This window comes from Camelina sativa, chromosome 15 (genome assembly GCF_030686135.1).
Source record: "Camelina sativa cultivar CO46 ecotype springtype chromosome 15, ASM3068613v1".
In the NCBI taxonomy this organism is placed as follows: Eukaryota; Viridiplantae; Streptophyta; class Magnoliopsida; order Brassicales; family Brassicaceae; genus Camelina; species Camelina sativa.
The window spans coordinates 25,915,181-25,987,269 of record NC_141894.1 but is presented as its reverse complement, the minus strand read 5'-3'; the positions used below and the strand labels follow the sequence as shown (position 1 = coordinate 25,987,269).

Here is a 72,089-nt window from a genome sequence, read left to right as displayed (position 1 = left end):
TGGCTCTATCCAAGCGACAACGAATCTTACCATTTGACCTTTGACCAATCCATGAAAATTGGTTTCCTTGGTAAGGGAAATCAATTAAACCACATGAATCAATCATAGAACGGAAAGGTAGAAAAGACGCTTCTGATCTCTTTTTCCCTCCTTTTTTCTCGTGATTCCCAATTATTTCATTGAAGTCACCAATAATAAACCACGGCTCGAATCGGGTCACTCCAATCCGCATTAACCTCTCCCACACATATTCACGGTTTGCAGGAACCGGGTCACCATAGATAAATGTCATATAAACTCGGTTTCCGTTAATAATAGGTTTGATATCAACTAACCGATCATCTAGCACCAAAAACTTAACCGGAAACTCATTTGAATACAATAAGGCTAAACCGCCGCTAGTACCCTTTGGCTAAACGGTTCGAAGGTTGTCAAATCCTAGATCCACTTGCACCTCTTGCAGATAAAACTTGTCATTTTTGGTTTCAGACAGAAATTAAAAACCTGGTGAGTACATCCGACACATCTCACGCAGTCGGCGGCGAGTCAGCTTGGCTCCCACCCCTTGAAAATTCCAAGCAAGTGTCCTCATTTATTAGTTCCTGAGGGAGAGTAAAACCCCACCGTACTAACACTGGAACACATTATTTTGCACTCTTGTAATAGAAAATTCTTCAATGATCTCTTCATATAGAAGGAGAAAGCTAAATAAGGAGGTTGGTCCTTTTCAAAGAAGCCTAAACTGATATGAGTAAATGAACTCAAATTCAATTCCACGAGATACTTTTTGGCCCAAACCCAGGCCCACCATATAAAACCTTTATGGTCTATTGTGACTAATTTTGAGAAGCATCTCGATATGTCGTCGTTGTCGCCGCAGATGATGGCACGGCAGTAGCCGGAAAAGGCACAACAGGCTGTATGCATCAATAACCTTTGTTTTTCGGATCTAGTGCAATGGTGAAACGTTACCAATAGAATCTCTTCCGCCAGAGGAACCGAGGAAGAGAACAATAGGCCTTTAGATCTAGAGTGGTTGTTGGAGTTTGTAGAAGCTTCAAATGGCGTTGACTGCTGGTGAAGGAGGGTGAATCTTAGCAAGATAGAAACCAATCTCCGGAGTAAGCCCGAGAATTTCTCTACACTGGCGCCAAATAGAACAGTATTAGGATTTGTGTTGGAGGAGCCAGAACGTCGAAGCCGCTCCCAGACGAAGTCGACAGCAACCAGATCTATGTTCTTCGAATGGTCACGATGGTCCAAAAATGAGGAGAGGATCGAGATTAAAATATCCAGCAAGGAAGTAAGGCAAAAGGAGAAGTCAAAATCCCGACGTGGTCGCGTAGAGCTACCATGACCAATCTCCAACACCAAAATCCTTCTGGCCACCACTAAGAATGAGAAGCTGAACAGCTTTTCAAATGCACACATCAGCGAGATGGAATAGCCTTGGATTTTCGACATCCATGGAGAGATATAAAGAATCTGCCATGACAAGGAATAGACTGTACGGTCGCCGAAAGTGGTTTCGAAGTCGCCGTGTAAGAGACATATCTTTAACTTGGAACAACTGCACACAGCAGGAAGTAATCGCAAAAAGGTGATAACAGTATCATCAGATCCTAGATCTGGAGTTGCCATTGAAAATTTTACACAGGTTTAATGGATCTAGCTGTAAACTTAGCATAAAGCTAGAAAATAAAAAAAACTTCTGCAAATTGCAGGAACATTTAGTGTTGAGAGCTGTGTTCAGGTTATAGGTCGTGAGAAAGAAGAGCTGGAAGGAAAAAAGAAATGGTTGGAGGAGATAAGCTTTCATCCGAGTAGCTGAGTGTTCATCGGAGGAAACAAGAAGAGAACTTTCGAAGATGCAGATTCAAAGTTTGAAAAAGTGCTTTTCTCTCTCTCTCTCTCTCTCTATATTTTCCAGTTGATTTCTATCTATTCCCTCCCTCAGCTGTTGCATTTTTTCATATCTTAAAGAGAATATTCCTATGATTTATATAATTTCCAAAATAATATCTTTAGTATTTCATGTATTGTTACAAATATATATACTTAGGGATAAAAATATACTGTTAGGCGTAAAAAGGAATAAAATCTTGGCAATTTATCACACTTAATCGTGATTTCCAAGATCTTATTGTGCAGTTGAAAATAAAATCTTACCTAAGCATGGATCATATTAAACAAACTTTCACCAAACATGTTCAAAAATTAAAATAGAAACAAACAACAAAAATAACTATTTCTCATACATAAAATTACAAAACTACCAATATAGAATTTACAAAAATGTGTCTCTTCAAGCATTTAGCATATGATTTTATTGCATAATGTTTTATCCAAAAAACATTTAAAAACAATCATATAAATAAAAAGAATTTCAACCCGTGCTAGAGCACGAGTTCTAAGTGTATTCATATAGCAGAATACTCATGGACCAACTTTTGGACTAAGATTTTTCATTTATTTTAATTATTTTTGCTATTCTAGTTACTTCGGCCATAAAACAATTGATATTTTAAGATATATATTTGTAATTTTAGATAACTGGATTATATTTAAGCTAAAAATAAACAACATTTTCTGGGTATATAATTATATCCCCTATATAATAAAACGGAAGTACACAACTTTTTTTGTAGACTATATAATTTTTATAAGTTAGTTACAAAATAGGTTATAGATTAAATATATGTTGATTACAAAAAATGTTATAGATTAATTGGTCAATCCGTGAGCTATATGAATACACTTAAGAATATCCCAAAGTTGGTCCAAAAGTTGGTCCATGAGTACTTCTGCTTATATAAATTGGACGAGATGTCTTTGCCATTCTAAAATATTTACGTGTAGGTTATATGCGTGCAATAGTTCAAACTAAAACCAAATTAAAATTTGTTATTTGGATTTAACACCTATAAGCATACCACTATTGCTTAAAAACTGCAAAATGATCATTGTATATCTATTACCGTGCAAAGGATTAGCGATGTCTAAACAACATACTTATCTAAATTTGTTTTAACATTTATCATGTAAGTAAACCAAATATACTACTGAACACTATTTAAAATTTTGAAATTATAAAAAACACATAAACCAAAATATTTTATGCATTCAAAATATACATAAATTAATTACAATATGTTTCATCCTTTCATCCCGTGCTGTAGCACGGAGTATCACCTAGTTTCAGATTATTTGAGTATCAGTTTTTGGTTCGGTTTTAGTTTGTTGGATATAGAATTTAAAATATGTTCAGATATTTCATAGTGTCCTGTGCAGATCGAATAGTTTGATTTGGTTACGGTTCGATCGAATATTATGCCCAGACCAGACCTAGTACCCAGAAACTGAGCCAATTCAATCATATCATTTTGTATACTCTAGGGAATTAAAATATCCTCACTAACGCATGGATCTTTTATGTCAAGCGTGTGACATCGAGATTCATATCAATTGCGCGTTTGTGACTTTGAAACTACGTTCATGATGAACCTATTACATAATATAATAAAAATCCGGACCATAACTTTATTGTTAGAACCTTAAAAGTTCAGTTTGAACCTTAAGAGTCGACGTCGTATGACTTTGAAACCATTACATTTACATATGCCCTTTTGGAGGATGTTTCGTGGCCGACTTGTATTTGTTTTTAGAATCTTTTGACCGTTGGTTAATCCAGTTAGGGACGTTGAATATGGTAACGATTAAAGTCACTTGCGCACATGATTGTGTGTTTTCATTGGGCATGAATCTCAATATCATACGTAGTTAAAAAAGTTGTTGCATTTTTTTATATATTAATATCAAGTCTTCACAACGTGCCTGACAATTCATTTTTTATAACGCTTGTTAATAATTCACTAGAGCTCTTTCAGAGGAAACTTCTTCGTCAATTCTTAAGCACAAAATATCACAATTTGGAACTAAAGACTTTTCCATACACTAAAAAAAAGTAGAGTCACGTTTGGAGGTCGTTGATGCTATGATCACAACTAACAATGACACATTTTTAGAATATTCAAAGTTTTATCTTATGATTCATACGAGTTGTAATCAGGCCTTATATATTAGAGTTGTAAACTTTTTTTGAAGCCATCTTCATAATTATTAACCGATCAAAACAAAAGTCAACATGTATCACAAGTTTGAGATCTCCGGCGAAGTTATTAAGGCTTTGGGGTTGAAGACGAAAATTCTGATAACAGTCATCGTCTTTAGTTGCTTACTAATTCTGTCAGTAATGTTACTATCATTCTCAAACAATTTCAATAATCAACTTCTTGATCCTTCAATCAACGGTAAAGATTTTTAATCCATCTTTTGTCATTCATTTGTTAACTCAAAGAATCCTCTGTTTAACCATTTGTTTGTTTTCATTTTCTTGTAATATATTCAGACGAATTCGAAACATCAGGGGACAAACTGATAGGAGAGCTTTTAACAGCTGATTTCGATCAAGGTTCTTGCGTGAGTAGGTATCGTAAAACTTTCTGGTACCGCAAGCCTTCCCCATACAAGCCTTCTGAATATTTGGTCTCTAAGCTTAGAAGCTATGAGAAGCTTCACAAACGTTGCGGTCCTGGCACAAAAGCTTACAAGAAAGGAACAAAGAACCTTAGTCGCGATAATAAAAACTACGCAAACGAATCAGTTGGTGAATGCAGATACGTTGTTTGGATCGCGGATTACGGGCTTGGAAACAGAATGCTTACTCTTGCTTCTGTCTTCCTCTACGCTCTCTTGACAGATAGAATCATTCTTATTGACAACGGCAAGGATCTTGGTGATCTTTTATGCGAGCCATTTCCAGGTACTTCATGGTTGCTTCCTCTTGACTTTCCATTGATGAAATATACTTACCGCTACAACAAGGAATACTCTCGTTGTTATGGAACTATGTTGGAAAAACGTGCCATCAACTCTACCTCAATCCCGCCGCATCTATATCTCCATATCCTCCATGATTCAAGGGATAGTGATAAGATGTTCTTCTGCCAAAAGGATCAAAGTTTGATCAACAAAGTCCCTTGGTTGATTGTTAGAGCCAATGTTTACTTTGTTCCATCTTTGTGGTTTAATCCAACATTCCAAAACGAACTAACTAAGCTGTTTCCGCAGAAAGAAACCGTCTTTCACCATTTGGCTCGGTATCTTTTTCACCCGACAAATCAAGTTTGGAGTATCGTCACTAGGTACTACCATGCTCACTTATCCAAAGCAGAGGAAAGACTCGGGATTCAAATACGAGTTTTTCGGGATCAAGGTGGATACTACCAGAACGTCATGGACCAGATCGTATCTTGCACACAAAGAGAGAAACTTTTGCCTGAACTACCTACGCAAGAAGAAGCAAAAGTCAATATATCGAACATCCCAAAACGTAAAGCTGTTCTTGTCACATCTTTGTCTCCGGAGTACTCTAAAAAACTAAAGAACATGTTTTCGGAGCGATCAAATTTGACAGGGGAGATTATTAAAGTTTATCAGCCAAGTGGAGAAAGATATCAACAAACAGACTCGAAGATCCACGACCAAAAGGCGCTTGCTGAGATGTATCTTTTGAGCTTAACCGATAACATTGTTACAAGCGCAAGGTCTACATTTGGATATGTTGCTTATAGTCTTGGAGGATTAAAGCCATGGTTACTTTATATGCCAAATGATCGCACAGTTCCTGATCCGCCGTGTGTTCGATCCAAGTCGATGGAGCCATGTTTCCTTACTCCTCCGTCTCATGGATGTGAAGCCGAGTGGGGAACTAACTCGGGAAAAATTGTTCCTTTTGTTAGGCATTGTGAGGATATATACGGCCTTAAGGTTTATGATGAATTATAGATATTGTTTATCACATTTTATTTCATTGGATTATTAAAACATAGGAGAAAAATCATCATTTTCATTTATTTTTTCTTCTATCATGTTACCACATAGAAATAATTAGTTGTTAAACACGTTTACGAGGTTCGTTTGGCTATTATTTACTTATATATCAGTCAGAATCAATAAGGCTCCGATTTAGCTAAAATCCTCGTGATGTCTGGAATCCTAAGTTGTGTCCTTCCTTTTGCATGTGTTTCGTTCTTTTGATAATTTCGTTTCTAGGTTTTGAAGGGATAATTTTTCTTTGTCAATGTAGAAGTTTTGGTTTTGGAACAGTAATAAGGTAATTTTGTTTTTGACATCATTTAATTTGAAAAGGTCCGACCTGTATAACACAAGGGTAACGCAAATAGCTGAAGTCAAAGTTATTTCACATATTTTCCTATTTTTATATGGGTATACTAAATTATACTAAATAAAAGTAGAAGCTATAAGTTTCTAAGGCTGTCCACCTAGGATTTAAAACATCCAATCAGAATTCGACATGTCACTAATTAATATTTTTAATTTTCAAAATTTTTTATATTAAAATATATTTTAAACGACCAATCAGGATTTGACATGTCATTCATTAATATTTTTTAAATTTCTATAATTTTTTAGATAAAGGAAAATTTTAAATTTATGGAAATAAAATACCTATGTACAATATCCCACATCGCCTAGAAAATCTTTATACAATAGTTCAGAACCAGTATAAGTAAGATTAATATACTTCCAACAACGAATGAGTAGGAAAGTTTGATTTATCAGGCGTCCAAGTTTAAAAGTTTTATTTGGGTTGATCGAATTTTTAATTTATCAAATTAAAACTTTAAAAAGTTTCAAAAAAATATTATTATAAATATTGAAACTTTTAAAAGTTCTTAGCTTTTAAAAAGTTTTTAAATATTATAATTTTAATATTTTAATAGTTTAAAATATTATAAATATTGAAACTTTATATCAGGTTCAAATATTATATTTTGACCCTTTTAAAAGTTTTAAATATTATAAATATTTAAAATCTATAAGAAGTTTAAGTATTATTAATATTTAACTCTCAATTTTTTTAAAAGTTCACATATTATAAATATTTAAACTTTATGGGATGTTTAAAATATAATAAATATTTAAAACATAATTAATATTTAACTCTAATTTTTTTAAAAAGTTCAATTTTTATAAATATTTAAACTTTATGGGATGTTTAAAATATAATAAATATTTAAAAAATTCAATCAGAATTCGACATGTCATTCATTAACATTTTTAAAATTTCTATAATTTTCTATATTAAACAACCAATTGAGATCAGACAACTCAATATTTAACATTTTTGAAATTATGTTAAATATCTATATTAAAAATACTTAGAAATAAGTGTATTTACAATATCCCACATCGACTAGAAAATTTTAGACAATGGGTGAGAACTATTATAAATAAGACTAATATGCTTCAAACTATGAATGAGCAGGAAGCTTAATTTATCATTCGTCCAAATTTTAAAAGTTATAAAGTTTAAAATATTATAATTATTAAAACTTTTTAATATTTCAAATATTATAAATATTTAAACTTTATAGGGTGTTTAAAAATATTATAAATACCTCCATAGATAGTTTAAAATATTATAAATATTTAAACTCTATAAGAGGTTTAAGTATTACTAATATTTAACTCTAAAAAATTTAAAACATGTTTTTATGTATGACTTTATAGATGATTTGATATTGTTTCTGTAAAATTATCTTTTGGGTCAAAGGAAGAAGGTTTGACATCGCAAGATCTTGATTTGATGTTATTTGAGTTAATTTTTGAGGTTTAAAGAAGAAGGATCGATGACAAGCACAAATGTTTTATTAGCTATACATGTGTTCATATTTCTTTCTCTACAAGTAATTTGCAATTTTGTAGTATTAAGGATTTTGGTTTGAAAAGTTTCAATATGTGTGGATCAAAAACCGAGTAAGTATACATGTGATAGTATCAATAATTGGCTGCATGTAGTGACGAAGCTGGTCCGTAAAATTGCACAAATTTTATGAGACAAGAGGCAATGATTTTGGTATTTGAGTTTGATGGGTTAACAAGTTGTGTAGTAGTCTAAAAAAAGATTTTAAATGATTATTCAGTGGAAGAATGTGAGGAAGCTGATGAGGAAGAAGAAGAGTATAATAAAGAATCAGACGGTTAAAGTAACGATGACATTTATCATGAAAAATTGACAATAAAAATGTTGAGAAAGAATATGAAGAATAAGAAAACAGTGAAAAATAAATCACGAAGACATAGATAATGGTGATCAATTAAATATGTGAAAACAAGATTAATTTATGATTATAAAAATATTTTGTTTGTCTGATGGTCAAAGAAACAGTTTAGGATATTCTAGGTCACTAGTTCGATCTGTCTCGCCTAGACGTCCAATTAATTTCATGATTCTTTTGATCAGATTTGAATTTTTAACACAAGTGACTTTTCAATTTTTAAAAAGTAAAATTTTCACCAATCAATTGTAATTTAAAATTTTATATAAGCTAATATTTCATAACTGTCATCAATCATATATAATTTTTTACCAAAATATATCAAACAAATCCACGCGTAGCGTGGGTTCAAAACCTATTCTATATTAATAAAAGTAGAAGCTATAAGCTCCTAAAGCTGTCCACCAGAGATTATGAAACGACCGACCTTTTTTTTTTTAATAATAAATAATTAATATAATATAATAAATAAACTACAGCTGGTGGTCCCATATCCACTAGCCACCTAACCACAATCACAACCAACAGCGGAATAACAATACCAATAATCAATAAATAATATCCAATAAATATAATAACCAATAGAATAATATCCAGTATAAATTCCAATCATAAACTAATGATCCAGACAACATAAACCAGTGAACCAACAATCCTAAGCAACATTCTAGGACTCAACTCTAGCAACCTAACAGAAGCTAGACAACCAAGCGAACCACTAGAACATCCTCCTCTTCATTGCCTTGATTCCACGGTCACACTTTGCCTTTACCTTCACCACAAACACATATTGCAATGCATGAGTATTTTATAAACACTCAGTAAGGCAATCCTCCCATCTACTGGGCTATATACACAAGCAATAGAGTATCAATAACCAACACACAACAATCAACGAACGACAAGTAACAAACCAGGACTCGGCATCGACCGACGCCAACATGCATCGACCAATGCCAAATGGGGATGCATCGACCGACACAGAAGCTGCATCACCGATGCAAGTGTAACTTGCATCGACCGATACCCAATCCGCATCGACCGATGCATGCTCGATGTAACGCGAAAACCCTATAGTTTTACGCGCCGTCCTTGCACTTGCATCGATCTACGCAACGTCGAGCACCGTGTTTTCCACGAAGCTTCTCGCCGGATCTTCGTTCCTACAACCACAATACTCGATCCCAAGCCACAAGAAAGCTTCCAAACGTCCATAGCAATGATCTAACAAGCCTAACATCACACAACAAGCAGATTAAAGAAAACTCTAGCTTAGATAAGCCATGGTCATGCACTTACCTTTGCCACAGAAGAATCTGAACCTCTAACAAACAAGAACAAGCCTCTAGGAAGCTCCTACAACGATCCGAGCTACAGATCTCACCAAGAAACGCCACCAATCTCTAGAGATCACCAAAAACGTTCGAGAACAGTTCTCTCTTTCTTTTGTTTCTGAAAAACGGCTGAAGTCGTCTAATGAGACAAAAAGAACGACTTAAGGGTTTTCCCTTCCCCTTTGCCCAAAACGCAGCATTTGACTTAAGTCAAAACGCACGAAATTGAACCAGCATCGACCGATGCTCCTACTGCATCAATCGATGCACATCCCAAACCGGGATTCCGGTTCACGGATGTTACAATTCTCCCCCACCAAACTAGATTCGTCCTTGAATCTCGAACAACCATCAGCCAAGGACTCCCGTGCATCTATCTCCACGGTCCTTACTCCTCCGACTGATCTACAGAAGGTCACCTCTAGGCGATAGACTCACGCTCCAGGCATCATTTGCTCTCGATTTTTGGACTTTCCTTTACTCATAGGCCTAGACCTTGAGTTCTTATTGGCTCCTCATCAGACCTAAGTCTGCATGCCAAATGTTGGCTCCTCATCGGGCCTAAACCCGCATGCCATAATATATAAGGAAAAATCCAAACTCGCCTCTTGGGTCGTCACCCTATAGCGCGCCTCCGGACCGTCGTCCGAAGTCGATATACCAACCATACTCCCAAGCCACAAAGTCTCTGAATATAGTAGTACTAGGAGAACCTAAGTCCTCCAAGAGCCGCGAGCAAACAACTCTGAACACGTCTGAGTCCTATCCCTATCTAGGTTTCCTTCCCGTGGCTCACGTAAAACATCTCAATGTCCTACCAACTACATATCCCCTCACTGGAATACCTCATGACCACACAAGGATCATATACATGCCACAAGGGCCGCCACTAAGGCCAAACAAAATGTCCTAAAGAGGACCGACACCAAGGCCAAACAAAATGTCCTAAAGAGGATCGCCACCAAGGCCAAACAAATGTCATAAAGAGGACCGCCACCAAGGCCAAACAAATGTCCTAAAGAGGACCGCCACCAAGGCCAAACAAATGTCCTAAAGAGGACCGCCACCAAGGCCACTCGTCCCGAAGGACCGTCACAAAGACCATCTGTCCCGAAGGACCATCACAAAGACACTCTGGCTAAACAGCCCGCCACAAAGGCCACGCAATTGGCTAAACAGCCCGCCACAAAAGCCACACAATGTCTAAAAGGACCGCCACACATGGGCACACTGACTCGAAAGTCCACCACTAAGGCCACACACAAGCCCCTCCAAGGCTCTCCACCGCTAAAATGGATAAATTTTAACTTCCATAAAACTTTCCATATTTAGCACTTTCCATTTTTGGAAACTTTCCACTTTTGGAAACTTCTATTTCAGGAAAACTTTCCTCCAAAAACCCTGCCTCACGGAAACTTTGTACCCCGAACACCACCTCATCTTGTTACTGAGTCGCACAACCAACCACCCCAAGCGACCGAGTAACAAGAGAGATGGACTGGAATACTTCATTCCCGCTCCAGCCATGGATTACAGATGGGACCAAGCTAGACAAGTTCAAGTTGAGGCTTGCTTCTCGTACCACTTCTTAAACCTTGCCTTCATCTTTGCCTCAGGCTCCCAAGCCTGCTCCATCAGTCTTCTTAATGGCCAGAAAATGTGCTGACTTAGTCAACCGGTCCACAATGACCCAAATAGCATCAAAGGTCCGTGACACTGGCAATCCTACCACAAAATCCATGGTGATCATATCCCACTTCCACTCAGGAATGGGTAAACTCTTCAGTAACCCGCCAGGAACCTGATGCTCAGCCTTCACCAGCTGACACACATCACACCTCGAAACCCAACTAGCCACATCCTTCTTCATCCCGACCCAACGATAGTACCTCTTGAGGTCACGGTACATCTTAGTCGCTCCTGGATGAATATACAACTTGCTCGCATGAGCCTCTCTCAGAATCTCCTGCCTCAACTCCTCATCCTTGGGCACACAACCCGACCGTGCACCAAGATAGTACCATTATTTGAGACCTGATACTCTGAATCCACATCCTTAGAGGCATTCACCAGCCTCAAATCCTTCTCCTGAGCCAACCGCACCCTACTCAGAAGGTCTGCTCTATCAACTGCTTCCAAACCCAACGGTTCCAGTGAAACAGCACACAAGTTCAAAGCACTGATCTCCCCTACCAGAGACTCCATCTCCTGCTCCTGAGCCGAAGCTACCCTCTTCCAACTCAGAGCATCTGCAACCTTGTTAGCCTTACAAGGATGATAAGCTATCTCCAAATCATAATCCGCCACCAGCTCCATCCACTGCCTCTGTCTCAAATTCAACTCAGGCTGAGTGAATATATACTTCAGGCTCTTATGATCTGTAAACACCTGTACCTTTGCACCATAAAGATAAGATCTCCAAATCTTCAGGGCAAAAACTACAGCACCCATCTCCAAATCATGAGTAGGATAGTTGCCTTCATGCATCAGCAACTGCCGCGAAGCGTAGGCAATCACCTTCCCATGCTGCATCAGAACACACCCCAAACCAACTCTAGATGCATCTAGATAAACCACATATGGTTCTCCCTGCTCAGGCAAAGCCAACACTGGCGCAGTAGTCAACATCTCCTTCAGGCTTGCAAACCCTTCCTCACACTCTTCTGACCAGACAAAAGGAACATCCTTCCCTGTCAACTTAGTCATAGGACGTGCTCTGCTTGCAAACCCCTGCACAAATCTCCTGTAGTATCCTGCCAATCCAAGAAAACTCCTGATCTCTGTGGCATTCTGCGGTCTAGGCCAATCTCTGATAGCATGAATCTTCTCTGGATCTACAGAAACCCCCTCTGGAGAAACAATATGACCCAGAAAGCCCATCTTACGCTGCCAACAACTACACTTGCTCAACTTGGTAAACAACTTATGCTATCGCAGCTTCTCCATAACTGCCCTCAAATGCACTGCATGCTCCTCAGGACTCTTAGAATAAACAAGGATATCGTCAATGAAAATGATGACAGACACATTAAGAAACTCCTGGAACACGCTGTTCATCAATCTCATAAACGCTGCTGGCGCGTTAGTCGACCCGAAAGGCATCACCACAAACCCATAATGCCCATACCTAGTCCTGAAAGCAGTCTTCCTCACATCTGCCTCATCTATCGGTATCTGATGATAATCCGACGCCAGATCTACCTTAGAGAACCAAGTAGCACCCCTCAAGTGATCCAACAACTCATCGATCCTAGGAAGAGGGTACTTGTTCTTCACAGTGACCCGGTTCAAACCCCGATAATCAATGCACAACCTGAAACTCCCATCCTTCTTCTTCACAAACAACACCGGCGCTCCCCACGGTGATACACTAGGACGGATGAATCCTTTACTCAATAAATCCTCTAGCTGCTTCTTCAGCTCTGCCATCTCTGCTGGAGCCATTCTGTAAGGAGCCTTGAATAACGGTGTCGTCCCTGGTTCCAGTTCAATGGTAAAAGGATCCGACCGAGATGGTGGTAATCACTGCAAAGACTGAAACACATCCTCAAACTCCTCCACTACCGGAATACTGCTAACAGTAGACTTTCCCACTGACTCTGGCATAGATATAGTAACCAAATAAGCCTCACGGCCCTTCTCGATCATCTTCCCAGCCTGGATGGCTGTGTCCACGAGACTCCCCAAAATCGGTCTAATACCCTAGAACACCAACTTTCCTCCTGAGCGCTCAAACTCCACTCTACCCCGATGGCAATCCAAATGCATCCTATGCCGATGCAACCAATCCATCCCGAGAATAACATCATATAACTCCACTAGACTGATAAGCAAATCCGCTGGCCACGACTCTCCTGCGATCTGAATATCAATTCCTCTGGCTCGTCCAATCACTCTCAAGAACTCGCCTCCCGCAACTCTGACAACTCCTGCACGCTCTCCAGGATCCCCGCTGATCCCCGCACACTCTGCACACCCCGGAATAATGAAGCTATGGGAAGCTCCAGAATCAAACATAACATGAGACTTAAACCCGCCCACCAACAAGGTCCCTACACAAACCTCATGTATTGAGAACCTAACACTTTATCACAGGAAACATATACAATCTGAACCTACAAAAATTCACAAAGTTTAAGTACCAGAAAATATACCTGTGATTGCCCCGGCACTGGTTCCACCAGTCTCTACTGTCGTGTAAACCCGTGGCGCCTGCTCAATCTGTGCCACCTGCTGACCTCCAGGCTGCACCTGCTGCAACGCTGCCACTGCTGCCGGCTGCAACTTGGGACAAAAAGGCCTGATGTGCCCTGTCTCCCTACAATGATAACATACCCGAGGCCCTGCCGTCAGAGCACTCCTCTTGGGACAACTAGCAACCATGTGATCCTTGCACCCACAACCGAAGCAACTCGCACCACTAGACTTCTGCGTAGCATCCCACCTCCTCTTGGTTCCCTGTGCAGGCCTACCGCCCCTGCTAGAACCACCCTGCTGCTGAGCCTTACTAGGCTGAACTGCTAGAGCTACCGCCACTGGTTGTGCCCGGATATCCTCCTCAATCTCCGCTGCAGTCTTAACCAGCTCTGTACGCGTAGCATAACTCTGCCCTCTACAGTGAACTCTCAAATCATCCCGTAGAGCTCTCAAGAACCTCCTGATCTGAGCCTCCTCAGACTCCAAAGCCCGACCCCCATAACAAAGAAGTCGACTGAACTCCAAGTCCAGCTCCCGCACCGACCGTGTCTCCTGAGACAACTGAAGGAATTGCACCTCCAACCGATCAAATGCCTCTCTAGGAAAATACTTGCGGTTGAACTCCAAGACAAAGTCAGCCCAAGTCATCTCCCGCTGCACCTCTCATAGCAGCCACTGATCTCCACCACAACTCAGCATCACCACTCAAATAGTAGACCCCTATGTCCACCCAAAACTCCTCAGGACATCTCAGAGTATGGAAGTTACGTTCCACACTCGTCCTCCACGCATCCGCAACAGTTGGATCTGTACCACCCGAAAACCTCTCAGTGAACAGACCCTTCATCACCTTGAGCATAGACAAATAACGTCCATGTGCTCCCACATCCGCAACCACTGGCTGCCGCTCCTCCGCCACCACTGGTGGCAATACCTGAGCCTGAGCTGGTACCGCTGGTGGTAACCGTGCTAACACCTCTGCTAGCATAGCCGCAACGTCAGTACCAGGGACTCCACCCACTAGGACTCCCACACCCTGGACCCTAGCATCACCGGCCACTGGAGCATCAACACCGCCCCCTCCTGCCACACTCACGGAATCCCCCGGAACCCCCTGCGACTCGCCAACACCCTCAGCTGTCACACTCTGGTCCTCGGTCTCACTAACCACTTGGGCTCTGCCCCTACCACGACCACGTCCGCGTCCATGACCACGTCCGCGTCCACGACCACGACCAGCCACAGCCTCACCTCTAACGATCTGCACTACCATGAACATAAGGCTAAGCAAACAATTTCTATTAAAACACAGAAACATAAACTCACCGTGGAATCACACAGTCGGCTCGAAGAGGATGTTCTAGGACTCCATGCCACACACAATTGACTAACTCACATAATCAATCAAGACATGCAATCCCAAACATCACAACAGAAACCTACTGAACCCAAACCTAGAACCGTAAGGGCTCTGATACCAAAATGAAACGACCGACCTTTTTAAAAAAAATAATAAATAATAAATATAATATAAAATAAATAAACTATAGCTAGTGGTCCCATACCCACTAGCCACCTAACCACAATCACAACCAATCGGAATAACAATACCAATAATCAATAAATAATATCCAATAAATATAATAACCATTAGAATAATATCTAGTATAAATTCCAATCATAAACTAATGATCCAAACAACATAAACTAGTGAACCAGCAATCCTAAGCAACATTCCAGGACTCAACTCTAGCAACCTAACAGAAGCTAGACAACCAAGCGAACCCCTAGAACATCCTCCTCTTCATTGCCTTGATTCCATGGTCACACTTTGCCTTTACCTGCACCACAAACACATATTGCAATGCATGAGTATTTTATAAACACTGAGTAAGGCAATCCTCCCATCTACTGGGCTATACACACAAGCAATAGAGTATCAATTACCAGCACACAACAATCAACGAATGACAAGTAACAAACCAGGACTCGGCATCGACCGATGCCAACATGCATCGACCGATGCCAAATGGGGATGCATCGACCAACACAGAAGCTGCATCGACCGATGCAAGTGTAACTTGCATCGACCGATACCCAATCCGCATCGACCGACGCATGCTTGACGTAACGCGAAAACCCTAGAGTTTTACGCGCCGTCCTCGCACTTGCATCGACCGACACAAGATATGCATCGATCGACGCAACGTAGAGCACCGTGTTTTCCCCGAAGCTTCTCGCCGGATCTTCGTTCCTACAACCACAAAACTCGATCACAAGCCACAAGAAAGCTTCCTAGTGTCCATAGCAATGATCTAACAAGCCTAACATCACACAACAAGCAGATTAAATAATCCTCTAGCTTAGATAAGCCATGGTCATGCACTTACCTTTGCCACAGAAGAATCTGAACCTCTAACAAACAATAACAAGCCTCTAGGAAGCTCGTACATCGATCCCAGCTACAGATCTCACCAAGAAACGCCACCAATCTCCAGAAATCACCAAAAACGTTCTAGAACAGTTCTCTCTTTCTTTTGTTTCTGAAAAACGGCTGAAGTCGTCTAATGAGACAAAAATAACGACTTAAGGGTTTTCCCTTCCCCTTTGCCCAAAACGCAGCGTTTGACTTAAGTCAAAACGCACGAAATTGAACCAGCATCGACCGATGCTCCTACTGCATCGATCGATGCACATCCCAAACCGGGATTCCGGTTCACGGATGTTACATTTAAAACATCTAATAGGCATTAGACATGTCATTAATTAATATTTCATTAAAATATGATAGTTTTTTTTTATATTATCAAGATTCTTTTTAAAAAGAAAAATTTAAAATCTATGGAAATAAAAGAACTATGTATAACGTCCCACATCGGCTAGAAAAGATTTAGACAATGATTCAGAATCATTCAAAATAAGGCTTATGCTTGCAACTACGAATGAGCAGGAAGCTTGATACATCAGGTGTCCAAATTTAAAAGTTTTATTCGGTTTAATCCGCTTCTTTATTTGAGAAAATGAAAACTTTTAAAAGGTTTCAAATATTATAATATTTAAATTTTGAATATTATAAATATTAGACTTTTAAAATTTTTTAGCTTTTAAAAAATTTAAAATATTATAAATATTTAAAATTTTAAAAAGTTAAAATATTATTAATATTTAAACTTTATAGAATGTTCAAAAATATTATCAATATTTAAAATTCATAGAAAGTTTAAAATATTATGAATATTTAAACTCTATAGAAGGTTTAAGTATTATTAATATTTAACTCTAAAAAAGTTTAAAAATATGTATAGTAACCATGGTGGGTCTAGAGACTCATGCCGTGTGGTTATGAGAAGTTTTGATGGTAGTGGAGGAGCTAAGACAGGTCTGATCTGGGAAAGAAAAGGGGAAGAAGAGAAAGAAAGTGAAAGGAAGATGGAGATATAGGCTGAGTGGAGGAGCCAACTTTTGGGGCTCGCCGTCGCCGGGTCTGACGTCATTCTGATAAGGTAAAGATACCGACTTGATATCCAACAAGCCAAGAGTCCATAGAAACTGACAAAACTTCAATAGGAATTAAACTCAAGGATTTGTGTATGTTACTCCCTGGCCAAGTAACTGTAACTGCAGGAAAGTGATACAATTTATGATAAGGACATGAATAGTTCTGAGATGGGTTATTGAGGTCATCTTTTGGAAGTCGTAAGGATGTCCGATCAAGCCGAAGCTTTTCCGTGGCTGGACCGAATGTGAAATTTGAAGTATTAGATGAATCCACTTTGTTATTGTTGTAAACTATAACAATTATTGAGATTATACTAAACTAACATAAATGAAGAATATCATTTAAGAGTTAAAAATTAAAATAACAATTACAGAATTGAAAAATAATTTGAAAACTAAAAAACATAAATAAATTTTGAAAAACAAAGTTTACTAACATAAACAAAGTTTTACACTGTAATTTTGAAAAAAAAACATTTAGGAGGGAGCATATTTGAAAGGAGATATTAGAAAAGAGTTATCACTCAAAAAATCCCAAAAATTAATTTCAAAAATTTGAAAAATATATTTTTCTCTTTATTAAATGTACATTATTACTAACACCACTATATATATAATAAATATTTCAATTAATTGTATATAACTTTTTTTTATTTCTTTTTATTCTTTTAAGAAAAAAAAATATGCTTAAAATAAAATAAAAGAAAATTTGTGTTAAAAAATGAAAAAAATACGTTATAATAATCTTGCATATTATATGTAAATGTATAGCTGTTTAAATGATTTTCAAATCTAATTTTTTTATAAGACAATTCATACAATCATACCCGCGCATAGCGCGGGTTAATAACCTAGTCTATACTAATAAAAGTAGGAGCTATAAGCTTCTAAAGCTGTCTACATTGGATTTTAAACAACTAATAGGGATTCGACATGTCATTAATTAACATTTTTAAAATTTTCAAGATTTTGTATATTCATATTTTTTTGAATAACCAATCGGGATCAAACATCTTAATATTTAACATTTTTGAAATTATGTAAAATTTCTATATCAAAATACTTATAAATAAGTGAATGTACAACGTCCCACATTGGCTATAAAATTTTTAGACAATGGCTGAGAACCATTATAAATAAGACTAATATGCTTTCAACTATGAATGAGCAGGAAGCTTGATTTACCAGGCGTTCAAATTTTAAAAATTTAAAAGTTTAAAATATGATAATTATCTATACTAATAAAAGTTGGAGCTATAAGCTCCTTACGGCGTTCAATAGGATTTTAAACAACCTATCAGGATTCAACATGTCACTGATTTACATTTTATAAATTTACAAGATTTTTTATATTAAAATTTTTAAAACGACCAATCGAAATCAGATATCTCAATATTTAACATTTTTGAAATTATGTAAAACTTTTATATTATAAACTTATAATTAAGTGTATGTACAACGTCCCACATTGGCTATAACGAAATTTTATGAGAAAATAGGCAATGATATTGGTCTTGAGTTTGATGGGTTAGCAAGTTATTTAGTGGAAGAATGTGAGAAAGCAGATGAGGAAGAGGAAGAAGAAGAGTATAATGAAGAACCGGACGGTAAAAGTAATAATGATAATTATCATGAAAATTTGACAATAAAAATGACGAGAAAGAATATGAAAAGTAAGAAAACAATGGAAAAAAAAATACGAAAACATAGATGGTGGCTGTCAATTAAATATGAGAAACAAGATTAATTCTTAATTCAAAAAGTGTTTCGTTTGTTTGGCAGTAACAAAAATGGTTTAGTATATGCAAGGTCACCAGTTCGAATGTCCGATCCGCCTCTCCTGGACGTCCAGTTAAATCCATGATTTTTTTGATCAGATTTGATTTTTTAGCACAACTGAGTATTATATTTTTTTAAAAAAGTTTTGGTGTATCGGAAATAAAAGTTTGGCCTTAATAGTAATTTAAATTTTTCTATAAGATAATATTTCATAACCGTCATCAATCATATACAATTTTCACCAAAATATATCAAATAAACCCACGCGTAGCATAGATTCAAAACCTAGTCTATACTAATAAAATTAGGAGCTATAAGCTTCTAAAGCTATCTACTTTGAATTTAAAACATCTTGTAATACCCGCAAACCATTTTTGATAGTTTGGTGAGGGTGTCGATCGACACCACAGGAGGTGTCGATCGACACTGGTTGTTGTTGGTTCGATCGGTTCGATTTTAATCGTTCGATTTTGACCGGTTTGGTTTAGGGAAAACCATTAAACCGAGTTATTTATGTGTTTGGTCGACATAAGGGTTTTGGAAGGAGTGTTGGTCACCGTTTCTCTATTTTTTGTGAGAAAAGAGAGAAATAAGAGTTCTTGAGCTTTTGGGAGAGAGATTGGTGAGATTCCTTGCTGTTCTTGTGAGATTTGGAGCTAGGAAAGATCTAGAGGCTTGCTAAGAGGGTTGGATTCGTTGCTATTGGTCTGAATCTTCCTGCAAAGAGGTGAGTGCATGACCATGGCTAATCTAAGCCTTTGATTCCTTGTTCTTGCTTGTGTGTTGTTGTTTTGTGTGTTTTTCTTGCTGGGTTTGGTTGCTACAGGTTCCTATGGACGTATTTGGCTTGGGTTATGAGTATTGGGCGATTTGGAGGGGATTGAGAGCGAGATTTGACTTTCAGCTTCGAGCAGATCGCGATTGCAGAAGGAGTGTCGATCGACACCACTTGGTGTCGGTTGACACCAGCAAATTGAGCATCGATCGATACTGTGGGGTAGTGTCGGTCGACACCAAGAGCCAGTGTCGATCGACACTTGGCTGGTGTCGGTCGACACCTCCCTTCCAGCGAGACGATGTTTGATTTCCTGGTTTGTATGTTTTGTTTGTTGTTTGTTTGGAACATTGGAATCACGGTTGCTTGTGTGTATAGCCGAGTAGATGGGAGGATTGCCTCACTGAGTGTTTATCAAATAGTCATGCATCTCAATTTGTGTTTGTGGTGCAGGTAAAGGCAAAGTATGATCGTGGAATCAAGGCAATGAAGAGGAGGGTGTTCTAGTGACTCGATTGGATGTTGTCTTGCATTGCTAGGTTGCTAGAGTTGAGTCATTAGAAACATTGCTAGGTTGCTGGTTCCATGTTTTCTGATGATTGGTTATTTGGATATTGGCTATGTCTTGAATATTGGTTTTTTATATTTATTGGATATTTATTGGATAATGGTATTGTTATTTCCGCTGTTGATTGTGATTGTGGCTAGGCGGCTAGTGGATATGGGACCACTAGTTGTAGTTAATTATTATATTTCTATTATTATTATTTATTATTAAAAAAAAAGGTCGGTAAAGGCAAAGTATGATCGTGGAATCAAGGCAATGAAGAGCAGGGTGTTCTAGGGACTCGATTGGATGTTGTCTGGCATTGCGAGGTTGTTAGAGTTGAGTCATTAGAAACATTGCTAGGTTGCTGGTTCTATGTTTTCTAATGATTGGTTATTTGGATATTGGCTATGTCTTGAATATTGGTTATATTTATTGGATATTTATTGGATATTGGTATTGTTGTTTCCGCTATTGAATGTGATTGTGGCTAGACGGCTAGTGGATATGGGACCACTAGTTGTAGTTAATTATTATATTTATATTATTATTATTATTTATTATTAAAAAAAGGTCGGTCCTTTCACAACTAATATGGATTAGACATGACATTAATTAACATTTTTTAAAATTTACAAGATTTTGTATATTCAAATTTTTTTAATAACCAATCGGGATCAGACATCTCAATATTTAACATGTTTGAAATTATATAAAATTTCTATATCAAAATACTTATAAATAAGTGAATGTACAACGTACCACATCGGCTAGAATTTTTTTAGACAATGGCTGAGAACCATTATAAATAAGAGTAATATGCTTTCAATTATGAATGAGCAAGAAGCTTGATTTAACAGGCGTCCAAATTTTAAAATTTTAAAATATTATAATTATTCATATTTTTTTTTAATAACCAATCGAGATCAGACTTCTCAATATTTAACATTTTTGAAATTATGTAAGATTTCTATATAAAAAAATTCTTATAAATAAGTGAATATACAACGTCTCACATCGGCTAGAAATTTTTTAGACAATGGCTGAGAACCATTACAAATAAGACTATTATGCTTTCAACTATGAATGAGCAGGAAGCTTGATTTACCAGGCGACCAAATTTTAAAATTTTAAATGTTTAAAATATTATAATTATCTTTATTAATAAAAGTTGAAGCTATAAGCTCATTACGGCGTCCACATAGGATTTTAAACAACCTATCGGGATTCGACATGTCACTGATTAACATTTTAAAAATTTACAGGATTTTCTATATTAAAAATTTTAAAACAACCAATCGAAATCAGATATCTCAATATTTAACATTTTTGAAATTATGTAAATTTTTTATATTAAAAACTTATAAATAAGTGTATATACAACGTCCCACATTGCCTATAAAAGTTTTAGACAATGGCTGAGAACCACTATAAATAAGACTAATATGCCTCCTAAAACTGTCCACATGGGATTTAAAACAACTAATAGAGATTAGACATGTCATTAATTAACATTTTTTAAAATTTCTAGGATTTTGTATATTCATTTTTTAATAACCAATCGGGATCAGACATCTCAATATTTAACATTTTTGAAATTAGGTAAAATTTCTATATCAAAATACTTATAAATAAGTTAACGTACAACGTCCCACATCGGCTAGAAATTTTTCAGACAATGGCTGAGAACCATTATAAATAAGACTAATATGCTTTCAGCTATGAATGAGCAAGAAGCTTGATTTACCAAGCGTCCAAATTTTAAAATTTTAAAAGTTTAAAATATTATAATTATTCATATTTTTTAATAACTAATCGGGATAAAATATCTCAATATTTAACATATTTGAAATTATGTAAAATTTCTATATCAAAATACTTATAAATAAGTGAATGTACAACGTCCCACATCGGCTAGAATTGTTTTTGACAACGGCTGAGAACCATCATAAATAAGACTAATATGCTTTCAACTATGAATGAGCAGGAAGCTTGATTTACCAGGTGTCCAAATTTTAAAATTTTAAAAGTTTAAAATATTATAATTATCTATATTAATAAAAGTTTGAGCTATAAGCTTATTACGGCGTCCACATAGGATTTTAAACAACCTATCAGGATTCGACATGTCACTGATAAACATTTTAAAAATTTACAGGATTTTCTGTATTAAAATTTTTAAAAGGACCAATCAAAATCAGATATCTCAATATTTAACATTTTTGAAATTATGTACAATTTTTATATTAAAAAGTTATAAATAAGTGTATGTATAACGTCCCACATTGGCTATAAAATTTTTAGACAATGGCTGAGAACCACTATAAATAAGATTCAAAAAATGTTACTTTTGTCTGGCCGTAAAAAAAATGGTTTAGTATATGCAAGGTCACCAGTTCGAATGTCCGATCCGCCTTTCCGGGACGTCATGTTAAATCTATGATTCTTTTGATCAGATTTGATTTTTTAGCACAACTGATTTTTATATTTTTTTAAATTTTGGTGTATTGGAAATAAAAGTTTGGCTTTAATAGTAATTTAATATTTTCTATAAGATAATATTTCATAACAGTCACTAATCATATATAATTTTCACCAAAATATATCAAATAAACCCACGCGTAGTGTGGGTTCAAAACCTAGTCTATACTAAATAAAAATAGGAGCTATAAGCTCCTAAGGTTGTCCATCTAGGATTTAAAACATCTAATCAGGATTCATCATGTCACTAATTTATTTTTTTTTAAATTTCCAGAATTTTTCTATATTAAGATTTTTTTAAACGACCAATCGCGATCAAACTACTCAATATTTAACATTTTTGAAATTATGTTAAATTTCTATGTTAAAATACTTATAAACAAGTGTATTTACAACGTCCCACATTGGCTAGGAAATTTTAGATAATATCTACGAACCATTATAAATAAGACTAATATGCTTCTAACTACGAATGAGCAGGAAGCTTGATTTATCAGGTATCCAAATTTTAAAATTTCAAAAGTTTAAAATATTATAATTATTGAAACTTTTAAAAAGTTCAAATATTATAAATTTTTAAACTTTATAAGATGTTTAAAAATATTATATATACCTCCATAGAAATTTTAAAATATTATAAATATTGAAACTCTATAAAAAGTTTAAGTATTATTAATATTTAACTCTAAAAAATTTTAAAAAGTTCAAATATTATTAATATTTAAACTTTATGGGATGTTTAAAAACATTATATATACCTCCATTGATAGTTTAAAATATTATAAATATTTAAAACATCCAATCGGGATTCAACATGTCACTCATTAACATTTTTTAAATTTCTAGAATTTTTTATATTAAGAGTTTTTTAAACGACCAATTGAGATCAGACAACTCAATATTTAACATTCTTGAAATTATGTTCAATTTCTATATTAAAATAATTATAAATAAGTGTATTTACAACTTTCCACATTAACTAGAAAATTTTAGACAATGGCTGACAACCATTATAAATAAAGCTCATATGCTTCCAACTATGAATGAGCAGGAAACTTAATTTATCAGGCGTCCAAATTAAAAATTTTAAAAGTCTAAAATATTAGAATTATTAAAACGTTTAAAAAGTTCAAATATTATAAATATTTAAATTTTATAGGATGTTTAAAAATATTATCAATACCTCTATAGTAAGATTAAAATATTATAAATATTTAAACTTTATAGGAAGTTTAGGTATTATTAATATTTAACTCTCAAAAATTTAAAACTTGTATTTATGTATGACTTTATGGATGATTTATTATTATTTCTGTAAAATTATTTTTGGGTCAAAGGAAGAAGCATTGACGTCACAAGATCTTGATTTGATGTTGTTTGAGTTAATTGTTGAGGTTTAAAGAAGAAGGATCGATGACAAGCACACATGTTTTATTAGCTATACATGTGTTCATATTACTTTCTCTACAAGTAATTTGCAATTCTGTACTATTAAGGATTTTGGTTTGAAAAGTTTCAATATGTGTGGATCTAAGTATACAGGTGAAAGTATCAATAATTGGGTGCATGTAGTGACTAAGCTGGTCCGTGAATTGCAAAAATTTTACGAGACAAGAGGCAATGATTTTGGTTTTAGAGTTTGATGGGTGACAAGTTGTGTGGTAGTCTAAAATAAGGGTTTTAAATGATTATTCAGTGGAAGAATGTGAGGAAGCTGATGAGGAAGAGGAAGAAGAAGAGTATAACAAAGAACCAGACGGTAAAAGTAATGATATATCATGGTTTCTGTGGTTTTTAACCATGGTATAAGTGTGCTTTTAGAGTCTTTTGATTTGTTTCTAGGTTGTTTTTGAGTTTATAGGTTTAGGTACTCATTTGCACGGATGGAACACAAAGTAGCTAAAAGAGGATGATTTGGAGCATAATCAAAGCATGAAGGCTGATCAACAAAGTTAGGAGACGAGTTCAAGACTATGCATCGACCGATGCAACCTCAGCATCGATCGATGCAGCTGCCACAAAGCCAAACGGAAGTTGTCCCCCAAGCTTTAGAAGATTTACAAAATTTGCCCAAGTTTTCCTTATTTGCAATTAAGGCCCAAGACGTATTTTAGAGTATTTATAGGATTTTTATGGTCATTGTTTAGACCTAAGTTATTTTTTAGCAGTGTTTGAGAGAAAGATTATTGAGAGCTTTGGGAGAGATATATCTGATTTGATCTGTAGAGAGAAGATTCTTGAACTCCCTCTTTTACTTTTCAATATCTATTGCATGTTATTCAAAATTATGATTTGTTCTTCATTAAACATGTCTGAGTAATTTGATTGTTAGGTTTAGGGGTTTTTATAGGGTTTTTATGGTTTATTAGATCTGTTAATTTTAGGATTCATTATCTTCTATGATCTTCATCTTAGGTTGTTCTTCATATTAATACTTAATTGGCCATCTAGAATTAATAACCTAGGAAAATAAATTGATATGAGAATAGAATTGATTTTCCTGATAAAACTTTTTGATGAGAAAATTACTTCTTGCAAAGAGATTTGATTTAGTGATTTTGTGAACAATCTAAACCTGTTTTTAAAGCTGATTTTTAACCTAGAATTTTACAAAGAGATTCGGATTTTCTGGTTTTAAATTTAGATAATATTTGCAGTGAGAACTGATTTATTTTACAGAAGTGTTTAGAGTTCTAGATATGATTTTTAATTGCTTGAATCCTAATTATTTGATTGATTTAATATACCATAAATTCCTGAGAATTTCCCTAGGCCTACCTCTTTGATCCTTTGAACTTACAACACTTTTAAATTCTGTTTTGCATTGTCTTTAATTTAATATTTTGATTTAACATAATTAAAAGAGTAATAAATCTATTGTGTGAACTAGAGTCTATGTGGATTTGACCCCTAGAGTATTACAATTGCAAGGCTGTTAGTACCATTAGGGTATTACAATTTGAGCATATCAAATTTTGGCGCCGTTGCCGGTGACTCTTTTGATTCACCATTAGATTAAAATCTTTGATTTTGTCTAAATTTTTCTTTTTCTGTTTTACTCACACGCTTTTGTTTATTTTCTCTTGTGTGTTTCAGGTACATACCTAAGCCTAGCACCAGGAAAAATCCTACTGGTCCAGTTGTGAAGCTTACAAACCATGAGTTAGGACAACTAGAGCGTGAGAACACAAAAGCCGCCAAATCAACAAAGATGGTCAACCCAATCATACTGAGACCTGATGAGGCTGGAGTTTTGAGAGATCAATAGGGTCATGTGCGCAACAAACTAGGCCAAAAACTTGATGCTGACGGATGAGTCATTCAGGAAGAACTTGTTGTCGTTGATGAGAATGCATATGGCGTCGATCGACGCAATGTCGGCATCGATCGACGCAACCAGGAAGGCATCGATCAACGCAATGCTGGCGTCGATCGACGCAATGCTGGCGTCGATCGACGCAATGTCGGAGCTGGTGCGAATGGAGCCAATTTTGATGGTAACAACCAGCAGAACCTTCATCCTAGACGGGACACCAATGGAGAGCTTGTCAAGACTCTTGCGGACTAAAACAGACCAGACTTGTTCTATGAGAACCGCTCCGCAATTGTCGCTCCTCCATTCCCAAGGAATGATTTTGAGCTGAAGCCTGCATACTTTGCTCTTGTTGGACAAAGACCATTCCAGAACTTGCCACATGAAAAGCCTCTGGACCACATTGAGCACTTTGAAGATATAGTCACAAGCATCAAGGCTAATGGAGTCACAGAGGACTATCTCTATTGCAAGCTTTTCCCCTACTCTCTTGCTGGGGAAGCTTCTCATTGGCTAAGGCAGCTGAAACCAGGATCTCTGACGACCTGGCATGACATCAAGGTGGCATTCTTGAACTATTTCTATGATGATGCAATGACTGATGAGCTGAGGATTAAGCTCTCCACCTTTAGACAAGGACCTACTGACTCTTACAAAGCTGCTTGGGTAAGATTCAAAGCATACCAGAGAGATTGTCCGCATCATGGGTTCTCAGAGGTGCAGTTGATCAGTATCTTCTTCAGTGGTATTGATTGGAGGTATCAGATGGCTTTGGATGCTGCTAGTTACGGAAACTTCAAGACAAGGTACCCAGATGACGCTGAGAAGTTGATAGAAAGGCTAGCATCAAGCAACGATACCAAGAATGCAGATTTAGAGCGGAAAAGAGCACATGAAGGGTATGATTCAAATCAGTTTGCTACAGTGAATGGCAAGCTGGATACAGTGCATAACCTTCTTGTTGGAAAAAAGTCAGTCCATTTTGCTGAAGAAGTTGAGGTTTTTGAACCAGAGCAGCAGAATGTAGAAGAAGATGTCAACTTTGTGTATGGTAATCAAGGGCAAAAGTTTGGAAATCAGCAAGCCAACAGATCTTTCAGTGGAAACAACCAGCGCAATAACTATCAGTCTAATTCTACAGGCTACATTCCTAAGCAAGACTATCATAAGCAGCAGCAGAGCAGTGGTTACACCAGGACCTATGGCAACTCCTCTTACCAATCTCCTCCTCCTAAGACAACTGAAAGTAGGATGGAAACAATGCTTGAGCATATTCTTCAGGGACAAGAGCAGTTGACAGTGACATTCAATGGGAAGATTGACAATGTCTATACTGAGCTTACTGGCAAGTTTGATTCATTGAATTTTCAAGTTAAGAAGCTGGAGAGCCAAGTTGCACAAACTGCTGGAGCTGTGAAGAGGCAAGAAGGATACTTACCATCAAGAACTGAATCCAACCCTAAGCACTCATGTAATGATGTGACCTTAAGGAGTGGTAAGCAGTTGCAGTCTGAAGCTGAGCAGAAGCAGAGATCCCAAGAATTGCAGGACCTGATCGATGAGGATGATGAGTTTGATAATCCGGAACCAGCATCGACTGATGCAGCTGCTAAGCATCGATCGACACAACCCTCAGTGGTCGTAGAAGAGTTGACTTTGCGAGATAGCATCGACTGATGCAACACAAGCATCGACCGATGCAACGTCGAGACCGAGAAGGAGGTTACGAAAGCTCCGATTCCAGTTGCTGAGAGAGTGTACAAACCTAGAGTTCCTTTTCCCAAGAACCCAAGGAAGTCTAAGCAGAAGATTGATGATGCTAAGTGCAAGGCTATGATGGATAAGCTTGTTATTGAATTGCCATTGGTTGATGCAGTTAAGACTTCTCCAATGCTTAGGAGATATGTCAAGAGAATGGTAACCAAGGATTTGAATGCTGAGAAAGGAGTGATGATGATTTCAGCTCAAGCCAGTGCCATCATTCAGAACAAGATCCCAGAAAAGCTTCCTGATCCAGGTAGTTTTGTTATTGATTGTACAATCTTCAATGAGAGGTTTGCTAGATATTTGTGTGATCTTGGTTCCAGTGTCAACTTAATGCCTAGATCAGTAGCACTCAGCCTTGGGATGACAGATTTCCAACCCACCAAGATTACTCTTATACTTGCTGACCGTTCATTCCGCATTCCTGATGGTATTCTTGAAGATGTTCCAATTAAGATTGGTGATTGTTTGATACCTACTGATTTTGTGGTCTTGAAGTATGAAGAAGAGCCTAAGGATCCTCTAATCTTGGGAAGATCATTCTTAGCCACTGCTGGTGCTATTATTGATGTCAAGAAAGGACAGATTGGCCTTAATGTTGGAGACTTGCAGATGCGTTTTGACATAAATAAGCTGGTTAAGAGGCTAACTATAGATGGTCAAACTTTTTATGTGGATACATTGTCTAATCTTGCTGAAGAGATTTTTAAGGAGCTGCATCCTGAAGATCCTCTTGAGAGAGCATTGGTTGCTTCTACTGAAGAAGCTGAGCATTTAGATGACATTGCTGCTGGGTATGTCAAGCTACTAGATGCTAATGAACAAGTGAAGAAGTTGGTTGCACAAGAGGAATTGGTTAGTACTTCTTCACAAGCTGAGAAACTATCAGATTGGAGCCTTGAGAAAGCTCCAAAGTTGGATCTCAAGCCACTTCCTGCAGGTTTAAGGTATGCATTTTTAGGTGAGAATTCTTCATATCATGTTATTGTTAATGCTTCCTTAAACAACACAGAGCTCACTTTACTGCTAAGAAAGCTGCGCAAGTTTGGCAAAGCTCTTGGCTATTCTCTTGATGATATTGTAGGAATTTCTCTGGACATGTGCATGCATAGGATTCATCTTGAGGAAGGAGCTAAGACATCTATTGAGCATCAGAGGAGGCTGAATCTGAATCTGCAAAATGTTGTCAAGAAGGAGATCATGAAATTGCTGAATGTCGGGATTATCTACCCAATTTATGACAGCAAATGGGTTAGTCCACTTCATGTTGTTCCTAAGAAGGGTGGAGTTACAGTGGTGAAGAATGACAAGAATGAGCTGATTCCGACACAGACGATCACCGGACACCGGATGTGCATTGATTACAGAAAGTTGAATGATGCAACAAGGAAAGATCACTTCCCGCTACCCTTCACTGATCAGATGCTTGAGAGGTTAGCTAACCATCCATACTACTGCTTTTTGGATGGTTACTCTGGGGTTTTCCAGATTCTGATTCATCTCGATGACCAGGAGAAGACAACCTTCACTTGTTACTTTTGCATATCGCAGAATGCCTTTTGGTCTCTGTAATTGTGACAACCCGTCCGTGGACCCCACTAGCCTCACTGTTAGTTGCCCCATAGGCTGGCCCTGCAGGGCATCGATCCTAACCCATCACTGTGGATATCCCAATCCACCAGTAGGTTATTGGTGCGACAGGCGTTCCTCGAACCCTGGTCCTCACCCTTTAACAACCTTCCCACAGGACAAGCTGTCACCAATTGATCTGCAGGTCAATTGGTGACAGCTTGTCCTGTGGGAAGGTTGTTAAAGGGTGAGGACCAGGGTTCGAGGAACGCCTGTCGCACCAATAACCTACTGGTGGATTGGGATATCCAAAGTGATGGGTTAGGATCGATGCCCTGCAGGGCCAGCCTATGGGGACAACTAGCAGTGAGGCTAATGGAGTCCACGGATGGGTTGTCACATAAAAATCGATTTTTATGTGACAACCCATCCCGCGGACCCTACTAGCCCACCGCTAGCTGCCCCAACGGACTGTTCGTGGACCCCACTAGCCCACCGCTAGCCGGCCCAACAGACCCCAAGCTGACCCTGCAGGGCATCGATCCTAACCCATTACTGTGGATATCCCAATCCACCAGTAGGTTATTGGTGCGACAGGCGTTCCTCGAACCCTGGTCCTCACCCTTTAACAACCTTCCCACAGGACAAGCTGTCACCAATTGATGGGGTCCACGGACAGTCCGCTGGGGCAGCTAGCGGTGGGCTAGTGGGATCCGCGGGACAGGTTGTCACAGTAATGCTCCTGCGACATTTCACAGATGTATGATGTCCATCTTTACAGACATAATTGAAGATTACATGGATGATTTTTCTGTTTATGGGTCTTCATTCAAGAACTGTTTGGATAATCTCTGCAAAGTGCTAGCTAGATGTGAGGAGAAGCACTTAGTTCTTAATTGGGAGAAATGCCATTTTATGGTGAAAGATGGTATAGTGCTTGGTCATAGGGTTTCAGAGGCTGGTATTGAAGTAGACCACGCTAAGATAAAAGTGATGACAAGTCTTCAACCCCCAGATAGTGTGAAGTTGGTAAGAAGTTTTCTTGGACATGCTGGTTTCTACAGACGCTTCATCAAGGATTTCAGTAAGATAGCCAGACCACTTTTAGCTCTATTATGCAAGGATGTCAAGTTTGAGTTCACCGATGAATGTCGTTTAGCTTTTGAACGGATTAAGCAAGAGCTTGTGAGTGCTCCAATTGTTCAACCACCAGATTGGGATTTACCTTTTGAGGTAATGTGTGATGCAAGTGATTTTGCAGTGGGAGCAGTGCTAGGACAGAGGAATGATAAGAAACTTCATGTTATTTACTACGCTAGTAGAACACTTGATGATGCTCAAAGGAATTATGCAACAACAGAGAAGGAGCTGCTAGCAGTAGTGTTTGCTTTTGAGAAGTTTCGTTCTTACTTGGTTGGATCAAAGGTAATAGTTCATACAGATCATGCTGCACTCAAATACTTGATGCAGAAAAAGGATGCCAAGCCAAGGTTGCTAAGATGGATTCTTCTTCTTCAAGAGTTTGACATTGAAGTTAAGGACAAGAAAGGGATTGAGAATGGAGTACCTGATCATTTATCCAGGATTAAGATAGAAGATGATGTTCCAATTCATGATTCACTGCCAGAGGAGAATGTCTACTTTGTTGATATTGGTTCTCAATCTACTTCGTCTCGTGAAGTTTTGTAGACTGTTGGCAATGAATCGATCGACACAGCTGGTGCATGGATCGATGCTGCATCTCAATACGAACAGGATTTGGCGACTGCATCGACCGATGCATCATTAAGCATCGATCGACGCTTGGTTCAGGAATCATCGGGATACGAGTTTGATGACAACGTGGCTGCTGTAACTTCTACTGATCAACCGTGGTATGCTGATATTGCGAATTACCTTGCTGCAGAGGTGGAACCAGACAAGTTTATAGGATATGCTAAGAAGAAATTCTTGAGAGAGCTTAGAAGATACTATTGGGATGAACCATACTTGTAGAAGCATTGTTCAGATGGAGTTTACAGGAGATGTCTAGCCGAGACTGAGGTTCCTGATGTGTTATTTCATTGTCATGGATCAGATTATGCTGGACACTTTGCTACCTTCAAGACAGTGTCCAAAGTTCTTCAAGCAGGGTTTTGGTGGCCAACAATGTTGAAGGATGCTCATGAGTTTGTGTCTAGATTTGATGCTTGTCAGAGAAGAGGACAGATTAGTAAGAGACATGAGATGCCACAAAATTTCATCCTTTAGATTGAAGTTTTTGATTGTTGGGGCATTGATTTTATGGGACCATTCCCTTCTTCTTACAAGAATAAGTACATCCTTGTAGCTGTTGACTATGTCTCCAAGTGGGTAGAAGCTATTGCAAGTCCCAAGAATGATTCTGCTGTGGTTCTTAAGCTGTTTAAGACCATTATCTTTCCACGGTTTGGAGTGCCCAGGATTGTTATCAGTGATGGAGGTAAGCACTTTATCAATAAAGTGTCTGATAAGTTGTTGAAGAAGTATGGAGTTCAACATAGAGTAGCTAGTCCGTATCCTCCTCAGACTAGTGGACAAGTTGAGGTTTCCAACAGGCAGATTAAGGAGATTCTGGAGAAAACTGTGGGTGTTACAAGAAAGGATTGGGCTGCCAAGTTAGATGATGCACTTTGGGAATATCGGATTGCATATAAGACACACTTAGCACTACTCCTTTTCATCTTCTTTATGGGAAAGCATGTCATCTTCCAGTGGAGTTAGAGCACAAGGCAGCCTGGACTGTTAAATTGCTGAATTTTGATGCCAAGACAGCTTCAGAGAGAAGGTTGGTATAACTGAATGAGTTGGATGAGTTTAGACATCATGCATTTGAGAACTTTAAGATATACAAGGAGAGAACCAAGGCTTATCATGATAAGAAGATCATCTCCAGAAATTTTGAGCCTAATGATCAGGTACTTCTGTACAACTCTCGCTTGAAGCTGTTTCCAGGAAAGCTTCGTTCTCGTTGGTCCGGACCATTCACTATCCAAGAAGTCCGCCCTTATGGAGCTATTGTGCTGCTTAACTCCAAGGGAGAGAAGTTTACTGTCAATGGCGAGAGGGTGAAACACTGTTGGGCTGAAGCCGAGATACCAGACGGACACATTGTGCGTTTGGATGATGTACCTTCTGCCTAATCCGCTGCCAAGTCAAGCTAATGACTTAAAACAAGTGCTGAGTGGGAGGCAACCCACTGGTAGGATTTAATTATTTTTGTTTTTGTTTTTATTTTTAGGATTTACTAACATATTAATTTTTAGTTTTGAGTTTAAGTGATGCATAAATTGTAAAAGAATCAACAGAAGTGGCTCTGCATTGATCGGCACATCTGGTGCATCGGTCGATGCAAAGCTCGATGATGTTAATGGATCGGAGGTTTAAACGGGCTGATGGGTTTGAAATAATCGAATTAGTGGTGGGCTGGACTAAGCCCAGTTGCATCGACCCAACACTTGCATCGATCGATGCAACTCCAGCATCGATCGATGCAACATAGCCTAGACTCGCGATTAAAGTCCCCTGACTTCGTCTTCTTCGCCCATCTTTCGCAAAACACGAACCAGAGTGAGCACACACTAAATCGAGCGTATCTCCCTCATTTCTTCACCAAATCCGACGATTCAAGGCTCTATCTGCTCGGTTTTAGTTCCTCTACTCGATCCCTACATCCGCTTTGCGATTTGGAGTAATGTCGACCAGCCAGAGATCGAAACGACTTCGCCGCTCCAATCCCGGCGTCGCTCCGCTGCGCCAGACTGATAATCCACCGCCAGCGGTTCCTCCTCCAGTTCCACTGAGGCCAATCCAACCACTTCCAGCTCTTGATGCACCACTTCAAGCTAACTTTCATGAACCATGGCCAAGAAGAGAAAGACAACGGATTCCGCCACAACATGTTTAGCCTGGACGTCCAGTTGAAGAAGTTAAGAAGTTTGAGTACATCAACAGACCGCTACTTGATGCTTGGGGAGAGTATGAGACTCTGTTCTACAACGCTTGGCTGATGGTTGAGATTCTGCCAACTCGGTTTGTTGATCCTGTTACTATGCAGAGGCTTGGGATTCATGATGAGGTACTGAGACTTTTGGAGAAGATTGGACTTGGGACCATGTGCACTCGCCACTATGACTTATATCCGGAGCTGGTCCGGCAATTCATGGCTTCAGTCCGTCTTTTGTACCAGAACGAGCAGGTCCCGAAAGCTAGTGAAGGAAGGCTGTCTTTCTTCACTAGAGGAGTTCGGTATGAGATTTCTTTATCTGATCTTTGTGACATTTACGGTTTTAGGAGAGAGCCAGAGGGAGTTTCACTTCCAGGAGAGTTTGTAGATGTTTCGCATCTTTGGTCTTATTTTTGTACTGGTGACTATAATTCTCGAGGTTCCACTATGACTGATGTGAGGCATCTAGTGATCAGGTATATTTTTAGAGCCATAGCCAACACTATTTTGTGTAAGATGGAACCTGGGAAGATGAGAGTGAGTGAGTTGCACATGATGGCTTATGGGTTTTATGATTTGATTGCTGAGGATGATAGATGGATTGATCCTGAGAGGGTTAACTATGGTGCAGTGTTTGCCGACCACTTGATCTCTCTGAAGGTCAAGGCTTTTGGGCGTGGGAAGAAAGAGCATGTTGGGAGTCTGCTTACTCCTATCTTTCAGAGACTGCGTATTTCTACAGATTCTGTCTCCATTTGTACTGAGAGGAGCGTTATTGATGAGAAGCATATGAGGAACTCTACTTGCATGAAGAGGGAGATGCTATGGCGTTTTTGTGATTCTACTGGTACTCATCTGATCAGATTGCCGCGGCCAGACCTCACCACTATTTGAGAGGATGCAGAGCAGTTGTGTTTTCTTCCTCTTGCCTCTGATTTTGTTATACCATCACCTTCTCGTCATCAAAGTGATGCTGCTGCTGATGATCACCCTGCTGGGGGTTTTGAGATTGGTTCTTCATCTGGCACTGCAGCGTTTGAGTTTCCTGCTTTTCCTGAGCCACCACAGCCTTCTCGTACTATGAGTCAGGGAGACTACCAGGAGTACCAGACATCCACCATGCGTACCTTCTGGAATGCGATTTCTCGATTTGCTTGCTTCCATCCCACTAGGCGCAGATCCCGTTCTCGTTACCCTCCCCTTGCTGGAGCTAGTGGTAGTGATGCTGACGCTGCTGATGGTGATGCTGGTTCTGAGGGTTGATCGTACTTCTGTTTACGGTTTCTTTTATCACTTTTTCTCTTTCACTTTGAGTCATTTTTATTTTTCCTTGAGTTAGTTTGTCATTTGTTTCAGATTGAACTTGTATCTATCATGTTGCATTTAATGTTGTGTTTGAGTGATTCTTAATAGAGCTGATTTCCATGAAAAAAAAACACAACTAACTTGCGGCTAACAAGATTCAACTTCGGATTTTCGCACGATTTGGCTTTGCATGGGTCGACACAGAGGCTATCAATTGGTAACACGAATCTGGTTCATTTGTTTACTACTTTTTCAATTTGATTTTTCTTTCTTAGTCAATCTTAGGCTTAATAACACTGTAGACAATGTTGTTTAGTCTGGGGGAGGCTAGTTACTAACTAATTACTTTTTCTTTCTTAGTTTCAGTTGTGTCAGTCAAAACACTATATTTTTGAGTCAAATTTTTCTTTTTGGAATTAGGATCTCTAACTAATGGTTTCTGTTCTTTGGTTAACACTCTTATAAATCTTGATTAAGTTTGATCTCAAAACTGAAGTTTGGAAAAGATATGAGCTGTATCAACAATCCTGAAAGCCCTTATTCAAAAGATATCTGGTTAAACTAACGTTGTCTCAACTTTTATCAGGATTTTAAACCGGACATAATCTCTTACTTTGGAGTTGGAAATCAGTGGACTAGACTTCTTCTTCGGGCCATACAAGATAATGCAATTTTTCAAAGTATGTCTCCCCTCTCTCTTCCCTTCAGTACTTAAAAAAAAAAAGAGAATGATCATAAAAAGAGGAGAATAAAATAAAAGATGAAATGATTTTGATCAGTTTAGAGGGGTCGGTAAATTACCTGTGACCCCATTATTCTACTGTTGAGTCAAATGATCACACAAAGCTTGGAAGCGATGGGTAGGTAAATTACCGATGACCCTGGTATTCGCTTACACCTTTGATATAAAAAAAGAAGAAAAAAAAATGGAAGTGAGAAAAGGGAGAGGAAAGGAGATGTATGAAGAATGTCTTGGCCTCAAGTGAGTCTATATGCCACTGATTGATGAACCAAGGTAAGAACTCACATATACTTGCTTTAATTTATTTAATGAGATGACAATGGTGAGACTAGAGATTCGAGAGAATTGTGGGATTTGAGTAAGGAATGTTGATGCTTTTCAATTGACAAAGTATATGAAGTAAGTTCTGAAGATCAAGGCGATGAAGAGTGCGAAATACAGTTACCTGCAGTTGAGTGAATTCCATGTTTTCAAACCTCTTTGTTTGTAAGATCAAGCCACCAAAGTAAGTAAGTAAGTTTCTGTTTTGCTTGAGGGCAAGCAAACGCTAAGTCTGGGAGAGTTGATATATCATGGTTTTTGTGGTTTTTAGCCATGGTATAAGTGTGCTTTTGGAGTCTTTTGATTTGTTTTCTAGATTGTTTTTGAGTCTTTATAGGTTTAGGTACTCATTTGCACAGATGGAACACAAAGGAGCTAAAAGAGGATGATTTGGAGCATAATCAAAGCATGAAGGCTGATCAACGAAGTTGGGAGACGAGTTCAAGACTATGCATCGACCGATGCAACCTCAGCATCGATCGATGCAGCTGTCACAAAGCCAAATGGAAGTTGTCCCCCAAGCTTTAGAAGATTTACAAAATTTGCCCAAGTTTTCCTTATTTGCAATTAAGGTCCAAGACGTGTTTTAGAGTATTTATAGGATTTTTATGGTTATTGTTTAGACCTAAGTTATTCTCTAGCAGTTTTTGAGAGAAAGATTATTGACAGCTTTGGGAGAGATAGATCTGATTTTATCTGTAGAGAGAAATTCTTGAACTCCCTTTTTTACTTTTCAATATCTATTGCATGTTATTCAGAATTATGATTTGTTCTTCATTAAACATGTCTGAGTAATTTGCTAGTTAGGTTTAGAGTTTTTCATAAGGTTTTTATGGTTTATTAGATCTGTTAAATTTAGGATTCATTATCTTCTATGATCTTCATCTTAGGTTGTTCTTCATATTAATCCTTGATTGGCCATCTAGAATTAATAACCTGGGAAAACAAATTGATATGAGAATATAATTGATTTTCCTGATAAAACCTTTTGATGAGCAAAATTACTTCTTGCAAAGAGATTTGATTTTGTGATTTTGTGAACAATCTAAACCTGTTTTTAAAGCTGATTTTTAACCTAGAATTTTACAAAGAGATTTAAATTTTCTGGTTTTAAATTTAGATAATATTTACAGTGAGAACTGATTTATTTTTCAGAAGTGTTTAGAGTTCTAGATCTGATTTTTAATTGCTTGAATCCTAATTATTTGATTGATTTAATATACCACAAATTCCTGAGAATTTCCCTAGGCCTAGCTCTTTGATCCTTTGAACTTACAACACTTTTAAATTCTGTTTTGCATTGTTTTTAATTTAATATTTTGATTTAGCATAATTAAAAGAGTAATAAATCTATTGTGTGAACTAGAGTCTCTGTGGATTCGACCCCTAGAGTATTACAACTGCAAAGCTGTTAGTACCATTAGGGTATTACAATTTGTGCATATTATGTAACATTGACATTTATCATAAAAATTTGACAATGAAAATGATGAGAAATAATATGAAAAGTAAGAAAACAGTAAAACTCAAATCACGAAGACATAGATGGTGGTGGTCAATTTAATATGAGAAAAAAAAATTAATTCATGATTATAAAAATGTTTTGTTTCTCTGTTGAAAGAAACGGTTTAGGATATGCTAGATCACCAGTTCGATACACTTCGTCTGGATGTCCAATTAATTTCATGATTCTTTTGATCAGATTTGAACTTTTAACACATGTGACTTTTAAATTTTAAAAAAATTTTGTATCTGAAATAAAAGTTTAAAATGTTCACCAATCAATTGTAATTTAAAATTTTATATAAGCTAATATTTCATAATTGTCATCAATCATATATAATGTTTACCTAAATATATCAAATAAACCTAGTATTCTTAAGAAAGAGTGAGTGCAGATAGAAAAGACAATATTTTTTGATTATGTTGACAATATTTCTATCAAGAAACATCTTTACATTTTTATACATTTTTTCTATCTTAAACAACTAATCATCAGAGTGAATTTTTTTTTTTTCAACTACTGGACCACAACACAGGCTGACCGATTAGCCAAATTTCTATATTCGTAGAAAGTAAGAATCGATCCCTGGTATGATGTTGTTTTATTTTTTAAAAGAAATATTTCTATATTTAAATAAAGGATAAATATTTTCAATGTAAAAATATCTTCAATATTTCTTTAAAACCTATAATATGATAATTTATTTTTTATTAATTATAATCATAATCACAATGTATTGTATACTAATTTTTTAAATGTAACTCCCATAATATTTTCTAGAAGAAAACAATCATCATTTTAATACACTTTGATGTATTAATGGCCCTACAATTTATTTTTATAATAGGAAACCATATTTTGCAATTAAAACTTATGAGGTATCATTTATCAATATATTATATAATTACCATGACATTGTGTAACAGACGCGAACCAAAATTGGGGATTTTGGGGATGGGTGTCGATCGATACCAGGGTAGTGTCGATCGGCACCAGCTTTTCTGGTTCGACCATATTGTTTTACCTATCGATTTGGGTCGGTTTGGTTTAGGGAAAACCATTGAACCGAGATATTTAAGTGTTTTGTCGACAGAAAGAGTTTTGGAAAGAGTTTTTGGTCGCCGTTTCATCGTTTTGAGAAAAAAGAGAGAACAATAGTGTTCTTGAGATTTTGGGAGAGATTGGTGAGATTCTTGGCTGTTCTTGAGAGATCTGAAGCTCTGTTTAAGAGAATATTTTATTTTCAAATATTTACCTCTATACATGAATTTTTTTTTTTTGTTTCTAAATGTTCATAAATCATGGTCCACCCCATTTGACATATATTTCTCTAGTGCGTCAACTTAAATAATTAGGGTGAGTTGGCGTTTTAGTACATTTTTACAACATAATTAGATATATAGTACGTGTACTATTTACAATTAGAGAAATCATCATCTTTTACTGTTTGTGTAATAGATGGTTTATGAGATAGGGTAATTGAATGGGTTTGGGAAATGACAAAAATGGGTTTTCCCCATCCTTCGTCTCTCTCCGCTCTCTCTCCATTTTGTACCTGTTTTTTTTTTTTGGGCATTTGCACACCCATCTCTATATCACTATTCTTTCTCCATTCACTTTGCTTCTTTATTAATCCCCTTACTCGATTAATCAATTTACATAAATTAATCACTCAACATCCCTATCTCTCTTTTAACAAAAAAAAAAAAAACATCCCTATCTCTCTCTCACTCAACATTCTCATTCATCTCTCTCCTCTAGATTTTTTTTTATTTATAATTTTATATGTATTTTGTTTTAATGATTTTAAATATATTTTTATTCAAAAAATTTATATTTGTGTACAGTTTAATTTATATTAATATATTTAAAAATATAAATCTATCTAATTCTTTTTGTTTTATGTTTTAGATACATAAAAATATATATTTTTCCTCTATTATTTGATATGTATTTTGTTTGATAAATTTAAATACATTTCATATATATTTTTTATTCGTACAATTTAGTAGGTGTACATATGTAATCCGTATACTGCATTAGGTGTACGGATATATATATATATGTATATATATCCGTACAGCTTATTTAAGTGTACAGATGTCTGTACACATTATTAAGAGTACAGACATCTTTACTCTTAATAATGTGTACACTTAAATAAGATATAATGACATCTGTACAATTAAAAATAGTGTACGGATAATATAATATGTTTAAAAAATATTAGATGAAATTCATATCAAATTGTGAACAAAAAAATATAGATTTTTTTGTATATAAGAAGTTTTCTAAAAAAAGTTTTATTAACAATTATTTGAAAAATCAAAAAAAAAAAGAGAAAAGATGAATAATGGCATGAGCTGTAATTAGATAGGATATTGGATGGCAAAAAAGAGAGTGATACAGTAACAAACAGTGGTCAATGTACTACTTTGCTAATTTTGAATAGTGAACGTACTAGTTTACAAATTAAGTCTGAAAAATGTACTAAATCTCCTATTATCTCAAATAATTGTTAGATGCAGGACAACCATCAATGATTGAATTATTGGCACAATTATGACTTATTTAGAGAAAAAAAATATATCGCCACCAAATCTATGAAGATTATTTTTATATAAAACTATAAACATTACCTATGAACACGTATGAATTGCGCGCTTTTATATAGTCGTAATTAGTCTTTTATGTTAATCGTCTCTATCACTTGGGACTTCGATGCTACGTTTATGTACACATTTAGTGAACCTATTATATATAAATCAAGACCCGCACCATAGTTTTGTTAGATCTTTAGAAATTCATATGCCATTTCTGATTGTCTCAAGACCTATGTGCAATTGTTTTGGAATTTTTGACCGTTGGTTAATTAAATTGAGAACTTTGATAATGGTAAATCGTTTAAGCAATACACATGAGTTTATCTATTTATTCTTCAGTATATATTTTTACATTTTCATTATATAAATTCAAGATTGCACAATTTGCCAACAATCCCTAGTTGTTTAGATTCCAAGATTTCGACATTGTAACGCCCGTTAATAATTCACAACAGCTCTTTCATTGGCAATTTATTCGTTAATTATCAAGTACATAAATACAAAATCACAATTTGGAATCTAGACATTTTTACAATAAAAAATGGTAGAATCACGTTCAAAGTTCGTCGATAGTCACAACTTAACAAATGACACATTATTGGTTGATCAAAAGAAAAAAACAATGACACATTCAAATATTAAATGTCTTATTTAATTGATCTCTAGGATTGGCAATAGATGTTGTAATCAAGCTACTACATAAGAGTTGTAAACTCTTTTTGCATCATCTCCTAATTACAGCCGATCAAACTAAAGTCAACATGTATCACAAAGTTAAGATCTACGGCAAAGTTTTCAAGGCATTGGGGTTGAAGACGAAAGTTCTGATAATAGTATTCTTTAGTTGCTTACTAATTATACTAGCATTCTCAAACAACTTCAACAACCAACTTCTTGATGCTACAACCAACGGTAAGAAATAAAAATCATCCATCGTTTCTTTTTTATTTCTGACTTAAAAGAGACATTATCTGACTCTATATATCCATTTTCTTCTAATAGATGCAAAGGAATCTGAAACACAGAGGGATACACTGATCGGAGGGCTTTTAACCGCGGATTTCGATGAAGGTTCTTGCTTAAGTAGGTATCAGAAAACTTCCTTGTACCGCAAGCCTTCCCCATACAAGCCTTCTGAATATCTGGTCTCTAAGCTAAGAAGCTATGAGATGCTTCACAGACGTTGCGGTCCAGACACAAAAGCTTACAAAGATGCAACAGAGAGTCTTAGTCGTGATGAGAATTATGCAAGCAAAGAAAATGGTGAATGTAGATACATTGTTTGGGTAGCAGGTTACGGGCTTGGAAACAGAATACTTACTCTTGCTTCTGTGTTCCTCTACGCTCTCTTGACAGAGAGAATCATTCTTGTTGACAACCGCAAGGATGTTAGTGATCTCTTATGCGAGCCATTCCCAGGTACTTCATGGTTGCTTCCTCTTGACTTCAAATTGATGCAATATCCTTATGTTTATTGGTACAACAAGGAATACCCTCGTTGTTACGGAACAATGGTGAACAATCATTCCATCAACTCGAGTTCGATCCCGGCACATTTATATCTGCATATCCTCCATGATTCAAGGGATAGTGATAAGATGTTCTTCTGCCAAAAAGATCAAGATTTGATCAACAAAGTCCCTTGGTTGATTGTTCAAGCCAATGTTTACTTTGTTCCATCTTTATGGTTTAATCCAACTTTCCAAACCGAACTAGTTAAGCTGTTCCCACAGAAAGAATCTGTCTTTCACCATTTAGCTCGGTATCTTTTTCACCCGACAAATCAAGTTTGGGATATGGTCACTACGTACTACAATGATCATTTATCCAAAGCAGACGAGCGACTTGGGATTCAAATACGGGTTTTCGGAGACCCTGCTGGATATTTCAAACACGTCATGGACCAGATCGTATCATGTACGCAAAGAGAGAAACTGTTGCCTGAACTACATACACAAGAAGAATCAAAAGTCAATATATCAAAAACTCCAAAACTTAAAGCTGTTCTTGTCACATCTCTCTATCCAGAGTACTCTGAAAACTTAATGAAAATGTATTTGAAGCGACCAAGCTCGACAGGAGAGATCGTTGAAGTTTATCAGCCAAGTGGAGAAAGAGTTCAGCAAACAGACACGAAGATCCACGACCAAAAGGCGCTTGCTGAGATGTATCTTTTGAGCTCAACCGATAACATTGTCACAAGCGCAAGGTCTACGTTTGGATATGTTTCTTATAGTCTTGGAGGATTAAAGCCATGGTTACTTTACCAGCCAACAAATTTCACAACTCCTAATCCGCCGTGTCTTAGATCGACATCGATGGAGCCATGTTTCCTTACTCCTCCGTCTCATGGATGTGAAGCCGACTGGAAAACTAACTCGGGGATGATTCTTCCTTTTGTTAGGCATTGTGAGGATATTATGTATGGAGGGCTTAAGCTACATGATGATCTTTAGTTCTTGTTTATCACACATCTGATTTTATTGGATTAATGAGTTTTTAAATCAAAGGAGAAAAGCTATATTTATTTACTGTTACAATTGTATCCTCTGTATTACTATATATGTTAGTTGTCTAAAGCGCTTACAAGCTTTGTATGGTTTATAATATATAAATAGTAAGTAGCAATTCACATTTACTTATATCACATAAAGTAGCCTCTAATTCTTGGCGAGGAAAATACAGAGTACACAAACACAACTAGCTTTGAGTCCTCATCATTGTTGGCGAGGGTAGTGCCAAGTTCACTTATAGTTCTCAAACTTAGAAATATCTGGTTTCGTTCTCAAGAACTGAAGACCTGGGACTGGGAGATACTAGAATCGGTGAAAATACTCTAGATATAAAATAAATACTGTACGCTCGTTCTTTCACACTTTGAACTGAGTCTAAGCGATTTTCTAATTTTGTTATTTAACATTAGGCTATTTTAAAAATTCCTAAATATAATTTTTTGGCTTAGTTTAAGGTGATTTTTAATATGGATATTCAATTCTATTTGGGGAGAGAAATCTGTTTTTTTTTTTTTTTGTGGTCATAAAGAAAAAAAAAATATCTCTTATAAGTGTAATCACTTCCCACATCTAAGAATCCACATCAAAGACAATATTAATGGCTTTCTCTTGTGTCACAAGAAATATATTTTCAGTTCTTCCTTTTCTCGTTATTCTATCAATCACCCCTTTGTCTTCATCTTTTTCTCTGAATGACAAAGTCACAAATGCATTGATTAACACACTCTGCTCGAAATCGACAATTTACAAGCACTTTCAATATGGTCTATGAAAAGACGGAATTGTTGGGATATAAGAACCTAGATCCCATATGGGCCTCGCGTGAAAGAAAATGAAATATCAACTAAAGCAATCATGGAAGCTAAAGGGTTTGTGAGCTCCAAGGCATACTCGTTGGCATCTAAGGCGGCTTTTAATGCGTTCAATAGTATATCTATGTGTGAAGCTCTGCTTGAAGGGCTGGAAATGCCAGCTTATGTTTCTTCACGCAATTTGACGTTTGAAAGAATGTGCAACATTGACATGACTTTCCCCGATCTTTTCATTTGATTCTCTATGCTTTCATTTCAACTTTACAAGTAAGATGGGAAATCTATGAATTGTCATTAATTTCTGGTGTGGTTATTTAAAAAAATCATATATATGAAAGTTTGTCAAAAAAAAAAAAAAAAAAAAAAGAAAGTTGGCTAGCTCTCTCCATATGATTGCCACATCATCATTTCAGCATCTGCCATATGCCATATGTCCATAATTAATATTAACTTTGAAACATATAGTCTCTTTTCATCTTCCATTGCAAAGGTTAATGATTCATTCATCATTGTTTATATTTAATTGTAAAAATCATCATTAACTAAAGCTGAACTTTTTTTGTCTTATATAGAGATGTTGTCATGAAGGAGAAGGGTTGGGCTCTAAAGGAGAAGATCACTCAAGATTGATGCAGATATTAAAAAAAATCAAATAAAATCAACATTGTTCAATAAGCTAATTGTGTAGCAAATTGTTTTGTTCATGAATTTTGTTTTATTCAAGGTTTATGTCTCTATAAGATCTAATAAATTTTCTCTCTTTTCCAGCGAAACAAGATGATAAACGAATCTTATAATGTGTCTTTTGTGTGAGTGATATTGTTGAAAAAATTGCTAGCTAGAAAAACACTTCAATACTAGAATATGACCGTGCTAAAACACGGCTTGAAATTTCTTTTGTTTATTTTGTAATTTTTATTCAAAATATCATATAAGTGATTATTTTATTTTTTTAAAAAGTTTTTTTTTTTGGATTGAACACTAGACCATGAAATCATACGCTGAATATGACTTATGAGAATAACATCTATTTTATAAGATCTATTCTAATAGATCTAGATTTTTACCTGCGGCATACGGCGAGTTAAGTTGTGTGATAAAAAAAAAATAATTTTTGTTTTTTATTTGATTTTTTAAAAATTATATATTGTATTTTGATTGTTAATTCTATAACTTTACCCATATTCTACCGCATTTTAATTTAGGACTAAATATGTAATTTATATTTGTCAAAATCATCCTGACCGAGAAAGTCTACCAAACAACATTATTCCAAACTTTAATTTAATCTGAGAAATCATATTTATTGAAATTTTAACTCGTGCTCTAGCAAGAAATCATATTTCTTGGAATTCTTTCATATTATAGTGACATATTATTGACCTGTGTTAAACAAATCAAATTATTGTTAAAGATTTTATTTATTTAAGTAGTATTATTCTTTGGGATATTCTCTTTAAGTGTATATGGGTATAACTAAGGAAGCCAACCCATAGAGCATATTTTGTAACCAACTGATGAATCAAATAATAACTATAACTATTATATAGTCTACCAAAACGAAGTTGTGTACTTCCGAAATATTAAATAGGGGATAAAGAGTAGGGCCAGCTTAACTTTTTTCGGACCTTGTGCCCAATTTTTTTTTCCACAAAACTAAGGTTCTTTTTGAAAAATTTCTAACTTTAGGATCCTAAATTACAAAATACCTAAAATATAGGGCCTTAAACCTTGAATAAAAAAAAATCAGGAGACATGGTGCAAAAGTACCGACTGCACTACCTTTAAGCCGGCTCTGATAAAAAGTAGTTGTTCATACGTTAATTTCAATTGCATTAATCAAATCATCAAAACATAATTTTAAAAATGATAAAAAGAACAAAAAAAAAAAAAAAAAAAAAACTCGCGGCATAACACGAGTAGTCACCTAATCAAATTAATGAATCCATAGTCAAATTTACTTTCTCTTGCAACTTCCTCATGAATGGATATGTTTTCATCTCAAATTTTATATTTATGACGATTACTTATATAAGATTTTTTAGTAACGGATTTTATGACGATTATCCATTGAATCTCTAAAAACTTTTATATGAGTACTCAATCCCATGAAGGAACTATACCGAATACACATATAGTAACCTAAAGAATAAAATTAACTAAAAGGATAATTATATAATATCTCGTTACATATTAAGATGAGAAACACTTTTAATTAATTGTCCAATCTTTACTAGACTAATTTATAATTACATATTTTCCTTAGTGTTAATTATACATATTTCACTTCAATATTTTACAACATTATAATAAACAAAGGCAACTAATGGATGGGTAACAAGGGGTCATTTGATTTGCTTCCAAACCAGTAGTGATAGGATCATGATATTTTATTAATTTATTTATACATGATAAATATTAATCTATACTATTAAAGCAGAAATATTCAATAGATTCAAATTGGACTATGACTTTGTTTTGGTACGTTTTTCATTAAAAATGATTAGAGAATCACTTAATTTAATTAAATTAAACTATAGTTACAATTTATCTAAATGACCATTATACTCCTTGCTCGACCACTTAATTACAACCGGGTCGGGACGCAAATCCTCTTTAACCCGGATATAGAACAAAAATCTACCCGCGAATCCGTTTGTAATCCGGGTTAATACAATTCGGATCGTGTATTTGGTTTGATTCAAGAATAATTTTTCCTGTAGCCAAACAGAGGTGTAAATAAGAAAACTGGTATCCGAGCTTTAATGGCTTCAATAATATCAAATATTAACTACTACCATACTTAATCCTTATAATTATTACGAATATTAATAATAATGAGAAATCTTTAATACTTATGGATTGTGACTTTGTTGCTTCCAAATAATCAATAGATTAAATAAGAAATTGTATATATATGTAAACTTATTTGATTTTCTTTTATATTGTGAGATATTTACGGAAACAACAAATCAACTTAATACAATTAAATAAAAACAAATCATCATTTAGTTTAGATTTTTCAATATATCCTTAACGAAATTATAGTAATTAATTATGATTAATATAGATGGAAAAAATAAAAAACGCAGAAATTATATATATGTAAAGTTCTAAACTAAAAACAGAAAATGCGTACCATGTATCCCACATCGACTAAATATTTTGGAATATGGTTCATAACCACTATAAATATATGACTAATATGTTTTGAGTACAAATGAGTAGGAAGCTTGATTTATCAGGTATCCAAATTTAACAGTTTAATTTGGTTATATATTTGAGCATATTTAAACTTTTAAAAAGTAAACATATTATAATATATTTACGTTTTTCAAAAAAGTTTAAGAGATTATAAATATTTAAATTTTTATAGAATGTTTAAATATTTGAACTCTGTCAAAAGTTTAAAATATTATAATATATTTGTCTATAAAATATTTAAGTAATATTAATATTTTTACTTTTAAAAATTTTAAAATATAAAAAAAGTTTGAGTTAAACCCGTTAAAACATTTATTTTTTATCAAACTATAAATTAACTTGGTTTTTTACAATTTTGCTGAGATTTGATATATCAAATATTAACTTCTAAATGATACCCTAAATATACATAATCTCACTATAAATACAATGGTTTTCTAACCATTAAAATATCTCACACTAAAATTTAACAAGCAACTTCTCCTTTTTTGACGACAAACCAAAATAAAGAAAAACTCATCCTCTTACAAAATTACTATCCGATATTGCGGTATATCTATCCTCTTACAAAACTACTATCCGATATTGCGGAGTGTCTATTCTCTTACAAAACTACTATCCAATATTGAAGTGTGTCTATTTCCGTGAAAAGCTACATTTTAAAAAACTACTTACTCTATTAGGATTTCTAATTTACTGTATAACCCCAAATATACAAATAAACACTATATAAACAAAGAAAATAAGTCAAAATAAAAAACTACATTACAAAAATACAAATTAAAAAAAAAATAACTAACAAAATATATAATCATGTGCTGTAGCACGGGGTATCACCTAGTTTCTAGTACACATTAATAATTATTAATTTATAAAAATTTTGCTTTACTTGTTTTTTTTTTAGTTTTTAAATTAAATGAATTAAATCTAAAGAAAATCCGTGTTTTGTATGCTATAAAGTTTTTGTAGTTATAGATTTGAAAATTTACTATTTACAAAGATATTTTTTCTACAATAAATAATAGAGATCTTTTCTTTTTTTATCACCAAACAAAATACTCTGTCATTGTCAAAATAACAAAAATTATGGATGAACTCACTTGAACCAACGATATAATATATTCAAATTTATGATTAGTGACATTAACTGTTCTATTTGATATGCCAATATGATTAAAGGAAGAGAAATACCCTAAAATAGCACTATTTTAGGTTTCTCTTCCAAAATTAGCACACACTCTCAAATGTTCCAAAAGTCGCATTATTATTATTATATCTTAAAAAATAAAATTAATTATAATTTTTTACTTACAATTTTAATAACTTTCGGCGATGCTTCCAACAACGCTTCTCTTTCTTTGTGTATCAGTTCCGATCTCAGATTTTTAGATTCTCGACGTGATTCATAAGCTTTTAATTGAGGAAATAGGCAATTTTGTAGCAAATCTGATCGTGATTCAATGGTTAGTGCGTATTTGTTGCCGAAGTAGGGTTTGAAGTTTTTGGTAATCTCTTTGTTGATGTAGGTTTTGGATGTGGTTGAGATTTGTTCTACGTCTGTGATCAAGGATCTTTGGAGTTTAGTTGGTAAAACTCTGAATTGGGTGACAAAATCTTTGTCTTCTTCATCGTCGAGCGAGAATGGTTTGATTTCTTTCTCGATTAGATTTAATTTTGTCACTGGTTTTGAGGATGGTGATTTCTTCTCTGAAGAAGGTGAAGAAAGCCTGGAACTTGAAGATTTTGTGGTGGTTTTGTTTTTGGATGAGCTTGATTTGGACAGATCTGCTGATTTATTGGTCAAAGAAATGACGGGTTTTATGGAATTTGTGGGTTTTGTTCCGGAATTGAGCATCTTGAGCTCACAGCCGGCCTTAGTCGTGTTAGTAGAAGATTTGGTGGATTAAGTTTGTGAGACATAGCCATGGAGGTCTTAGCGAGTTTAGTTTGGTTCTTGCTTGAAGAAGAAAGAGATGGGTTTAATGAGTTTGGTTTGATTCTTCCTAGTGCCAGATGTTGATGATGAAACAAAACCAGTAAACTTCTTATTCTTAGGAGAGGACGATTAGTTTCACCATCATCACCACCTGAATCAAGATCTTTCACCAAAAATCTCATCACTCGAAAATGAGGATCTAATGGTCGTGTTTGTTGTAGCTCATTGTTTCCTTCATCGATTGAGGAGTTAGAGGAGGCACTATAAAGAGGAAGGTGATTTAACATCTGTCATGATATTTTCATACCTCTTCTAAATGGTTATTATAAGATCGCAATTTCCGATGCATTAATGGTTCTGGTTTTGTTGTATCCTCTGGTCAAGAATACTAGCAGGTTTTGTCCATTCTTTAGATTTTGTTGTGCTATGTTGGTTAAGATTTTTCATGCACCTGCAATTAATAGAAATAAGTTTTGAATCCTTTTTGATTCACTTGTGTTATTATCGCAAGAACCATTGTTGGATTGTAACATTAGGCTTTACTAAAGTTACGGAAAGAGAAATCTTGATTGATACTCTTGTTTGTGAGACATGTTGTTATAGACGTCACCGTTTCAAGGTCGTTATTTTAAAACTTTTTCATGAACACCATCATAAATTTCATTTATGCCTTCCTGAATACTATTGCATACTTCCTAAAATTTAATAGACCAAATGTATAGTGGTAACAGAAGTAGAACAAGGTTTTTTACGAAGGAGAGAGATATGAGAATTTTGATTATCAAAGGTAATGACCATTTGGATGGTGTCTCTTGTGCAGTAATTTGAATTTAATGTTGTATTTTTCACCTGAAAACTTGTTATTTCATTCTATTTCTAAAATATGAGATTTGTAGTCTAATTATCATTTATGAATGGTTTCTTGAAATTTAGGAAGGACTCTTTAAAGTATAGGAAAGCCTTCCTAAACGTTTGAATAATATTCATGAAGAACTTCTTTAAATTCAGGAAGAATTTCATGAAACAGTTTGAAAGGATTAAAAACAAAAAAAACCAGGCCATAACCGCTTACAAGAACTCAACTTGCATTCCTTTAACTAATAAGCCAAGTTATTCATTCAGTGGAAATATAACAATAAATATCTATATACAAGAAACATAAACATTACAGTATCTTTACCAAATGTAAAAATTGTTAAAACATTCTACTTGACAAACATATGGACTAATATTATTGAATCATTCCTGAATATAACTGAATCCTTCATTAATTTTTACAACCATTATGAGATTTATTCATGAAGGTCATCCTAAATTGCTAAAAGTCATTCCTAAGTATTTTCATGAAGGTCATCCTAAATTGCTAAAAGTCATTCATGAGTATTATTGAATCCTTCCTAAAATTTAAAAGCAGAGTGTTTGTACTTAATTGTTCTATCATACCCATAAATAACATGAAAAATCATCCCAACATCAGCAATCGTAGACTCAAAACACCCAATCATATCCAATGAATAAGCATAAGCCATAAGCCCAAACCTAGACACCCATAAGTAGGCTTAAGACCAACAACACCACAAAACGAAGCTTGGTGTCTCACACTTCCACCAATATCATTACTATGTGACATCATACACTGTTTTGCTGCAACAACAATTGTTGATCCTTCCGATGAACCTCCTGGTACACACAGTTCAAATTCCACATATTCATAGTTACCTTTAAACCAAAATCAAACCTCTAAGATTCAATCCTTAACCCATCACAAGTTTCCTCTCCTGAACTTTAGCTATAGTAAAAAAGAACAATACCACGTTAAAACCTCATCCATTTATATAATAAGCAAACACATATGCATCATGTAATACTCGTCAATATTAGAATCTCCATTTTACTAATTCAAACATTATTTGTAAAAGGAAACTAACAAGTAACAAACATAAGACTAAATGTACGTGTGAACACGTGAGACTTAAATAATGCAATTGTTGCTGGAGTTTGACTATTTCTACTAATCTAAAATCTCTCTTTGATTATAAGGATCTACTGCAAATACGTCATCCTTAACATAGCAAAACCAAGATCAGTAAACAAAACTCCTAAATATAAAAAAATCAAGACCAGCCTTAAGAGTATTGTGCCATAAATCAAGGAACTATAATCAAAATTTCAAAATTTAAGTGACACAAGCTTCATAAAGTAAAATTGATAGAAATTGAGAAAATTTTCACCTTTTTGAATAGCTTTGGGACACTTCCATCCATCAGTAGAGAGTGATGTTCTTAGGAAGCGGCATATTCGGCAGCACAATTTCAAACTGAGTGACATCACCCACAATCTGAAAATCCGATTTCACATCCTACAAAGGATAACCAGCAAATCCGGTACCGTTTTCAACGCAGACTGGGAGGCTCAAGCCATCTGATAGTCGGCGATCTAAAACCGATTGGAATTTGATTCTTTGAATTTGTGCCAACACAAAATCAAAAACTCAAATTTGCCTGGTCAGATGCTCAAAAACCATGAAATTGAAGAAGCGTTGCACCAAGAGAGAATAAGCATAGAAGATGAATGAGCTTTTCAGATTTTGTGTAGAAAAGATGATGATTGAAGAAGCAACAAGAGTTGTTGTCCAAAAAAAAAAAAAAGAAAAAGAAGAAGCAACGAGAGAAGAAGCGTAGAAGTGAATGGGCTTTTTAGGTTTTATGTAGAAGAGATGATAATTTTTATTTATTTAAATAATTTCTTCCAAAATTTAAGTTGTGCTAAATTTGGAATATTTGAGAGTTTGTGCTAATTTTGGAACAAAAACTTAAATTGGTGCTATTTTTGAGAATTTCTCTTAAAGGAAATGAAACCTATGCATATCCAAACTTGGAAAATTATCGAAATTTGACTATTTTTTGAAAAAATCATAGATTATACAACAATGAGATGGTTTCAAAACACCCTAAAAAAATTATTAAAAAAAAAAACTAGTTATGAGTTCAAGGATCGAACATAACCTAAAGCATTAGTCTATTTATACGTTATAATTAAGTTTTGGGTGTTACAAGTATTACACAATGAGAAATTAATTTTTGGTTGAAACTTAATTTCTCTTATAAACTTAATTTCGCCAGGGTTTAGACTAGGACCTGAGCTAGAACTGCTAGAGCCGTCAGACCCCCATTCCCCATTCGTTGCCGTTACTCGTACTCCAGCTCCACGCCTGTGCGGAAGACGAGAAGAGACATGCAAACGCTAGAAAAATTAGGAGAACCTTCTTCTGTGAACTTGAAAGAGCCATCATTTTTATTTCTTCTTATGTGTTTTGTCATATTATCAAAGAGAAATCCTTCTTCTGTGAACAATTTTATGAAAAATTAGGAGAACCTTCTTCTGTGAACTTGAAAGAGCCATCATTTTTATTTCTTCTTATTTGTGAGTTTGCTTTGTTATTAGTTTGGTATTTAACTATTTATAGAGATACATATATGTTTGACTCAAAGACTTTTACGTCCTAACCAATCAAGTTAGGAAACTTAATATGTTGAGTTTTGACCAAGGATTTCGTATTTATGTTCTACTAATTTGATTGGTTCACAATCTCTATATAAAAAAAGGATTTCGTATTTCCATATTTTCGTTTTACACTGAGGAGAAACATTTATTTTTGTTGTTACACTCTAAGATATCTGGTCAATCTTTTTGTTCTCATTCATTCTACCAATGATAGATATATATATTTTTAATCAAACTAGGACTTCGTCATCAACAATACAAGTCTAAACTTAACTCTGATCCTATGTATTTCCATATATCTTTTTTTTTCTTCTTATCACCAAACAAAATAGTCTGTTATTGTCAAAATAACTAAAATTATAGATAAATTTACATGAACCAACGATATAATATATTCAAATTTATGATTAGTGACATTAATTGTTCTATTTGATCAGCCTATACGATTTAAGGAAATGAAAATTATGCATATCCAAAATTGGAAAATTATCGAAATTTAACTATTTTATGAAAAATAATAAGATTATACAACAATGAGATAGCTTCAAAACACCCTAAAAAAACTTATTAAAATAAAACTGGTATGGATGACTCAAAGACTTTTACGTCTTAACCAATCAATTTAGAAAACTTAGAGGGGGTTATTGGTTCTATGATTTTAATGGATTTGGAAATCCAAACAAAAATCATGTGTTATTCAATCATTGATTTTAAAATACTTATCAAAATTATGTGTTATTGGTTCTATGATTTACAAATACTTGTTAAAATCCTATCTTATTCATTTAGTGATTTGTTTTTGTATTTCAAAATCCACATTATGTTTTAAATGGATTTGAATGAATTTGAAAGTGTAAAATAGAAGGATTCAAATCCAAGGATAAAACATGTTATTTCAAAATTCATGTATTTTGATTTTTAGAATTTACAATTCCATATGATTTAGAAATCACATATCTAATAACAGCCTCTTAATATGTTTGGAGTTTTGACCAAGGATTTCTTATTTATGTTCTACTAATTTGATTGGTTCACAATCTCTCTATAAAAAGGATCCTATTCACCCCCTCATGAAACACAAAAGGGAGTACTTAATCGAACACTCACCTTCATAGCCTTTTTATTAACTTCGAAGTTTACAATTTCACCATAATATATCTTTATATGTATATATAATATATTAGTGTATGTTTGAACTTTGAAGTGTAAGACAACAAGAAAATGTGGAATAAACTGTGTTATAGTAAGACGATTAGAACATTTTCAATCAAGAACAGAGCAATTAGCAATTAAGACAAAAGGAAAATATTCTCTCTCTGATAAATAAACACCACTAAAAAAGTATGCGAATCTCAGTTAGTGTAATCTTTCATCATTCCATTCCATCTGTGTTGAAGCCTTGAAGAAAATCACAATCGTCGGGTTCTTCATCTCCATCGAGTGAATCTGGCTTCATTAATTCAGCCAAGAAATCTTTAAAATCTTCTGGGAGCTCATCAAAGTCATCAAAGTTATCATCGTCTGGGGTCACAGGTGGCTGTGGCTGCGGCTCATGTTGCTGTGCTGGGAGTAAAGAATCATGAGGCTGCTGGAGCTGCGACTGGTCCTGTTGATGCTGCAAATCCAGCTGCTTAACCTCCTCTTTTGATACGCCTTTTCCTTTCTTTAGCTTCTCTTTTTTCTCTGCTTTCATCCTTTTTACTGCCGACGGAGTCAGATAAATCTTGCACAAAGCATAATCCACCTGCACACACACAACAATCGAAACAAAAAAAAAAAAAAAAAAAAAAACAAAAATCCAAAAGTGAAAAAATCTCAATAACTTGGATCCCAAGAAACACATACATACCTTGTCGTTATCATCAGACGACGACTCAAACCAGTATTCATGCATTAACCAATCCGTCTTTACGCCGTTTGGTGGTCTCCCAACGCAGTATTCAAGTGCGGTCACGTAGCCGACGTCGCCTTGTCCAGCATCAATCTGCTTGGCACCTACGGTGCCTTGTCGTGACGGTGGATATATTTTCAATTAATTATAACTAAGATATACATCTAGCTATATTTCAATCTTAAATCTTAAGATATGTGGAATGAGAAAGGTTTCATATTATCTCACAACGAAAAAAAAAAGAAAAAAAATTGTGATCCTTAGAGATTTAAGATTACATTATGTCACTTATATAAGTTAAGACTACGGTGGTAGACTTATTTTTAATTTATTAAAGTTACGATATACATCTAGATATATTTTTAAACTGAGGGACAGATAAAATTTTCATTGTACTATAGGTCTGATTTAGGAGTGTTAAAATGGGTAACACGACCCGACCCGATCCATACCCACATGGGTTCAAAACTTTCGTGGATGGATTCAACTCGACCCATTTGTTAGAATGGGTTGAATTTATATATCCAAACTCAATGGTTAAATGGGTTACTCATATAAAAATAAACATATAAAAATAAATTAATTAATATTAAATTCATAATATATTATGTAAAATAGAATTATAAAACTAACCCAAATTTTTAAGCTTAAGAAAATAATATCTAAATATTAAAATAGAAACGCTTATTATTTATTTTGGATATTTTACATAAATTAGTTGTTAACGAATATATTTTACATATTAATATATACATATATATTATATTATATGTATACATATATATTATTTTTGTTTTTTCGATTAACCCATGGGTAACCCATAACCCTAATGGGTTTACCTCGATAAACCCATGAACCCGTTGGACGAACCCATCAAAACCCATTTATTTATTTGGATTTACAAACTTAACTCATACCCATTAAAATAATAGACAAACAGGGTAAACCCATGGTTTCTACTTTCTATCCATTTTGACACCCCTACTGGTAACCTACTTAAAGCTGTACAAACAAGCTGTAAGCTTTTAGTGAATAGTGCAAAGTTGTAAGAAAAATCTGTATGTCAAAGGTGTACAAAAAAAAACTGAAAATATACCGTTTATTAAAAAATTAAAAGTAAAAAATTAATAAAATTTTAAAATTAACATAAAATGTAGTTTAGTTTATAATTATAGATGTAAAATTTATGAATATTTTAAATTAATTTATGACAATTAAATCATTCCAGTATAAAAAAAAAGTATAAGAATATACTAGTCCAATAATTAAAAATATTTGTATAAGTTTTACTCTTAGTTTTTTTTTTTGGAAATTTTAGAAACTATAAGTACATAAATTTTATAATCCAATAATGAATTGAAAGTATTTTTTTTTACCTATTATAGAATAAAAATATTTATTGAGAAGTAATTTATTAAAATGAATTATATTTTATTTTTAATAAAAATATATAAAAATATATATATATATATATATATAATCATTGGTACATACATATTAAAGGCTACCGAGAAATACAAGCAAATCAAATTAAGAATGAGCTTCCCATAACAAATCTGCTATTTGATTACGCACATCTGCCATATATGTTCCACTTCTTGATGTTTCCACCTCTTCTATTTCACTGATTACACTTACATCTACGTCATGCTGTCCATTTTCATTTTCTGCGGAAGCACCTGTATCAAAATCATCATCGGAAATATTGGAACGTCGAATGTAATTATGTAGACCCATTGTAACAAACCAATTTTTTTTGAATTTCTAATCTGTATCGCGGTAATTCTTTTACAATCCTCAATTTTTTCTTCCAGATTTCAAAAGTTCTTTCAATAGCAGAGCGAAGTGAAGCATTCCACCTGTTGAACAATTCATACTTATTTCGTGGAGGCGGACCATTCTGAAACTGTCCTAAATGATGCCTCACCTCTTCTTGATGGTTGCTCCGGTAATGAGCTAAGTAACCTTTTTTATTCGCATATCCAGAGTCAACTAGATAATATTTTCCTGTAGGAGGTTTCGAAAATCTTTGACTATTCTCTTGTGCTATCGATAAAACTCTGGAATCATGAAGTGATCCCGGTGCTCCATTCCAAACATATGTGAAAAGCATGTCTAAATCACATATCGCCATAATATTTAGGCTTGATTCACCAAAACGATCCCAATAAACTCTTCGATTTTCTTGTGGTGCTATGACAGGAACATGTATTCCATCTATAGCACCTATGAAACTGTTGAAGAATGGCCAATACCTTGGATCATATCGAAGACTGCGGGGATACTCTCTAAGTTGGCTAGATGTTGGGGTCTTTATTTGATCACATGCAAGTCGCTCCATCGCATTTAGCACTTCATGAAACTTGCGATTAACTGTCTCTTGATTACGCCCAAAATTCCTAGCTACAGTACGTTGAACTTCATTATGACCACATGTAGAAAGAAACATTGCAACGCTTTCCTCAATGCTAATATTTTCTGTTGATGTTAATCCATACTCATTTTCCATCAGTTGACACAACATTTGAAATATTCCTCGAGGCATCCTTACTGCATGTAAGCATTATGCATCATCATGTTCCATCTGGTGTTTAATATTTAGCCAACCTAGTCCTCCTCCCGCTTGCATGGGTTGTCGACAAAAATATCGTTCATAATACTACATCGTTGGCTGAACAAGTACCTCATCGACTTCTTCGTCCTCAAGCATAAATAATTCGCATAATTCTTCATGTGTTAGATTATTTAGTCCCAGAGAGTACAACTCATTTGTCCGATTTTCCTAGCCATTAAGAGAAAAATAAGTTAAGCGACTAAAAAAATTGTGGTAGACAAATATTTATTATAGTAAAATATATATTATATAAATAAAATACAAACATTAATAAAAACCATAAACTTTTCATATTGTTTATTCAATGTTTCTTGTTATCAGTGGGATTGTTTGATGTTCTATCATCCATAAAATTTAACTGCCATGGTTGAGTTCCAATTCCCGATGGTGCACCAAACCTATATCCAGTATCTGTGTACCGTTTAGTTGGCGTTACAAAACCAGGAGAAAAATTTGTTCTTGTTCTTTGACTAGTTTCTCCCATTAGAGTAGTTGAAATTCCACCGATTGTTGATGATGCCCCAACATTAAAAATTTCAGGAGATGTTGATGTTTGCATCATTTGTATAGCAGGCGACGAGTTCATGAAAGGAAAACCAGCAAATCCTTGAGGAAACATCATCGGTACATAAGGTGCACCCATCGTATGCCCAGGCGTATTAAATCCTACCCCCAGAGATGAAAAGAACTGTCCCATAGCAGGAGATGGTTGAAACTGTGGAATTTCAGCAAACCTATATTCAGAATTTCCTGATGAATATCCCACAAAATTTTCTGACGAATGTCCCACAGAACTTCCTGATGATGGCACACTTCCGCCGCTTGAACCACTTAAAAATGACCCAAAATTTGACAAATTTGCAGGAGTTACGGTTTCTAGACGATCCACTTCAGTTATACTTTCCAAAAACTGGATTATATCTTCATCTGACTCAAAAGAAGTGTCCAAAAATGTATTACGCCACCATGCATACTCCTTAAGCAGCTTTGCAGATGCTTTCCAGAATGGTTTGTACTTCTCAATTGGTAAAGAATTTAGTATAGCAAATGCATCTTTAAATTTTGCATATTCTTCAGGACTGTACCTATCAGGTCGCAGGGCTGATACAGTCGCACGTCGTGCATCTGATATTCCTTGAAATACAGTGGTAACTGAGCTTTCAAATTGATGCCTTCTACGGTTCCCACGATCTTTACTACCAACTGAACGAACTCTTGAATTTCTTCTTCGTAAACTACTTTCTCCTCGTCCGACACTGTATGGCGCAGCACGGGAGGTATGTCTACCTGAACGATTGTGGATTTCTTCTGACGATGCAACTAGAATATCTCCATATCTCTCCTCTGTTGCTGCAGAGGGAACATCTTCATATGTTTCTCGTGGATCAATAAATGTGTTATCTGGAAAATAAGTATTTTCTTCATGTGTTTGAGGTGTGTTGTCAGCTCTTTCATCTTCTTCATCATCATCATCACCAATACCACCACTGAAATCAGCTCTTGCATATTCTTCATATAGTTCTCTTCGTGCTCCATCAACATCATACATATGTTCACTTGATACATCATATTGTCCACAAATACGTTGTAGTGCATCCCAATATTTTAGCGGTTGACGGTGACAAGCAATAATTGTTTTACTCTCCTGAAAAAAAACAAATATAAATTTTAGAATTTCTAGATAAACACTTTTAATATATCATACAATTCAAACTAACATAAAATATACATACCGCCTCGCGCGCTTGCCACCAATCGTCATCCATACAGATAACTCCAGTTCTCTGATTCGAACTTACACTTGTTTTACCCATAAGGTCGACCCATTCTTTGTAAGTTCCCTTCAATGTATCTATCTTGTTTTTGACCTTTATCCAACTATCAACATGTTTCCCAGTCCGCTTTAATAGTTCACTCAAAATACGATTTTGATGAGGTTTTTTAGACCACATGTATTATAGTCTACTTTCACAAGCTCAACTTCATATAGTTCAAGCACAACGCGGTCTTCAAGAGATGACCAATTTTCTTTCTAAAAAATGTGAAAAATATTTTTATGTATATATATATATATATAAATGACTAACATATGGAATATAAAAATTTATTATATTACATATACTACTTATGTTATATATATGTAACTTACATTTTTTCGTCGACGTGAAGAGCTACGACCTTCACTAGACATACTGTAGAAAAAATATAAATTACAACAAATCAGTTTTATACAGTTTTAGTAATAACTTGAATTTCACATTAATAAATGTTACTAATTATTATATAAAAAACCAGTATAAGTACCAATTTTATATTATTACATTTTCACAAAAATGTAATCATTTAAATTAAAGTAATTATTTTATAATATAAGACAAACATAATCTATCTTAACATTTTTGGAGTACAAATTTGTGTCCCATTTTTTGGTCTCGTGGGTCGGTTTTTTCCAAATTTTTAACCGATTTGGGAAATCGGATCTTCCCAAATATATGTGTGATCGGGTCTGGTCTATTATCTGTAAAATAGTGATTCATCCCTAAAATATAATTTGCACCTATTATGATTCCATCATCCCTATTATATAGCAACTAATCTAAGACAGTTACATGTTAGGCAACATATAATTAATATAGAAAAATCGCAAACACATTTTGGTAAATTCTTGATACGTATTATCAATCACGCATCCTAACTAGAATCAAGATAAAGTTATGCATTAACATTATTCCCTAAATCAAAACAAACAAAATCGTAAGCATATACTCTAAACTTGCGAATCAAGCTTATAGTTAGGGTCACTGGGAAAACCCTACCTACAACCTTGAAAAGTATATATATGTATCATTCTCCATCCAATACAAGCACCACCACATCCAAAAGAAAATTTAAATACCTTGCTAAATCCCACAACTACTATACTCTGAGATGTAACGTCAAAAAAGGGTTGAAAATCTTAATTGTCAACAAGTTGTTTTTCAAATAAGTGTTTCAGAATTTATAGATTAATGTTATGAACAGGTATGTCTCTGAACAAATTTAAGCATGACTATGCAAAGTTATATTGATTCAGCAACTAACTACATGGTTTTATAATGTAGGTGTTATCACCCATTTCTAGACATACCTAGAGTTAGGCCTGGGCATTTGGGTGTTCGGGTCGGGGTCAGGTTCGGGTAATTCGGGTTCGGGTTTTTCGGGTTTACGAATATAGGATCCGAGCAGGTGTTCATATAATTTCGGGTCGGGGTCAGGTTCGGTTCCTCTCGGGTTCAGGTTATTTGGGTAATGACTTTAAAAAACCTGTAATGTATCCAAAATATATTCGGTTATGGATAGTACCTACTCAAACATATCCAAAGTACCCACAAAAACCTGAAATATACCCAAAAAACCCGAATAACCCGAAAAACAAATGAAACTGCATAACATGAAATCTTAAACAAATGAAACTGAGCATATTATGTCTCGCAAAACAATTCAAACACATACCATATCTCGCAAAATAAGCATCCCAACAAAGAAAAGCATGTCTTAAAATCTTAAACATCCCAACAAAGCAAACGAAACTTAAACATCCCAACAAAGAAAAACATGTCTCGCAAAAGCATGTCTAGCTGCTATGAACGGAGAACCCAAAGATGAGACTAACAGCGGAATTAGGTTTTGGAGATCCAATTTGAGAGTTTTGGTTTATAAAAGCCAAAGATTCTTGAAATCGGACAAAAATTGGCAACTTCGACATGTTTATGCAAAGTAAAGAAGATTCACAAGGATTCAAGGAGAGGAGATTAAGGATTCTGACCTAGAGTTATGTTTAGTTGACGGCTACAAACGGATGTATGCTTCAGAAAGCATCTCGGATCATGAATACAAAATTGGTATTTACATGTAACAAATTTCTGAATTTCTAATAACAAAATATTTATACAACGAATTAAATTAGAATTGTTGGATCTGACTAGGAATATTAAAAAAAAGCTCTAGCCTTTTCTCTGCAACTCTGTTTTTGTCCCCTGTTTTTTAATCACTACCGTCACCGTACGGTGACCCAGCTATTTGTGACAGACCAATCAGGGGTCGAATCAGCCGCCAAACTCGTAACCCTCTCCTCCGGTGAATCGGTCGTTTGCGAATCGGAAGAAACCGAAACCCAATCGGGAAACTCGAAAGGGCATCTCGGCGATGTAGAGACTTCCTCCTCTGTTTTCAGGTTAACAACGAAACCTTCTTCTTCTACTACTAAACCGTCGTCATCAAGATCGACGGCTACAAACGGATATTGTAAAAGCATCTCAGCTGTCCATCTCTTTTTGGGATCTTTAACAAAACACTTTGTCAAAAAATCTCTTCCTTGTTCCGACAACTCCTCGACCCTGACCTAGAGTTATGTTTAGTTGACCCGTGGTAAGTAAGCATCATTTATGTAATTTTTCGATTGCTAAATGTTTTCGTTTTCTTACTTTAATTAATAAGATCTATTTATAATAACATTTAGAAACAACTTTGATTTGTAAATGGAAACATATTTATAATATATTATCATATATATATATATATATATATATATATATAATAAATCACAGCTGCACAAAAAACAATCAGAAAAAATCAAAAAACTCTATACTAAATAGAGACTAAAACTATTTAAAGTGTTTACCAGTTACTGACCATTCTTTCTGAAGCATAGTAAAGCCATTGTGTCTGCTTGCTGGCCCTGAGTTGTTTTCCTTTAAATTTTGTACCTATAGACAACAACAAATTGCATATGTGTTTGTTATCTCAACCCGTGGAATAATCAGGGGACTTTTTAACTTAACCTGTATTACATTTCCCTTTAGCAAATGCGTTATCTCAACCCCTTGATCTTCGGATTTATTTGTATATGAATCAACAGAGGATAAAACTCCACTTAAGTACTTCATCTATTTTTGTTTTTTGTTATATGCAGGTTCTTTTACACCAACAAAACTGACATGGCAAACCTAAGAAGAATGAAATCTTTCGAAAATAAGAGAATGTGATAACTTCTGTACACTATATTTCCTACACTAAGATTCTAATTCACAGTTGTTTTTCCTCTTTTCCTTTAGCTGATATTCAAAAACTTTGTTTCACAGAGCTATTTATTATCCATTACCCAGCAGAATACTTCTGAGATTGCAGAAATGTTCATACATATTTAGAATATGAATTCAAAATTACCTCTATGTCGGTAGCTTTAAAAACACAATGTTTTAACCAAGAAAGAGAATTAGACTTCATGATGATGACAAGTATATAACTTCGATGTCTTCTGGAACTCCTGAAATCATAAAATGTATGGTTAATTGAAGGCTGTCTATATGGATCTGAGAAGTTATGTACCACAATACTTAAAATCTACCGATTACAAAAAAAAAAATAAGAACGAAAATCTCTGGGTAAAGAGAACGAGTTACCCATCTTCACTAAATCTTTCATTGGAATACAGCGAAGGTCAACAAGTAGCCAATTCAAGTATCTATCGTAAAATTACAACGATTACAAAAAGAGACACGAAATCGGTAAGCGATTTTTACAAATTTAGAAACAGAATAAATAAAAGTGCAATAAAAATTTAGAAACAGAATAGTTAAATAATTTCCCGTGGTGTATCACGGGGTAGATCCTAGTATATTTTAAAGAACAAAATATTATATGCACATAATTATTTCTTATCTTAATGGTAAATTAGTAACATAAATATAACATAAAGTTTACCTTAACTCTAGTTACTTGAAACTGGAAGAATGTCTTCTAACTTTTTTTCCCGGCTGAGAGATTTTTTTTTTTTTTTTTTTTGAGAAGAAGAGCAAAGAAGAAGTAGTTTACAAAGTGTGAATCAATTGTTTAGCTACATATATAGGAGGAAGGAGCTTCACTTTTACTATCTATATTTTAATTCATTAAAAATTTATTCAGATAAAATAAAATATCATCCACCAATAGCATTGTGATTTTTGAAACATTATCTTCATTTTAAAATAATTTATAAAATACAGAAAACTTTATTCAGCTTTTAATCCTGTTTGTGTTGACTACTTTTTTGTACCGCTTTATACTTGATTGGTAAAAGTTAAAGCTATACCACTTTGTACAGCTTTCTCTTTCTTCACCAATCACTTTTTAAAAAACCCTTTTAAAGCGTACTTCACCTTATTTTTTGTTTTCTTTTTTTCGTCTAAAAAGAAAATCATATTGATGAAAACATATAGTCTTGATACAATTGTTCAGTAAGCCAATTTTGCTTGTGAAAAACAAAAGGAATAAAAGGCAGATGTTAAGCATTTTTGTTTAGCTAACAAATAAGCAACCTTATTACAATTTCTTCTGGTGAAACCAAATTCAGCTCTCTGAAATCGGCTGGCCCAAAAGGTGTATTGTGATATAAACCATCAACTGATATGTCATGTGTTAGTCCCTTTAAATTCTTTGTGAGTTGTTCACAATCTCGTTCAAAATAAACAAAAATTAATCCTCTTATCCATGTCTGTTGAAGCGCAGCAAGTAAAGACATACTTTCAACTTCCAAGGGTGAGTTAGCATTGAGAAAAATGCTGGAATCCCATCCTAAAGAAACACCATTGTGTCTAGAATAATCCAACCACCTGTTATCTTACAAGTGATATGATCAAAAGCCGCATCATAATTACAGTAACATAAGGACTTTTTGGTCGTTTCAATTCTTGAGCTCGTTCTTGATTGGAAGATTTATTTGGTTGGGCGTCTTTCTGAGTTATTTGGGTGATCCATTCCTGGACATCGGCTTGTGCCCGTAAAATCAAAGTGCAAGGATCTTTCTTTATAGAGTTGAAAATAAAATTATTTTTGATTTCCATAAAAACCATAACAGCCAGATTCCCAAGAATTTCTATTCATTAGAGGACCATTATTGTTTTGAAAGTTTAGTATATTAGACAAATTATCTTCATAATAGTCGTTGGATGGTAGACCGAGTGAAGCGGAAGATTGGATAGACCCCATATTTGTTGTGCATGAGGGCATGTGAAGAAAACATGATTTATTGTCTCATCAGCTTTTAAGCATCGAGGATACACTGGATCCAGGTTCATATCCCTTGTAGTTAATCTTGTTATAACTGGTAATGCTCTCGTCAAAGTTTGCGGTAAAAAGTGTTTGATATTTGGTAAAGGTTTCAACTTCCATATCATATTTTTCAGCAATATAGGACCATGTGGGGGAGGAATGAAATCCTTGATTCAGGATCATGAGTTAATAACCAATATCCTTAACAAACATTGTAATCTCCAGTTTTATTGTAATGCCATACAAGTTTGTCCGACATATGTAGATTTGGGAGATAAGTGTTTTTGATGAAATTATGATCTTCTAGAGCAATAAGGTTGTCAAGTTTCTCTTCATCCCAACATCGATAGCTTCCTCTCCTAATAATTAGGTCACTAATACAAGTATTTGTATGGATATCACTACCCCTAATTGGTTTCGGAGTATGAGTTGGAGTAAATTATCTTCGTTATCATGGATTGTTTCTCCAATCCCTACTAAATATCTAGAACCTTTTTTTAATAACATCCAAACCAGCTAGGATAGAAGCCCAACCATAGGATTAATTCGCTTGTTGCTTTGCGTCTAAAATAATGTCATGTGACACCCCGGTTTCAGAGACTTGCACAGAGGTTTAAAAGAATTGATTTGGCCACCTATGTCACTAAAGTGCACTTATCTTTCGGTCAAGGATCCTGAGAGAACTCCAGAGCTAAGCGTGCTTGAGTTGGAGTAGTGTCAGGATGGGTGACCTTCCAGAAAGTGATTGTCGGAACTGTGCGAGTGAGGACAAAACACAGGGAAAGATCATGTGGTGATTTATAGGGATGGTAACAAGTCTTTAAAGCCTCCCAGACGTAGCAAACCGGCCGTCGGATATGGATGGACTCACGAGCCTAGTGAGAGGACGTGAGGTCCATTAAGGAAAGTGGGCCCATGGACTGGGATTGGACATGGAGCCCACTAAGAGGTGACGGTCGGGGCGTTACAAGTGGTCTCAGAGTTGAACCCAGACGAGTGTGGAATCGAGTGAGCTCACACCATCGGGGGTGACGTCTTGGTGCGCAACGAGGACGTTGCGATCTGTTAGTGGGGGTGAATTTTGACACCCCAGTTTCAGAGACTTGCGGAGAGGTTTAAAGAATTGATTTAGCCACCTATGTCACCAAAGTGCACTTGATCTAATCGTAATAGACCACACCCACGTGACCACCAACACAAACAACTCACAATCCCAACAATTAAATACCGGTTTAATTAAATTAACCAATATCATCTAAACCAATAATTTATTAAACCATCATTTTGGTATAAAATAATAAATTAACTAGTTTAATAAATCAACTAGAATTAAACCGATTTCACTCTAATTCCCGACAAAAACTCAAATATTTTTATTACCGCAGGACACTGACGTTACATGTCATCTCGAAAATAATGAGCCTTCATCATAAGAGCAAAAAGATAGTTAGGATGATTGATAATCCACCAAGCTTGTTTTGAAAGTAAAGAATCATTAAATTTGGCAAGGTTCTTAAAACCCAATCCACCGTCTTGTTTTGAAAGTTGTAAACACTTCCATGCAACCCAAGAAATTCCTTTAGAATATGAGATTCACTCAAATACGTGTGCAACATTATAAAAGCATAGATAAATTACTTTTATACATATAAACCTGATTTCCTTTCTCTCACCAAAATTGCATAATAATTGATTTCAATTCTTAGATAATACTCGCAAGAAGTTTGAAGCAAGACATGGAGTACACTGGCATCAAAAGAGCTACCGATTTTAAAAGTATCTCCTTTCCAGCGGGTGTTAGTTTCTTTGCACTCTAAGAAGGTGTTCTTTCTTTGACCCGATCAACAAAATAGTTGAACATTTCATTCTTCTTTCTTCCAAATTGCTCAGGTAATCCAAGGTATTTACCACCTCCACCATGATTAGGAATGTCAACAATAGCTTTTAGTTTGTTTTGGAGTTGGCCATACACTCTGGAACCAAAAGTAATTAAAGATTTACTTGTATTGATTTATTGGCCAGAAGAATATTCATATACTTCGAAGACGTCTTTGAGGGCTCAACAGTTTCTTTTATTTGCTTGGCAAAAAATAGAGAGTCATCCACAAATTGTAGATGAGTTATAGCATGCACACCATTACCAATATGAACACCTCTAATGTCTCATGAAAATACTTTGGATTTTAAGATGATCCATTATATCCGCACATATGATAAATGTTGAATGCCTTGTCGAATGCCTCGTTCTGATGTGACCAAACCATGTGGTGTACCATTTATCAAAACTGAATATCAAACCGATCTAACATAAGCCATGACCCAACTACTCCATTGACCTGTGAACCCAAAAAGTTTCAATGCTACCTCCAAAAATTTCCATTTCACTCTATCATAAGCCTTACTAACATCAGTTTTTATAACCTTGTAACTTTTGAAAACTCTCTTTCGACTCTTTAGAGAATGAATTACCTCATGGGAGATCATAATATTGTCTGTGATCACCCTACCAGGTATAAAAGCACCTTGTGAATCGGAGACTACAGAATCTAGGTGTGGTTTTAGCCTATTTACTAATCATTTGGAAATAATCTTATATAGCATTACAGAGGGTTATTGGTCTATATTCTGATAGAGTGGTTGTATTTGGTATTTTTGGAATCATGCATATGTTTGTATGGTTGATGTCTGGCTTCATTGAAGATGTTGCAAAAAATCTTTCACCTTCTGGATACATCCTCTCCAATTGTTCACCAAAATTCTTTATAGAAACATGTTGTCAACCCATTAGGTCCTGGTGCTCTGTCATCGCCTATTGAACAAACTGCGTCATAAATTTCAGATTCAAAGAAGGATCGGGTTAGGTCAGTGTTTGTCTCCCTTATTACTATAGGAATGAAACCCCAAAGTCTTGAGTAGACACATGAACAATGATGATGTACGCTATTATTAAAGATGATGATGATGTACCTTAATTTTTTGTTTTCTTAAAAAATATTGTTGATTACCGATGAGTATGTAGCAAATAATTTCTAGAAAATATAACTTTTCATGTTGACTTGTGAAAGTTGAAAATATCTATACTAATATTAGAAATAACTTTAGCTTATTGTATCAAAATTTACATCAAACTACCATTACAAAAGAAATGTTACAAAAGTTAATAATAGTCACTAAGGATAATAATATCATCTACTAATCTTTGTTGTTTTATTACTTTATAAAAACAAAAATTTATTAACGCTTTTTAAAAATGATAGATGTGACCTCGTCGTATCACAACCTTAATATCAAGAACAAGAAACAGAACATAAACAAGAGAATAAGACTTAGGTTTTGGGCAATTGTGAAATATCATAGTTTTTATGATCTTTAACTATGATATAAGTATGCTATTTGAGTCTTTTTATTTTTTTTTCTATGACGTTTTTGAGTCTTTACAGATTTTCTAGAATTTTGGTACGGATGGAGCAAGATGGAGCAATTTGGAATGTTTTGAAGCATTGAACCGAAGGAAATCAACTTGGAGTCGATCAAGAGTGATGGTGTTGATCGACAACACCCTTGGTGACGGTCGACACTCCAGTTGGCCGACACGAGAAGGCCCAAGTTTGAAGTTTTACAAAGTAACCCCCGGAAGTTTTACATAATTGCAAAATTAGTCTCTGGCGTGTTTTAGGACATATATATATATATTATTTTGAGGTTTTAGAAATCATTAGTTTTAATTTCTGCAACCTTTTGAGAGAGAGATATTGAGAGTTTTTGGGAGAGACGGATCTCAATTCATCTGTATAGAGAAGATTCATAAATTCCCTATTTCCTCTTTTAATTTCTATTGCATATTATTCAGAAAAATGTTTTGTTCTTCATTGAATATGTCTGGGTAGTTTGTTTGTTAGGTTAAGGGTTTTTTTCACAGTTTTTTATGGTTTATTAGAACTATTGATTTATTACGATTCTTATTCTTGTGTGATCTTCATCTTAGGTTGTTCTTCATATTAATTCTTGATTGATCACCTAGAATTAATAACCTAGGAAAATAAATTGATATGAGAATATAATTGATTTTCTTGATTATGCCTATGATGAGCAAAATTACATTTTACAAAAAGATTTGATTTAGTAATTTTGTGGACAAACTAAATTTGTTTTCAAAGCTGGTTTTTAACTTGAATTTTACAAAGAGATTTGGATTTTCATGTTTTAAACTTAGATAATATTTGCAGTGAGAACTGATCTATTTTACAGTTGAGTTTAGAGTTCTACATCTGTCTTTAATTGCTTGAATCCTATTAATTTATTGATTTGATATCCCATAATTTCTTGAGAAATTCCCTAGACCTAGCTTTTTAATTCCTTGAATTTACAACCCTTTAATGTAATATTTTTGCATTGCTTTTCTTAATTTTAAATCATTATATTTAACGTAAATATAAAACTTTATAATTTATTGTGTGATCTTGAGTCCTTGTGGAATTCGACCCCTAAGTACTACAGTGATCTCTTAATTTGAGAGAGTATCTCTAGGGTTAATTTGATCATATCAAATTTTGGCGCCGTTGCTGGGGACTCTTTTGATCTACCATTAGATTTGAGTTTTTATTTTCGTCTAAACTTTTCTTTTTATTTGCTACTATACACTTTTGTTTCTCTTTTCTTGTGTATTTCAGGTGTATGCCTCCTAAGCCTAAAACTCGGAACAATAAGACTGGACCATCGGTGAAGCTTACAAACCAAGAGTTGGGAAAGTTAGAGCGTGATAACCGAAAAGCAGCCAAATCCTTGAAGATTGTCTACACAATCATTCTGAGAGCTGATGAGGATGGTGTTTTAAGGGATCAACAGGACCACTTGCGCAATGAGCAGGGCCAAAAGATTGATGCAAAAGGCAACGTGATTGCTGATATTGCCTCTTTTTGGCTTTTCTATTTCTTAAATAAGGAAGTTGACCTGTAAAAGTTGGAAATATCTATACTAATATTAGAAATAACTTTAGCTTATTGTATCAAAAATTACATTAAATTACCATTACGAAAGAAATGTTAAAAACTTAATAATAGTCAGTAAGAATAGAAATATCATCTACTAATCTTTGTTGTTTTATTACTTTACAAAAACAAAAATTTATTAACATTTTTTTGAAATGATAGCTATGACCTCGTCGTATCACAACGTTAGTATCAAGAACAAGAAACAAAACATAAACCAGTGAATAAGACTTAGTTTTTGGGCTATTAATATTGCCTCTTTTTGGCTCTTCTATTTCTTAAATAAGTAAACAAATACAACACGATGGAGGGATCACAACTCCTACAATACAAGATATCATGGAAAGATGGAAAAATGGACCCTAACAAATAGGAAGACCAATTACACTAATTTGCAAAACGATTAAGAAACAGAGACTTAGTCTCTTCAATCTAAAAACTTCTTGTCGGGCCTTCGAACCCTCTTAGACTGTCGTCTCAGCAGCGGGCCATTACCAGATCCAATTGCTTCATCTTCAATCTCATCATTTTGGTACTTATCAATACTCTTGCCGTAGTTGAGAACCTTGTCCTCCAAGTTCAGACTAAACTACGCTGCAATTGGGCGACATCTTCCCAAGTAGCTTCATCTTCAGAGAGTCCTTGCCATAGAACAAGTTCTTCATGATAGCAGTTTTGACCCTATTATGTGCGGTGTTGTCGGAGAACATGGGCTGGTCGCAGTTCCAAAACGCCATTAGGATGGAGCGGTGAAAGCTTCTCAACAGAAGGTGTGTCACAGCCCAGACGCTGCTTCAAGAGAGAAACATGGAAAACCGGATGAATTCGTGAACCATCTAGAAGCTTAAGGCGATATGAGAAAGAACCATTTTTTCTTCTACCATAAACGACCCATAGTAACGAGTGGAGAGCTTCTCGGAGATGCGCTTGGAAACAGATTATTGGCGGTATGGTTGAAGGCGCAAGTATTCCCAACCGCCTGCCTCGAAATGCACCTCACGACGCTTGCCATCAGCCGCTTGTTTCATTTTGTGGATGGATTTCTCCAAGTGTTCCTTCAGCTCACGAATAACCTCGTCAAGAGACATGAGCTGCTCCGCCAGTTCATCAACAATGGCAGAACCGGACCTCATAGGCTGGAAATGGTGGAGGTGGTTGACCATAAAGAGCCTTGAAAAGAGTCATACCTGTAGAGATGTGGTATGTGGTGTTATACCAATACTCTGCCCATGGTAAGCGAGAACTCCACTTACGGGTCGGTTGTGTGTATAATAGCGGAGGAATTGATCAATACAGTGATTCACCACTTCGGTTTTCCCGTCGGTCTGTGGGTGGTAAGCTGTGGACATTTTAAGTGTCGTGCCAGCAAGACATTAGAACTCACGCCATATTTTGCTGATGAAAATTGGGTCAAAGTCACTAACGATGGAATGGAGAAGCCCGTGAAGCTTGAAAATGTTGGCGACGAACTTTGAGGCAACAAGGGCAGTAGTATATGGGTGAGCCAAAGGAATCAGGTGGGAAGACTTCCTGAGGCGGTCAACGACCACCATGAGGAAAGTATAGCCATCGTGTGAGGAAGACCGTCGATGAAGTCCATTGAAATATCTTCCCACATGCGCTCCGGTATTGGAAGTGGTTGAAGCAGACCGGCCGGGGAAAGTGTAGCTGCTTTAGCACATTGACAAATATCACATTCAACCACATATTCCTGGACTATCTTATGCATTTGAGGCCAATAGAATTGTTGGGCCAAACGTTTGAAATTACGCAAAGGTTTGTTGTTTGAACAAAAGTCGCATTCAGGCTAGGACTATCAGAACAGCAAGAGAGAGCATCATCAGCAACATTTGCAAAGCCCGACCTAAAGATGATCACATAGTCATAACCCGCCAACTTGCTTGCCCATTTTTGTTGTTCTGGAGTGAGGATTCGTTGTTCTAGGAGAAACACAAGCTCTTTTGGTATGTTTGAATGTCTTCCCATGATATATGGTTGTCAAAGTCGACTAATCACAATGATAGCAAGCATCTCACGAGCATATGTGGACCAGTTCTTGAAAAGGTATAGAGGGTTAACACCACAATCTTCGGCTTGGAAAACGCCAAGCAAAAGCTTCTCTATTTATTCTTATGAAACACGTAAATGATTACAAGAATAAATCTATGCACTCTCCTCTTTTCTATCTAAACTCTCACCAGTATAGGTCTAAGAGAATATCCCAACACTCACCTTCTTAGCTTTCTTTGATTAGCCTTGAAGTTACAATCTCTCACCAAAGGTTTTCTCCAAGTGTTAAAAAACCTACGTCTAAACCCTCCCAGTCTTATATACTCGGCCTCACAAAATCCTCACTAAAAGATCTTCAAATCTTCGTCTAAGGCAATTGCTTGTTCGCCAAGGTCTCTCTTTCCTTAATCGTAGATAAGGATATTCTCTAAATATCTTCACTCCTGATTCTGTTTTACCTTCATATTCGACCAACACGAGATGAGACCCGTCAGTTGTGCTTCCTTGTCATCCTTCACTCTTCTATCCTCAGATGCAGTCTTGTTTCCTTGCAGCTCCTTGTTCAAAACAACAGCCTGCTGCGGTAACTGCATCTTCAATCTCCCCCTTTTTGACTCTGTTTGATAAACTAGCAATCGATCCTCCAATACCTGACATGATCAAGAACCAAACAGAGCTACACGACAAAAATAAGATATAACACTAGAAAGTAATCCACCATAAAATGCCAAGGCCAGGTTCAAAAACTTATTACAGACCAACCGAAAGAAAACCAATGTTCAAGTCCAAAGATCGATGAATAAACAGAGTTTTCTCCCCCACGATTACAGCAAACTCCCCCACAAAACTAAAACCCCCTTAACTCATTGGAGTCCGAGTCCACATCTCCCCCTGCTTGTTTGACAAAAATGAGTCAAAATCAATCAATTGAAACAGAGAACACAGTGTTGAGTCAGACAGAACACTTACCTGCAGCGAGTGCATCCTGTAAATCTTAATTGCCAACCGCATAGCTTTACGATCAGCACCGGAATCAACCTTAAGAGCAGATTACACAACCTCATATACCCTCTTCTTAGCAGCAGCCTTGCGTGTTGAGGGTTGACTGGCAGCAGCAACAGAATGCTGAGCTTGAAGCAGCTGATAGATCAGACAGGACAATGGCAGCCGGAAAGTTGACTGAGCTTGCAGTCCAAGCTGAAGAATCTGGTCATAGACCATCTGGCCAAAGTCAAACGAAATCTGATGCATGATCATGTAAATGACCATTGCGTGGCCTGCGGAGATGTACCCATGATTGGCAGTAGGATACCAGTTACTACAGCAGAGCTTGTGGAGTTCCTTGATGGTTGGGTTCCGTACAACCGCAGGGATCAGCTGTTTACACTGCTTGACCTTACCATCTGACAGGAACATTGCTAAGTCCTCCTCCAAGATCACCACAGCCTGTTGCCATTGTTCACGCAGATCCACTGATTTGAGACCAAACAGCACATTGATTTGGGTAGGCGAGAACTCATACATCCAGTCACACACAACATCCACCGACTTAGTGTCAACCTTGACGGTTGGAAGATTGGCCCAAAATTCATAAACCACTTCAGCAACATAGGGGCCTACTCTTGTCACGGTCTTGAGTAACATGGATTTTTTTATCAGAGACTTGACAGTCCCATCATCACCGAAGACAGTACTCGATTCCAGAGCCA

General features: G+C 35.4%; 4 protein-coding genes, 2 long non-coding RNA genes and 1 pseudogene across 11 annotated transcripts; 3 read left to right on the top strand and 4 right to left on the bottom strand.

Moving 5' to 3' along the window:
* The first annotated feature begins 3,876 nt into the window (after positions 1-3,876).
* Positions 3,877-5,915, top strand: LOC104747368 (putative fucosyltransferase 4). 2 transcript variants are annotated; one of them, XM_087489552.1, is made up of 3 exons: positions 3,986-4,310; positions 4,409-4,822; positions 5,131-5,915. In XM_087489552.1, the coding sequence occupies exons 1-3, from the start codon at positions 4,145-4,147 to the stop codon at positions 5,202-5,204; spliced, it is 654 nt and encodes a 217-aa protein (XP_087345678.1). In that variant the 5' UTR covers positions 3,986-4,144; the 3' UTR covers positions 5,205-5,915. The 2 variants fall into 2 exon arrangements, with proteins under 2 accessions (XP_010467298.2, XP_087345678.1); XM_010468996.3 differs by having other exon boundaries at positions 3,877-4,310; positions 4,409-5,915.
* A 34,533-nt stretch (positions 5,916-40,448) lies between these two features.
* LOC104747366 (putative fucosyltransferase 5) lies at positions 40,449-42,482 on the top strand. Its single transcript, XM_010468995.2, has 2 exons — positions 40,449-40,752; positions 40,843-42,482. The coding sequence occupies exons 1-2, from the start codon at positions 40,602-40,604 to the stop codon at positions 42,294-42,296; spliced, it is 1,605 nt and encodes a 534-aa protein (XP_010467297.2). The 5' UTR covers positions 40,449-40,601; the 3' UTR covers positions 42,297-42,482.
* A 469-nt stretch (positions 42,483-42,951) lies between these two features.
* Positions 42,952-43,403, top strand: LOC109129154 (uncharacterized). Its single transcript, XM_087487311.1, has 2 exons — positions 42,952-43,053; positions 43,158-43,403. Exons 1-2 carry the CDS (start codon positions 42,952-42,954, stop codon positions 43,401-43,403), a joined length of 348 nt encoding a protein of 115 aa, XP_087343437.1.
* A 4,260-nt stretch (positions 43,404-47,663) lies between these two features.
* LOC104747365 (uncharacterized) lies at positions 47,664-48,694 on the bottom strand (annotated as a pseudogene).
* Positions 48,695-49,373: 679 nt separating this feature from the next.
* Positions 49,374-51,730, bottom strand: LOC104747364 (uncharacterized). Its single transcript, XR_761141.3, has 2 exons — positions 50,537-51,730; positions 49,374-50,094 (listed from the first exon to the last, which is right to left on the bottom strand). It is a non-coding gene; the product is annotated as an uncharacterized LOC104747364 (long non-coding RNA).
* Positions 51,731-55,439: 3,709 nt separating this feature from the next.
* On the bottom strand, positions 55,440-58,416 carry LOC109124885 (uncharacterized). Its single transcript, XM_019237103.2, has 2 exons — positions 58,048-58,416; positions 55,440-57,959 (listed from the first exon to the last, which is right to left on the bottom strand). Exons 1-2 carry the CDS (start codon positions 58,264-58,266, stop codon positions 56,616-56,618), a joined length of 1,563 nt encoding a protein of 520 aa, XP_019092648.1. The 5' UTR covers positions 58,267-58,416; the 3' UTR covers positions 55,440-56,615.
* LOC104747363 (uncharacterized) lies at positions 55,440-62,188 on the bottom strand. Of its 5 annotated transcripts, none has more exons than XR_015582639.1 (5): positions 62,057-62,188; positions 61,520-61,619; positions 60,986-61,059; positions 58,464-58,506; positions 55,440-56,482 (listed from the first exon to the last, which is right to left on the bottom strand). It is a non-coding gene; the product is annotated as an uncharacterized LOC104747363 (long non-coding RNA). The 5 variants fall into 5 exon arrangements; XR_015582640.1 differs by lacking the exon at positions 62,057-62,188 and adding an exon at positions 61,756-62,036; XR_015582642.1 differs by lacking the exons at positions 55,440-56,482; positions 58,464-58,506 and adding an exon at positions 60,199-60,695 and having other exon boundaries at positions 60,975-61,059.
* Positions 62,189-72,089: the final 9,901 nt, after the last annotated feature.

Excerpts from the sequence above, each read along its gene's own strand:
- LOC109129154 (XM_087487311.1), top strand. The coding sequence starts at position 42,952 with ATGGCTTTCTCTTGTGTCACAAGAAATATATTTTCAGTTCTTCCTTTT. Across the intron at positions 43,054-43,157 it reads CTTTTTCTCTGAATGACAAA|ATCCCATATGGGCCTCGCGT; the intron begins GTCACAAATGCA and ends ATAAGAACCTAG.
- LOC104747368 (XM_010468996.3), top strand. The coding sequence starts at position 4,145 with ATGTATCACAAGTTTGAGATCTCCGGCGAAGTTATTAAGGCTTTGGGG. Across the intron at positions 4,311-4,408 it reads TCTTGATCCTTCAATCAACG|ACGAATTCGAAACATCAGGG; the intron begins GTAAAGATTTTT and ends TAATATATTCAG.
- LOC109124885 (XM_019237103.2), bottom strand. The coding sequence starts at position 58,266 with ATGTGGTCTAAAAAACCTCATCAAAATCGTATTTTGAGTGAACTATTA. Across the intron at positions 57,960-58,047 it reads GGTGGCAAGCGCGCGAGGCG|GAGAGTAAAACAATTATTGC; the intron begins GTATGTATATTT and ends GTTTTTTTTCAG.
- LOC104747366 (XM_010468995.2), top strand. The coding sequence starts at position 40,602 with ATGTATCACAAAGTTAAGATCTACGGCAAAGTTTTCAAGGCATTGGGG. Across the intron at positions 40,753-40,842 it reads TCTTGATGCTACAACCAACG|ATGCAAAGGAATCTGAAACA; the intron begins GTAAGAAATAAA and ends TTCTTCTAATAG.